This window comes from Blennius ocellaris (genome assembly GCF_963422515.1).
Source record: "Blennius ocellaris genome assembly, chromosome: 8".
NCBI classification, from domain to species: domain Eukaryota; kingdom Metazoa; phylum Chordata; class Actinopteri; order Blenniiformes; family Blenniidae; genus Blennius; species Blennius ocellaris.
In genome coordinates this window covers 23,097,282-23,166,913 of record NC_137657.1, presented here as the reverse complement: position 1 = coordinate 23,166,913, position 69,632 = coordinate 23,097,282, and the positions used below count along the sequence as shown (strand labels likewise).

General features: G+C 42.8%; 2 protein-coding genes across 2 annotated transcripts in view; one reads left to right on the top strand and one right to left on the bottom strand.

The window, feature by feature from the left end:
* zfpm2a (zinc finger protein, FOG family member 2a) overlaps positions 1–38,993 on the top strand; it is a gene marked incomplete at its 3' end in the record, with an annotated part of 124,430 nt that extends 85,437 nt beyond the window's left edge. Inside the window, exons 6-8 of the mRNA XM_080501089.1 lie at positions 34,950–35,156; positions 35,823–36,050; positions 36,412–38,993. Coding sequence (XP_080357215.1) covers positions 34,950–35,156; positions 35,823–36,050; positions 36,412–38,993 — 3,017 coding nt within the window. The remainder of the gene's footprint in view (positions 1–34,949; positions 35,157–35,822; positions 36,051–36,411) is intronic.
* A 2,119-nt stretch (positions 38,994–41,112) lies between these two features.
* On the bottom strand, positions 41,113–67,788 carry LOC308133660 (uncharacterized protein). Its single transcript, XM_080501125.1, has 11 exons — positions 67,634–67,788; positions 67,283–67,448; positions 67,057–67,128; positions 66,863–66,939; positions 66,183–66,283; positions 63,497–63,613; positions 59,789–59,863; positions 45,672–45,810; positions 41,617–41,699; positions 41,428–41,524; positions 41,113–41,320 (listed from the first exon to the last, which is right to left on the bottom strand). Exons 1-11 carry the CDS (start codon positions 67,691–67,693, stop codon positions 41,153–41,155), a joined length of 1,155 nt encoding a protein of 384 aa, XP_080357251.1. The 5' UTR covers positions 67,694–67,788; the 3' UTR covers positions 41,113–41,152.
* Between the last annotated feature and the right edge of the window lie 1,844 nt (positions 67,789–69,632).

The following is a 69,632-nucleotide window of genomic DNA, read 5'->3' as shown; positions in this document are numbered from 1 at the left end:
CTGGTTGTTCTATCATGTGATCTGGTCAGGGGATCTTTGCTATTCTACCCCTCTAAAAGCCCAATGCCACGGGTAAGGACACAGAGATGCAAGAAGTAGGTTCAGCAGTGATGTGAGAAGGTGTGATAGTGACACTGTGAGCTTTTATATATGATTCTGAAAGAAGATTAATGTGTGTTTGGAGATAGTTTTTTTTAATAAAATGTCACCTTTTTTTTTTTTTTTACCAGGAAGTGCCCTTGAGATCCTCATCTCTTTGCAAGGGAAACCCTGCTGAGGTAGCAGCCATTGCATAATCATAATCATAATCATAAAAAAAAAAAAGAATTGTCCTAAATTCTTAAAAGGAACTGCCATCATGGTTACCTATTGATAGTCAAGTTTGGTTTTTATAGAGCTATTTTTGAGGTCAGAGAGCAGGTTTGACCAGCAGTGACCAATGCACAGCTTTTTCAAGTAGGAAAGTAGGAAAACTACAGAAAACAGTGTTTGTTTGACATTTGAAAATACAAGTTGCATACTGTTTGCTACCACCACCAGATTGAAAAGTGAGGAAGATACAGTTATTTTTTTCGAGGTCATCCATCCGCTAACCAAGCAGCCGTACTCGTCAGAGGCCAAATCATAAGCCTTGATGGCAGATAAAAACATCACTTTTCAGGATTCCTTTCTATAATGAGAACATTGTAAGGTTGTCTTGCTGCTCTAAAGTCACAAAACAGTGGCATTAACATGATTATCTCCAGAGTAGAGTAGCTGACATTCTACAGCATGTTTATATTTCAAACATCGATCCAATATTGACTTATGGAGCGGATCGTAGTTTATTAACATTCATTCAGTCAAACGCGCACCGCCAACTCAATTTCTCCCAGCAGTCCTTGGCCTTGTGTTACTTTACATAAAATGTGTTCCAACAGAGTGCAGCACGAATGAGTCCGAAAACCCAAAAATAAGTTTACATTTACATTTTTGCACTTCCAGTCCTCCAACTGAATGAGATTTTTGAATTATTTTTTGGGGGTGAGATGCCTGAAGTAATGTCTGTGGTTAATATGGACTTAGTATATTTTCACATTTTGTTGTATTATATTTCCTCCTTCATTAAATATTCAAATTCTCTGGGTTTTTGATACTTTAATAATAAGAACTACCTTTATTTGTCATGTATGCAAACAATTAAGCAGCTAATTCTAAGACATAAGCACCGTCACCATGAGCATTGGTAGTATTCATATAAAATGCGGCGTTGACTGGTCGTAATTTCTTTTCCCTCTGTGAAACATCATCATTACAGTTGACGTTTCTTCAAGTCGTCATGCCAAAGTTCTGTGTTTGTTTTCAACATGGTAGTGATTGTCTGCTTACGAGCTGTACCCTCACCCTCTTTAGTTTGAGTTTCTGTTTGAGCTCTGCTGACCTCTGCCTGTCTATGCTGGGTGACAGAGATGGTTCCCTGTGAGAGAGAGCTAGAGAGAGAGAGAGAGAGAGAGAGAGAGAGAGAGGGGCGAGCAAGCAGACAGGCTCGCTGTAGGTACAGTAGTGTCGAGGACTAGACATCAGTGTCGTCCAGGTCAGACAGGGCCATCCGTTCTCTAAGCCCCAGGGAAGAGGGAGAAAGAGAGAGGGAGAAGGAAGAAAGAAGGGAAAGAGAGAGCGTGGAAGAGAGATGGAGGCATGTATGTGTGTGTGTGTGTGTGTGTGTGTGTGTGTGTGTGTGTGTGTGTGTGTGTGTGTGTGTGTGTGTGTGTGTGTGTGTGTGTGTGTGTGTGTGTGTGTGTGTGTGTGTGTGTGTGTGTATGTGTGCATGTGAGGGGGAAAAGAGAGATGGGGGGGCATTGATGCACTGTTTCTCTTAACTCTGTCAAAGCCACTCCATTGTGCTCCCCCGTGCAGTGAGTGGAAACCAATCTGTCATCGCTCCACTAGCCAGCATTCTAGAAGAGGGCTAGACTGCTGGAAACACAAGTCTATTCAATGTGAAATGTAACCGGAATCTGAGCCCTTGGATAGCTGGATTGAAAAAAGAAGAAGAAAAAAAAAAACTGATGTAAGATTTTTTGAACCCCGCTCTCCCACACACTGTGAAATGGAAGCCGTGAGTACAGTATTTGGGTCTGTGCGAGATAGGTTTCAGTCTCATATCGCTCCCTTTTTCACGGAGAGGTGATTGACATGTTTTGTTGATGGAACTCTATCCAAACCATGTGCGGTTTGCATAGGCATGAAGGGCTCAGTTAAAAACCTCCGCGCGCAATATCACCCAGCAGAGTTGGCCCTCCTTTGTTTAAAGATTTGATTTTTCTTTCTGGCATTGGCAATATTTAGACAGTCGCAGTCACAGAGGGGTGAGAGAGGAAAGTCCTCAAGTGGTGCTGTGAAGATTTCAGCCCTGTTTTCCTTCACACTCCCTCCCCGCACCTGCCACCTATAGAAACTGAGCATCGACATGACCACCGCTCCCGATGCCCTGAGCCCACTAAGCCTGCATACCATTGAGTAGTGGCGACTAATGCTATGTTCCAATGCCATTTGGAGTCACTGCTCCTCACAGGAATCCCCCTTGCGCCATTTTCCCTGTAATCTCCCCACTCCTTTCTGTTGTGGGGTGGCTCGCCCGCTGCTCCCGCCACTATTTCGCAGCCCCTCTCCTTCATACAACCAGCACCTCCACCATTTTAATCCCTTTGACCCAAACCCTGTGTGTTTCCCTGTATCAACAGCTCCTGGAGATTACATCCTGCCTGCCTCCTCGCCGCTGCGCGTTTCAGTCACTGGGGCTGCAGCCGGCTGCTGCATGCCAGGGTCTTAGTCAGACGCTGCTGGGTGTGATAGCCACTGTGGCTAGTTAGCTTGGACCGGGTCACAGCCAGAGCAGTGGCAGCTTGAAGAGTAGTAAGAAAGCATGGATGGAGATGCACTAACTACAAAGCAGTAAAAGCTTGGGGGTCCCAGGAGAGAAGCTTTAGAGATTTGTGGAGAGCTCTGCACTGTAAATAGGAAGAAAAAAAACCTGCTTTGACTTCAAATCACTTGTAAGCTAGCTGCATTTGAATGCTAACACCAGCCTTATGTTGATATATTTAACATGCTTCGGCTTAATATAAACAACAGTGACAAAGGTGAAGTTGTTCTTTACTGATATAAAATCTTGCGTTGCAAATTTCATCCCTTGTTGTCCCAACATTAAGTTCTAAAACTACCTAACATGTGTCGCTCTCTTAAGTTGGACCAACATGAAAATAACATCTGCTTCAACTGGGATTTTAGTTAAATCAACACATCTTTTATAGGCAGCCAGGTTATGTCTTCAGGAAGAGTTCTCCCAATTAGCTGGGCACATTGAAACCCAGAGTGAACCCAAATTTTCAGTAGAAAAATGAGCCGAGGGTGCCTTCACCCCCAAATTTTGTTTTACAGTATAGCTTTGGAGGAAAGTTTATTTAAGATACAAAGTAGTTTGAATAAATGAGTTGGGATTTTGTTTGATTAGTTCTCTCACTCAGTACTAGTATGTGCTCAAGCAAGGCAATTAAAATTCAGGGGTGTTTTTTTTCTCTGTTTTTGTTTTTGTTTTTTGGGGGTTTTTTCACGAGAACTCTCCATATTCCAAATGGAGAAGTCTTCAGTTGCTTGGTGAAAATGGGTGTGTGAATAGACTCTAAGAACAAGATCAACTGGCATGAATATTGATAATGTGTGATTCTCCAAAATGACAGAATGCATGCTGGAAATAACAAAAATACCAAAAACTGTTTCCTGATTTTTAGAAATGCCAAAACTCACCGCCATGACTGGTAGATGAAACAGTGAGCACAAACAGTGGCCATAGTATGGACGTCAGATAATATCACTGCCATTCATGTTATGCACTAAGCTAATATGGTGATTTTTAAGCGGCGTTATGAAAATGTTGAAGGGCAAATTGAAAGGTTTCAGATTAACAAAGGTTTCTAAAATTTCGACTTCCTTTGAGCATGGCATGGTGAAGTGTCGAACCTGGCACAGCATATCATCCCCCAAATTACTTAATTTTTGAGATTTGTTCGATTGAGGTGAAGTACTAAACGGTGCTTGTCAGAAACACAGGAAAGCGAGGCTTGTGTCAGGAGAGCCAGATCTGTCGTTCCAGCACCAATAAACCCCCAGCCCTCCTCTCATGTAGTGTTCCTAGTAATGGCTGAGGCCTTTATTGATGTGAACTTATGTGATCATTGCACAAAGAGCTCCCATTTCTGTCTCTCTCCCTCCTGCTCAGTTTTCCTGTGGGCCACATTAAATCAAGCCTCCGACCTAGACTCTAGTTAAATTAAACCCTATCAGCATGTTGCCCTCTCATATCGGAGAACAGGCCTTTATATAGACGGCCTGTAAATGGTGATTAGTAGTGTTTTGATTAAAATTCAACCACATGTGTAATACAGTAGTGCAGCCAATCACCTCCTTCTCTCTCTCTCTCTCTCCCTCCCTCCCTCCTTCTTGTCTCTGCGCTTGTTCGCATAAACATACATTGAGATATACGTGAACACACACACTTACACAAATCCTTGCTCGCCCACCTCCCTCCCTCCCCGTCTCTGTCTGGCCTATTCTCATGGCTCAGCAGAGTGCAAGGCTGATTTAAGGGCCCTTACAAATGGGAAGGTTGCAAGTGAAGACAAAAACCAGAGACAAATCACACCAGAGCAGCCTCAAGGTTTCTACTAAAGCTATTCAACGAGAGGGGAGCGGCAGAACAGTGAGAAATATATACACACTCCATCCTGTCAGAACGCTTTTGGCTTATCTTGAGTGACTGTCAAGGCTGGGAATATCAGGGAATGGACAGAAATATATAAAATTAATAAGCCGCTGGATGTTGTCGGGAGTTATGATGCTTCATAAATCCTGGTTTGATCATGGCGGACAAGGCTTAAACCCACAGCTTCCTAATGCGCACAGCAGTGTTTTGGACTGGATTTTATTCTGTTTGGAAGATAGAAGCCCTTAGCTGGCAAAAGTAAGATTTATCATCTCCCAACCCCCCCTCTTTCTTTCATGAGTGACAAATATTAAAAAGAAGGCCTGAGGGAAGTTGGCAGCCATTACCACCTTTAATAGAAGGGCACAGGCGTAGCAAGGTGAAACTGGGGCCAAAGGCAGAGAAATGCTATTCAAAGAAAAGCGAGAGGAGCAGGAGAAGAGGGAGAAATTGCTACTAACTTATCAGTTGTACTTCCTTTGTCGGGTCAGGGGTCTTAGAGCTTTTGTTTGTTTGTTTGTTGTTTTTTTTTTCCCTATTGAAAGGATGGATGCTATCTCCCCTGCCATCCAAGCAGGTCTGCTCTGTCGAGTGCTGCAGGTAATATTTCATGTCAAGAATTAAGCAAGCCTACCCGCCGACTCCTTTCTACAGTTACATGGCCACCGCATCCATCATCGTCCCCACGTGCTCTTCCTCTGTGCTTCTGTGGAGAGATGTAGCTAAACACATCGACTCAAGTACGGCATTAAATTACAGATTTTAGCTGATCATCCTTATATATGCCATGCATCATTGCCATTTCAAGCTCATTTACGCTTTTACTCCACTAAATGTGAAACATTTAATTGAATGTGCTTTAAAACAACATCCAATCGTAGAATATATGGAGTGTCATCCTATCTTATATGATGTATAGATTTTCTAGTAAATATAAAAGTAGGTGCTTTGATGGCTGAATAAAAAGCTGAAAGAAGCTGGAAAATATTTGGTTTAGTTTGAAAAACAAAACATTATTCAACATTAGACTTCACCGTACATGGTGTAGCAAGCAGTAGTTGCTATTTAAACACATGCAGCATGATAATTAATAGTTTGTACTAAACTCTAGTCATTTTGCTTATGGTGCTCGTGATCCAACAGAAAGAGCTGGAAACTTTTTATTGTCTGTAAAATCTCGGGGGCATAAAGTTCACCAGCGAGAGTCTTTTTTTTTTTTTTTTTCTATGTTTAAGAACTTCTCGGTTGCACCACAGTGCTGATTGTTATGAAATAGTCACGTGTATAACTGTTTTTGCAGCATAGTTATATTTGCAGCACAAAACCATAAAAACAAAATATTAAAACCTTAGTGTCCACTGGTTTTGTGTCTCTTCTGTATCTGATTGTAATTTTTTTTGGGTGCTATTTTTGTTTTAAATGGTGGAGTCCTTCTTGTTTCTTCGTGTAATTGCTGCAAACCTAGTAGCTTGTCACACCTGTGTCTCGTTCTTCTCCCATTCTTGATGTGTGTGTGTGGTTCTAAGCTCCACCCATGTGTTGATTAGCCACACCCCTTTTGTACCAGCTGTGTCTCGTTTCCACCCTCCTGGTATGTCTATATAAGTGGGATGCTGCGTGTGTCTTCTGTTTTCAGTTTTTTCTGTGCTACCTGTCTGTGTTCTGTCTGTTTGATTTTTTCCTTGTTCGTGTAGACACTGGTTGAAGTTACATACAGTTTGACCTTGTGTCAGCAATTGAGCTGCCATGGTACAAACACAAATGTGCCTGCTTCCATTCAACCAAGTTACAATTGAATGAAGAGGCTGTATAGGGCTGACTTCTTTCTGCTGAAGTTCTTTTCACATAAAACTCCTGGGCTGTGAGTGCAAGACACTGTACAACCTGGAACGCGCTCACATTCACAACTGCACACAAATTCTGGGAGGAAACCAGAGTTTCTGGGGAAAAGTCTGCGTCTTAAACCTGGGATATTCTCATTATGAAGCAAGAGTATTAACCTATGGCGTGACCCAGTGTTAATATTTCTCAGATAAAGATAGTCAATCAATAAATGCAATCAAAAGAAGTCAGTTCATTCGACTGGGGTCCGAAAGACAGTGCAGTTTGTCTAAACACCTGCCTTTAACATGAAGGAAACATAATAAAGCGCCTTTAATTTCCATATGTTTTAGAGAACGTTAACTATTTTGTTCCCATTCAAAAAAGACGTGAACAAAAAGCACACAGGATCTCTTTCAAACCTGAGCATGTAGCCACATCCTGCCTGTAAAAGGAACAGACGTTTAATTGAAACTCTGCTTTTATTTGTAGTTTCACGCTACTTTGTTTAACATGTAGTTTGTCGCCAGCGAGAAACGGGATGAATCAGCCACTGAGGTTTTACAACCGGGATAATGCCAACAAAGTCTGGCCGTTATTGTCCGTTTTTTTGCAGACGAAGAGATTCAAGGAGGAATTTTAAGGCCGTCGCGCTTTTGATACATCAGTGGGCTAATTTGCTTAATCTTCTGGGGCCTTTCTGGCCATGCTGTGAGATGTAAATGTGAAGGAAGAAGCGATCCTGATGGGAAAGTTCTGGAGAGTCTTGGTGGGACTTTTTCCTATTTTATTGCTCTTTACAAAAGAGGGGAGTTTTTTTTTTTTTTTTTTTAAGGATTAGAAAAGTATTCAGTTTTACAGACACTGATAAGTTGAAATAATAGAAAATGAATGATAATATAATGAAAAATTGATCTGCTTTGTGAGATTTAATATTATTATTATTATCATTGATTCTCTTAGCATGTTTTTCCCACAAACATTTCCAGAAGTGACTGTATATATATCTTTCCAGTCTTAACTAAGTAAAGGATCTGACTGCTGCTGCTTCATCTAACGGTTGGCTGTCTGTTTTTTTTTTTTTTTTTTTTGTCTGATCACCTTCCTCTCGCGGGGCTTCGGGTGCGTAGATACGACAGTGGAGGGAAGAGACTAATTAGACCACCGTGTCTAATCTCCGGGGCTTTACCTGTCAATAAAAATGTTGTCAGCAGAGATGAAGCCTCTTTAAATGAAAGGCTCGGCTGTTTTGATATGTAAAACACATGTCACAGTGTTTCAGTCAGTAACATCCCGCTAGACAAGTTGTCAACAAAAGTAAAATGACAACAAAAACATCTTTGCTGGACCAAATCGGAATAATGACATTCCAAATTAAGACTTGTTGCCCCCCCCCCCCCACCTCCTCGTCTCTTCACCCCCCCCCCCCTCAACTACCACCCCCACCCACCCAACTCCCCCACCCCTCTTGTTCTATTTGGGAGAGGTCATGCTTTTTGAACACATGCTGTAGTAAGTAAATTTATTCCACTTATTTCTTGTAACCGCACAAAAAAGTAATGAGGTGTTGTAGATAAATATATGAAGACAATAAGCCATGCAGTCCTTCTCCTGTAGCTGCTGTTTGAGTCAATTAGCACATTTCAGAGACTCGGGGAGGAATATCGCTGCCTTATGTAGCTTCTCAATATGCAGCATCTGACTTTTATCCAATTACATTATGTGAGGTTTGTGGGCACGCCGGGCACGGCGCACATAATGGAGGATGCCATCTATGGTGTGATATTCTCCAACACTTTTTCCATTGCATATGCCTATGGCTCTCACTATGAATTATTCAAAGACTTCATCCGCGCAGAAGAGAGTGAGGAACTCGGCTCCATAGTAAACAGATTTTCTGCTCGCCATCCTCACAAATCTGAAGTGTAGGACATTGTAAGTGCCAAATAATTACACGGTGGCCCCCTTTTTTCCCCCTTCCTGTCTGAGTTAACCTGGCTTCAGAAACGCATTTCGACTGAATAATATTTTTGTCGCCGGTGAAACTTGGGAGTTAATTGAAGTTTTGTTGCTTCAGAACCTGCAAGCACAGGCGCATGAAACTGATGCACGGAAATACACAAGTCACTGGGTTCCTGATTCATCCTTCCATATAATTTCATGTAAAAGAATCCTTTATTTAAATATTTCTTATCCCATTTTTCATCTCATCAAACACATTTTGGCCGAGGAATCGTCTGCAGAATGGGTTAGAGAATATTTGTGCACCCTGCGCTCCCGCTGTTGATTTATTAAACTATAATAGATAACAGCTCCAGAGTTTGACTCTGGCTATGTATAATCACTTTAGTTCCTCGCTGGCTATTGTGCTCTGAAATAGAAAATATGAATATTACATGGGTTTTAAATCCCTACAAAACTTCTTTTTTTCCAGAACAAGAAAATTGACATATCCATTGCATTACTGCAGCTTCCATCTTTGGCTAATGGAGATTTCATATTATAGGGCTCACATTATAATACCATGAAATATGCTAAGCATGTAAGAAAAATGAACTTTTTAAATAGTCCATCACTTTTAAAAAAAAAAAAAAAAAGGAAAGGGGGGAGGGGTGGATTCTTGTTCATTGCTTTGGGGATTTGCCCTGACCTTGAACTGCTCGTATCATCCGGAGCAGATCTGTGGCAGTGACACATGTCATGTGTTGGAGAGGATTGAGGAGGAAGCAGAGGAGACAAGAGGGAGTGATCTTGGTCCGTAGCCCAGTCAGTGTCGGAGTCCGCCCTCATGTCAAAAGGATGGGCATGTTTGGCCCAAAACACAGACTGCACCTCATCCACTAATCTCAGCACGAAAACACCTTTGGGTGGCTGGCTGACGGGGTTTTGGGAAGGGGGTGGGGGCATGTTACAATGTCGAGGAACAGTAAGAAGGTTCAAAGCTGCCCTTAAATTCTTCGGCCGAGGGGAGGGATGTCTATACGGGGGAGAGAACAAGAGAACGGCGAAAGGGAGGGGAAGAGGAGCGTATATCTCCAGATTCTCCTCTTATGAAGCCGACCTGGCTGAAGCCAAGCCAAGCCTCCCCTTTCTCCATCTCACGCTGCTTTGTAGCAAAAAAAACAAAAAAAAAAACCCTCCATGTTTGCCCTGTTCTCTTACACTCGGCAGGATAAAAAAATAAAAAAATAAAACACACACAAATTGTGAAAGAATAAAAGGGAAATCTTAAGTGTCTCCCCTCCCTTCCCGTTCGAATCTCAGGTTTTCTGTCGTTGAGCTGAAAGCACATTATCACATGTGAATGAAGTTAACACACGTATCGACCTGCCGTGTTTCTTTGCGTCGGCGCAACGCTCGGATGAACACCCCCTTTTCACCCTGACAGATTGTGCAAAAGCGCAAAGAATAATTTGTAATCGACACAACAGAGGCTCTGAAATTGACATCAAAAATCTACAATCAAAAGACTAACATCTGTACTTCACCAAGGTGGCCGACGTCACGTGGTTGAACACTGTCATGTTGTACTCTCCTGTGAAAGTATTTACGATTTAATCATCAGAAGGCCACGTTTTACCTTTTGTTTGGAGGTAATTGATAGGCTGAGACCTTGTTTGTATGCAGCGCATCAAGCAGGCGCTGTGACTTTCAGCATGTCGGTAAATAAATAAATCATAAAGTTTGTTTTTTTTCTCCCGAGTCAAAAGAAACCTTTTTTCTTTGTCTTTGTGTTTGGCGCCTTTTCCACTGACATGAGGCTAAAACCCCGAAGACTACAACGTTGAGGAAAGCTCCTAAATAGCGGCTCTGAAGCTAGGTTTGAGCTTTGTCATCACGCTTGAAGAATTTCCTTTTAATGTACTGTAATGTGAAATTCAGTGGGGACAAGTTTAATTGAGTTTTACACAAACCAGTTGGGAGTAGCGCTGGAAGGTAGGTGATGTTGAGGTTTTTAATCTCTGGCTCCGGAGAGGCTTGTTGACGGAGTGGTTCTTTCTCTTTGTGGAGAAAAAAAGAGGAAGCCTAAGAAATGATACATCCATGGATAAAACCAATTGGCAACCCTCAAAGGGACAGGGGGTGATAAGGCAAATCCAGCACTTGTAGAGAAATAAAAGAATCCAACTGTTCATTAAAACGGGAAACAAAACAGGCGATTGAGAAGGAAGGCAGACTGCTCAGTGGAGGAGTGAGTGAAACAGACAAACAGAGCCAGAGATATCAGAGGAAAGGATTGGAAAATAATCAAGGATTTGTGAGGAGAATTAATAAGAAAGATAGGCACAAATAAGCATTTTTTTTTCCCTGACTCTCTGCAAAATTAGGAGGGATGGACTACAATTATCAAACAGAGGAAATGGCATAAGCTACATAGACACCTAATTATAAAGAATAACCTAGATATGAAGGTTGCCTGTCTTCTTATTTTACACACTTTGAGTGTGAGGCGGTGGGGTCCTTTGTGCTCGGTAAACCAGATATTCATTGGATAGAAGATATTCAGACAATGTTTAGTAAAGTAGTATTCTATCATTCTTTGCCAAGTCTGCATTCTGTAACTAGTATATAATCCATCAAGAAAATGAAAGGGCTTTAACTCCACATTAAAGCCTTTAACACAGATGCTTTTTTCAGAATTTAAGATACAGCCAGCAACCAATCAAATGAGAAGAATAAGTGTTATTGTGGCTCGATTCAGAAAGTGTTACACTGCTTTGTACAGAAACTAGGGCTAAATGTCATAGGGGAACCTTTTGTCATGTTTCATTGCACATATTAAATCTAAAATGTATATGGTTTGGCCTCTTTTGTGTTAAATTCACAATCAAACCGTGATTGACCCTGGACATTTATCGGTGGACATCTTTTAAAATGTATTTGGTTCCTTGAAACCTCCGATCTCGTTACAAACAGCGTGCCATGGATGTGTGTGCAGGAAGAGTGGGACATTGGTGTGGTCGTGTTTTTGGACTGTTTATTTCGGACTAATTCACCTCCTGGAGGTTAGTCGACTCTATCACCTGACCCAGCTCTCTGTAATGAGCTTCGGAGTCAGGGACTTGAGGTGATACAAACAAAGGGCTAATGAAAGGCCTGAGGAGGGGAGGCTATAGGAAAGGCGAGGGGGGGAGGGGCGGGGAGGGCACCGGGGGCGAAGGATGCCGGCAGTGAAATAATCAGCACTTGTATGATCGGCCGCTGAGACATTCCATTGGTGTTTTGTGCGAAAGGGAGTCATTCATCAACACATCAATAAAAATATGGAGCAGATTATTATTGTGTTTGCTTACCATGGGCCCCCATCGTAAATAATGGGCCTTCCGCTGCTGCCTGTATTAATTATAATTAGAATGCTGATAATGTGTGTGCTTCTTTTATTACAGGAGCTGAATCAATTTTACAGTCTTATTCAGTCCCACAAGGTCACAGCAAGTTTCCTAGGACGAGAGATGGCTCCTTGTAAAGCCAACCTCGTGATCAGAGGCGGGAAACGCTGGGCAGTGAGGGACGCAAGTTGGTCAGATAGACATCACGGCATGCTCACATAATGACCCCTTGAACTTTCAGGATTAAGTGTCACAAAATCGTGGCGTTGAGGGAAGGTCGTTGTCTTTCACCATGTCCATTCAACTGTAACAAAACCGAATGGTTAATTCTCTTTCGTACGAGAGATCTTTATCTTTAGGACTTATTTACAATTCAGCCACTAATTTAGTCTCCAGTCAGTTTGGCTTTGGTCAGGTCACCGTATGTTTTACTGAATTGATGTAGTGAAAGCAATGCTACACATCATTTGAGCTGCACTTTATCTCAAAAACTGTGTGGAATTGACTAGAATTGCTGAATAACCCTGGTGAAATGTTGCTTGTTCCCTTTTACCCAACGATTACCTGTTGGCAAACAAAAATGTTGCGTATGCTGTTGGAGATTAACTTCATATTCGGTCCTTGTCTATTGTTTTAAGCTGCTCCGTTTGTCAAAAGACTGATTTATTAGAGCCTTTCATGCTTTTTAACTTTATCGACTGATCACTCTCTGTGGCCTTGTCACTGCAATCATCTTCCCACATATTGCTTTGTTATGGACATTGAAATGAGTTACTATTGCTGCTTTACAGCTATTTTGGGACATTCTCGCATTTAGCGGTTGTAGTGAATATTTAATCACTCCCTTGTTCGAGCAATGTTGGTTTTCAACACACATGACTTTATTAACCCAAGGCATTTCTGGCACTTGCTGTCAAAGTGGTCCCCGTGTAAAACCTTGTGGCAGATTACAAAGAAGCACTGGGAGAATGGATTCTCACCAGCACGCTTCTTGTTGGGTTTGGTTTAGCATTTGTTGACAGTTCACAGGAGAGTGTGTGTTTTTGGCCAAATGTGGAATCTCAACTTAGTCTAAATTCATAAGGCACCCCGCTGGCTTGTTCCTGTGTTTCCTTCTTCCTCAGGAGTTAGACCGTCAGATGGCCCAACAACAATAGATCTCACCAGCCCATCAGCCGTCTCCTACCTTTGTAGCTGGCTGCGTGGCTTTAAAGACTTGATTTAGCATGGCTTGGCAAGGTTCAAACCAACAAATCATGCCACAGATTTATTTTTCTTTTCTTCAAATCTACATATCTATTCGCCCCATTTTCACATTTAAAATGCATTGCGTTCAAGTTGCCACACAAATTAAATGGTTCCTCTCCCACCACCAGTACAAGACCGCGGCGGTTTCTTTCTCGTGTGTCTTCTTAGTGAGTCACCTGTTAGAACAAATAAGCCCATAATCTTTACAATAAACACGATCATCGTAATTAATGTTATGCATACACAGGGATTTGACCAATTAGAGATGCATATTTATATCCATAGGATGCTGTGTTTCTAAATAGCTACACGTATGTATATATCCAGCTATTAAAAGCAGGTCACACATTTGTATTTAATACTAAATTAGCATTTTATGAATCCTCTCCTATCAGTGAACAAACATTTTACATATTTTGTTTGCCGTTGCATCCTTTTTGCACCGAATAATTGGGTGTGCATATCCTTTCTAGGGTAAGTTGTTGTATTTTTTCTCATCCTTTCTTTCTTTCTTTTTTTTTTTTTTGCCTGTGAATGTTAAAATGACCCTGTATTCCCGTGTGAATGCGTGCATCTGTCATGAAATTATACATTCCATCAGCCCTCATTGAACTGGGCATTGACTCTGTGCGGCAGACTCAGGCTCCGGCAGTGAATCTTGATTATGGATTCTGTGATATTGTAAATGACTTGAGATTCGTCTGAATGTTTCGGATTAATCGGTTTGTGCAGATGTGGTTCCCTTTTTTTGGTGGGCGCCATCTTGAACAGTTGCTCATTTCCATTCCGCCATCACATTCTGCATACAAAGCAGATTTGCAGATAGGTAATCCTTGTAAGGTTTTTTTATTTTTTTTAAAAGACAGGTTATTAGAGGATTGAGGGCTGAGTGTGTGTGTGTGTATGTGTATGTGTGCGCATGTGTCTGTAGTGTGTGTTTGAGTCTGTGCAAAAGGAATTTATGTACATTTTTTTAAGTTGGTGACAATGAGCTGTGTCTCAAGGCAAGAGACATGGTAACTGTCTCCTTTCACTTCTCACCTAACAACATCCCACCCCCTCAAAAATGAGCACACACACACCTGGTCCCCCTTGTGTCTCTCTCTCTCTCTCTCTCTCTCTCTCTCTCTCTCTCGCTCTCTCTCTCTCTCTCTCTCTCTCTCTCTCTCTCTCTCTCTCTCTCTCTCTCTCCCTCTCTCCCTTTCTCCCTTTCTCTCCACAACCAGCATCGCCGCTGCTGCCACCCAGAATTCTTTGAAATGCCTGAGGCTAAAAAGCTGGTTACTCTCCCCTGGCTTGCAGCTCACAGCTCCAGATTATTTCTGAATGCCAGAGCTGGTCTGCCCCCATCATCCTGCAAGTCCCCCACCCCCCACCCCCCCAGCCACCCACCCAATCACCCAGTACTGTCTTCAATGTGGCGCTACCTGTCACCTGTCAGACGCACCCCACCTTTAAGTGGCCAGTTATTTTCCATTGGTTTTAGATGTCTTTCATATCATGGCTCATTAAAGCGCAGCGCAGTAGGCAGCATATTTACATAGGCTACCGGGGAGGTTTTAATTTGCATCGGTACAGAGCATGACCGGAACTGAAGAGTGCAGAGCCAAAATGACTTTTTCACATGACACCCTACCCCCCACCCACCCACCAGTACCCCCACCTCCCTCATCTATTTCCCCATATGAAAACATGTAGCTGGGCGTAATTGCTTGAACGGGGCACAAAGACGGAGACAGAGCCGTCACCAAGGGGGGCGTAGGTTTCTCCCAAGCGACAGACTGGGGGAGGGAAATCAAATTCAGACACGAGGAACCCGTGGTTGTGATCGTTCTACTGAATATATACCATTGCTCTCTTTGGAAAGTCTCCTCAGCCGCTGTGCAACTTCCTAATATTTACTCACTTTGTCTGGCTACTATGTTTGTGACTCAGTCCAGAATCGCACTATCCTGCCATCTGCAGTGACTCTTCCATCCTACCAATGACTGTGTTTATGTTTATTTAGTTAATTGCAGTTTGAAATGGATACATTATTCAATGTGGCTGAGCTCACGGTCCATTTAAAGGGTTATTTTCCCTTTTTTTGGAGTCAAATGATCGTACTTTCTCTGTGTTCAAAATTTACTGTGATGGTATGTTTTTCATGATATCTTCCTTTCCAAATTAAGCTGCACTGTAACTCCTCTGTTTGTACTGTAACTACGAAAAGGGTGTCTTGTTTTTTGGCAGATACGGAATAGGCCTTTTTGCTAAATTATTTACATGACAAGATAGTTAGGCTGCCAACTTCTGCAAGTGATCTCGGGCAGCGTATAGTGGAGGAATAACGTAATTTCCCCCAGACAAGATCCTCAGCAGAGATTTTTTTGTTTCTTCCCCAAAACATCAGGCCGTCCCCAGTTTCCAGTCGAGACTCCCCTATCAGCGAGAGATACCACTATCATCCTCCACTTCAAGATTCTGTTCAAAAAGACAAGGAGTGATAGAGGCTAATATTGTCGTCGGATGCTCCGTGTCGCTCCCAAAATGCATGGAGCGCTGGGAGATTCAGCAGTTGCAAAGTCGGCTCCTCAAACATTTGCTCTCCTCCCACAGCTCTCTGAGGACTCGGCGGTACAAACTGGCTCCCGCAGATGCACTCCAAATAGCAGGCTGTTCATCATGCATTGTCATAGAACAGGCTCGTTCCCCAGTTACCCCCTCCCTTTAACAATCCCCCATCGCCCGTGTAACCCCCCCCCCCCCCTCTCCTTCCCCATTCGTCTCGTCCGCCGATGCTCCTGCTGGCCCCACATCCCATCGCAACACTCCAATATCAATCAACAGCAATGAGGCTGGCCCCAGCTTCCCCATCATCCCCAACAATGCCGCCTCACCCACTTTTTTTTTCGCCCAGGCACCACACCCATGTGGGGCTGGACCGGTGGACGGGTAGAAGAATGGACAGACAGACAGGCACACAGACCGACACGTGGCTATGTGATTTCTGTGTAATTTTGGAAAGCATATTGTCTAATTTTGCCATCTGTCCGGGAGGGAGCGATGGCAGCGTGGAGCTCATTTGCCGTCTGCTTGCTTTATTGCGGCTATACAGAACAAGTTTTTGGAGTGGCATGCAGGCCCGGGTGGGCAGCCCACTGGAGCTGAGAGGCGTGTCGATGCAGCGACCAGGTTCTCACCGCTCCATCATGGTCTACTGTGATTGTCTGACATCCAGACACACATGCAGATACCTCGGAGCGAAGGCTCGGGCTCCATTGTTGCGGGCAGAAATGTAACAGTCGACGTGTTCAAGTCGGAACGTTCGCTATCGTCATGTTTCCCAAGGACAAAGTTGTTAAAATGTTTGACTCTCTATGACAGTTTTGAGCCGTCTCTCATACCACCAGGCCATTGTGAATGTGGTCCAGTTTGCAGGGAATGGTCATATAGACACACTCTCTCTCTCTCTCTCTCTCCCTCTCTCACACACACACACACACACACATACATCGCTGTCACACATTGTGGATCACGTCTGGTTCAGCTGCTCCTTGGCTCTGACATTAATACAGAGCAGATTGGTGGAGATCTGCAGCCCTTGTTGTTTGATCTTTCCTCCTCTTGCCACATTTCCTGGCACTGCCCCCCTGCCACACCGCGTGGCGCAGGCAGGACTGGCATGGCCTCAACGTGCCTGCCAGGTTTGTTCTCTGTCTTCTTCCCCGTCCAACTTATTCCCTTATGCCCGCTCCATGGATTCAGTTCTGCAAATTACAAGAGCTCCCCTACCCCCAGCGACAGCCTGGATTCAAGAGACCTTCAATCTACCAGTTTGTCTTCTTCAGAAAGGAGTGATGCTACCTCGGCCTGCGATGTGTCACTCCGTTTGCTTTTTTCCATGATAATTGTCCTCTGCAGTAAATTGGGTTATCTTCCTCATTCCTGTTTCCAAGTTTTGCTGAAAGAGTCGCTTCTGAAAATCTCGTTTTGGCACAAATTACCCAATATTAGAAGTATTAAGCTGTAAGGCCATGACTAAACATAAGATACAGGCCAAGCTTCACCTCGGAACAAAAGACATTCCTTTGCCAACAGTAGTTTCAACTTGAACAAACACTGTATTCTCTTATCAAGACCCCATCCCCTTCCATTTCCTATTTACCCAGTACTGTCATTTAACCGGTAATGCTTTGAGTCTCAATAGAGAAATTGTTTAAAATGTCACAATCGAACATATGAATTAAAAGCAAATACATCTTGGAGGTAAAGGCAGCATCAGTGTCTTCTGTGTAATCTCAAGTATTTGTTCAAAGGAATGATGACTGTGAGCGTCACACAATAGTGTCCTTTCTCCGGCATTCCTCCCGAGGTGATGATCAGGATGGGCGGGGAAAAAAAAGCTAATTTGGTAATAACGCTGCCACACAATGTCGACACCCAATTTGCACGGTCTATCTGCCATTTTACAACAATCTGCCTTCCCTTTTATGAATCGGCATCAGATCTCAGCCTTATCTTCCCCCCTTTTCTGCGTAAACCACTTCATTTGTGACTAATGGCACACACGCGATCGTTATCGTCCTAATTTATTCCAAGTTTAAGATGAAGGACCGGATAAGGTGCAAGAGACAATAAGTTAAAAAAGCCAGTGTGATGCCGGAGTTAATGAGGCACATCGTCTTTTTCCCCACCCCACCTTTTTTTTTTGTGTGTGTGTGTGTGTGCGCGGCTGAGGTCAAAAGCAGAACGCACACTGATTGAGAGTGAAGGGAAGAAAACTGAGAAGGCAATTCAGACAGGGGAGAGCAGACGGGAGGGGGGGCGGGGGGGGGGGGGGGTTTGAACTGGGGTTTTCTTCACTGAAAATCTGCTTTTGAGGGAGATATAAAACATCAGAGCCTTGAAATAGAAACTCAGTGAGCACCTGGAGATGAGGACTGGCTGGGGCCCGTGAGGGAAACGCTGCACCTTCAAGTGGACAGGTGTGAATTAGAAATGCGCTACCACTCAGAGTGCTCTGGCCCCATGAAAGGTGAAGCTCTTCAGGCATTCATCTTGTATTATTTCAATATTTCTATTTGTAGGAGAGGTGTGAATGTCGAGTCAATGTCAATTAATATAGACTTAGTCCTCGAAATACTGCTAAGACAGAATGACGTGTTTAAGACCTCACAGACAATGGTTAAAGGGATGCTCACGCCATTGAATAAATCAACCGCGGTTTTGCTGTTTAAACTTAAAGCTGCTAAAGATGTGAACCCTTGAATATGTTTCTTTTGAAATGAATAGTCCTGTTAAAGTGGACCAAAAGGAAAGAAGTGTGTCTCGCATTCATTTAAAAGAGATTTGCTGACCCACTTCAGCTCTGATGGGACTGAGGCCACAATCTGGTAACATAACGGTAACCTGGAGAGCTCTCAAACCCAGCCTGCAGTGGATTATTGGTTGTTGTTTCTTCTGTTTGTTTGTTTGTTTGAATCAAGATTGTTGCTAATTGGTCTGCAGCAGGCCAAGAATGTAGTTGTCTTACTGTTTATCAGCAAAGTTATGACAATATTTACGAGTTGCTGTGACCCATTGGAGGCGCTGCTCTCCACTATGTTGGCTGTAAGCTGTCTTCAGTCACAAATATTCAGTTACCAAAATGTTTATTATCACCTGCATCTTAACAGGGATAAACTACCAACATACAGATCTAAGGTAAGCTGATGTTTTTCCATGACGACATGTCAAGAGCTGACGTTAGTTGATGCTCATTTCGTTTTATTTCATGTTGCCTGAGTGGATTCCAGGGTTGATGAAAGCCGTGTAGCTCTATACACCAGGTTATTTGGATAAGAACTGTGGCACAAAACAAAAAGAACAGATTATATCACTCAGTCATTCACAAAAGAACTAGTAAAAAGGTAATATCTTTGTTGACGGCCATGAATCTACATGACTTGATATGACTTTCCACATTAAGGTTTATATTTGTCTGATTATCGGCGTTCCAGATCACTTCTAGCCCGCATGAATGCCATCATATTTAAAAAGATGTATTTTAAATGAATTCAGCTCAAAGATACATAGCTAATGAGGATCACCATTCAGTGCTTTGGCTACTTCTATCTCTCCATCCACAGAAGAATAAAATGCTACTCTCATGAGTGAACACTGTGTCTCCTAATGTGAAACACACAAGATCAGTCTGCCTCTCAGGCCTCCTGGGCAACATATGGAGCCCTCCAAGTTACTGTTCAACTTCCCAACGGCTGTTGTGGAAAGTGCGGCACTAACTGCGGCCCTCAGAGAGCTAATTAGAAACCCTTGTGCATAAACCTTGCTTTGGAAGTTGCTGTGGGCTGCACCAGCCCCAACCGAGGCAGGATCTGTGCTGCCTGCGAGATAATAAACAAAATTTGCATATAATGTCAACGTTTGGCATCCTTCAGCGATGGCCCCGCCACTTTTGAAGCGCGTCGATCAAAAAAAAAAAGTTTGAACAAAGCATCTGATCACTTGCAGCCGCTTGTGTGCGAGAGAGATGTTTGGATTCATTTGAGGCTTTTTCTATTAGAATTCTGGATGCTTAAATCCTCGCTAATTATCGCTCCCACCCTCCAGTGGTTTAAACTTCTGATTCGTAGCAGATAAAAAATCCCCTCGTAAGAGATCCCTACAATGCATATTTAGCTGCGGAGTAATTAAGCTGTATTAGACTTCATTCATACCTGCCAGAGTGTAATACTGCACTGTTACACAGTGACGCTTTCAATTAATGAAAACGTCTAAACCAGCATACATCTGGGATCACTATGCAGGGTCGAGCTCGACTGTATTTGTCATGCGCTGTAAGCCAACACAATTACGCAGACCTAACATAGTAATTGCTACGTAGCAGCTCTTACAATGGTAGAAATGGAATTACCTCGACGGAAAAGTGCCTAGTAGGTCTGGTGGGAAATGGAGGAAGAGAAGCAAAGAAGGGAGGAGGAGGAGGGGGAGGGGGGGGGGGGGGGTGTTGAGAAAGAAGCTCAACCTTTTACCGAACTGTAAATCATGCTTCACTTTTAAGAGGTGGGAAAATAAATAATGTCTGAAAGTGCAATGATTTCAGTGATTTAGGGGAGCTTTTGAGAAGCGTATTACTAGAGGTGACAGCTTGTGGGAGATAGGCAGGTTGTGTTAAGAGGAAAGGATAAGAGGCTATGACATTATGTCTGCAGGGTTAAGGTGTCAGAGTCAAAGCGTGAACCACTATTACTGGATCAATACTTCTCAGTTTTGCACTTATCTCTGGCCCGATGGTTAGCAGCGGCTTTCTGGATATACACAGGCCTTAAATGCCACTACTGAGAGACCTGCTTCATTTTTGTACAACCAGAGAGGAGCTTTGTTGCTGAAAATGTTAAACATTTTAGGTCCGTTTTTTTTTTCTCCATGGAATGGTTTCCTGGTTATTCTTCCTCTTGACACTGAATGGAGCTTTGGAATATTTCATTAAATCATCCCTTTTAATCTGAGATAGGTGTCAAATGAAATGCTGGTTTTGTTTTATTGCAATACAGCGTGGCTGGTTTTGTCAAGTCCTGCCGCTGAAATGTGTACTCAAGGAAAAGTGAAGTCCATCCTTTATGCTTTAGGTATAAAAACAAAAAGGCAAAAAAAAAAAAAAAACAAGAAAGAAAGAAAGAAATTGCACTCATGTCATGTCAGTTCTCGCACTGGAAAAAGAAACATTGTCACAGTCAGGAACAAGAAAAAGCGTGTACTTTCAAGTCTTTCATTAAACTTCTGAAGCCTCCGAGTTAATCCGTGCTGTACATAGAACAAAAACTCAGCATTCAACAATTTAAAAAAGCCAAGAAAGAGAGAGGAAGAGAAACACAGAGAGAGAGAGAGAGAGAGAGAGGTGGGAGGGAGGAGAAGGGGGGAGATATGGAGGGGTGGGGGAGGTGGGGGGGACTGGCCTGATCGCTACATATTCATATTCCTATGCAGGCGTTATCACTTAAAAGGCTTTCTAATTACAACAACAAGACAAAAACTCCTTGGATTCCTTCCAGACCCGCTAAATGATAAAATAAGCTTGCACTCTCTCTCCTTCTTAATCTCTGCAAAGCACCTTGGAGCCTCATCTCCCAAATACAGGCGAATGAATGTGAAAATGCCATTTAGAGATGCAGGTGTGACATTTGATAAGAAACTTCTGGATTAAATATGTTCTGCTAATGAGGGAACCCAGCTACCCCATCAGGGCAAACTATTGGTGGGATTGTGTGCGCGCTGATAACATTCCGCGCGCAAACATCCAAATTCATTATTAATAAACAGCCGCAGTCTCTCTATCACGCAGAAAGTCTGGATCCTTCAGTGGAGAGACGGGGATGTTGCGTCTCATTAGGAGAGGCGAAGGAAAAAAAGAAGGGGGAGGTACGAGCGGTGTATGTCGCGGGGTAGGGGTATCAACTGTTTTCATATTTAGCTGTTTGGGGCTTTTTTTATTTTTGGGGAAGGGGGGGGGGGCACAATTTCAAAGACTATGTTAATGGTGCATTGAATGTTGGAACAAAAGGGTTGAAAGTTTCAGGGGATCTGGCAGCCACAGTGTAATACTCTGGCTATAGCTAATACGGAAAAGAGGGGGATAGCAGGCTAAGCCATTGGTGCAGTAGACTGGGAAGTCCCTGGCCCCAGCTTGACATTTATAACGATTTGGAGAAGATTAAAGCCGTATTACTGCTGTAGTCCATAATGTGGCTTTGTAATGAGGTGTGAGTGCATTACCGTCCTGTGGAAGTTAACCGCTGTTTCAGACCTTTGAAGGAAAGACGGTGAGAGAGGAAGGGAGCGAGGGAGAGAGGAGGTTTCAAAGAATTCTTGACTGCATTGTGGCCATCACCAGTGAAAGACTCTGAGGCTGAGAAAGGACTCCAGAGGCCTGCCAGCAGTGGAGGCTGAGGCTGCCACCGTTGAAGACTTGTCAGTCTAAACCAGCTTAGTTCAGCCAGCCAGCAAAGTGTCTCAGACTGACAGGCAGTACTTTGTTATTCGGACCAGTAACTGGAGGTCCATGTCTGCCGACTGGAAATATTTTATATTCAAATAGAAATTAGAAATGGACTGTGTTATTTCAAGTATGGCAGTGCAGAGTTTTTTTTTTTTTTTTTAAGGTGCACAAAAACTCATAGAGAAAAAACAGCTTTAGTAATTCTGCCAACACTCTGGTTTGACAATTATTATTTTTGGCCCGGTGGCTTTTTTTTTTTCTTTTTTTTTTTTCTTCCTGTCTCTACAGTACATAGTAAAAAAAAAAAAAAAAATTACGGTGGTGCCAATTCTAAAGCCAGCCGCTGAAAGAAAAAAAAAAGAGAATATCCTAAATGGTGTTAAAAAATGCACGTGTTATCTGCAAAAATAAAAACACAGGTAATTCCGCGTTAGCGTGTGCAAATGAAGGTTGCAGGTGTCGTCCGTCCATTTAAACGCTCTTTATGATGTTAATTAGTTGTTAGCGTAATTTCCCAGCCTCCGCCATCTACCGTGAGAAGTTCAGAGACCTGCTGTTAACTGAGAGTCGGTGCCATGGCACCGTTTCAAGAGCTCCCGAAACGGGGGGGGACGGCCGGTGATAACGAACAGGTGATGGGGCCTGATGCCTATGGCAGCGGGATATTGCAAAGACAATTGAATTCGTTGGGAGAAATGAATCTTCTGGACAGCATATCACATGTTAAAACAACACACATTGCATGCAATTTGCTTATGCAGGAGGGTGATAAAGTGTGCTTATTTAAAAGATAAACAAAGGGGGGATCTCGTGCAGTAAATTGTGCATGTGTGTTTATTCCCTATGAGTAACGCCAGAGGTTTATAGTCCCAGACACGGGCAGCCGTACTTTATGGCGCCTCTGTGTGATAGCAGTATTTATGATATTGGAATTTATGTTGTACTGTATTCACACTGTCTGGATTGCTGCTGCTGCTTTTGGTGGTCCGTGTTTCAATGTACTTAAGTGGATTTTGGTGTTTGTCTTGAGTTTGAGCGAATGCCTTTGAATGATGTCACTCACCGAAGAGGTCAGATTCATTATCCCCCTGCGTGCTTTTCCGTAGGAATCCGCCCTCCCAAGGTTAAATTCAAACATTCCAAGTTTTTCTTTTCTTTTTTTTCTTTTTTTTTATTGAGGAACGAAAGACGTTTGAATAGAGAGGAGTTTCATCTCCTCAGCCCCCTTGCTCTCGCTAATCTTAACCCCTCCTCGCAATAACATTTCCACTCCGCTTCCCTCGACTCCAGACATATTTGCTCTCCCTTCGCCGCTCGTGTCCTGTTAAGATTTTAAACAGCAAACATAAAAATGCGGAAGATAACCTGTGAGAAAAAAGAAAAAGGCAGGGGAAAAAAAAAAAAAAAAAAACACAGGGAGAGAGCTTTGGAGAGACTTGACTCCGAACATTATTTTAAAGACCAGATCTGAGCGCTCTGGCACAGCAGTCGGGAGCGATTATCTGCTGTGATCCCTCTCCGATGCACCAAAGTCATTCATCTGCCGATCCTCTAGCCCCCCACCACCACTAACCCGGGTAGTATTTTTTTTTTTTTTTTTGTGAGCTCCTATGCAAAGGCGGACCCCTAATCATGTCGACACCGTGTGTCAGCGCCGTGGATGAGCAAGGCCTTAGAGATGAGAACGGCTCTGTAAACATGGGCAGGCAGCAGGGAGCTTCCCTCTCCCCCACCACGCTGCTTGGAATAAGCAAAAGGGAAGATTTAGGGATTTTGCGGGGCCAAACTTTGTAGTATCAGCTCAGGGTCTTTTTCGACGTTTTCCAGGGTGCTGCCTATGGGATATTGTTCTTAGCTTATGAAGTGCCGCCCGCCTGTTATAAGCTGTGTCTTTTGTCAATAGTATTACAATATTTGGAACTGAATCTTCTCTCTCGCCCTCTCTCTCTCTCTCTCTCTCTCTCTCTCGTTAGATTTAACTCTTCCACGCCTGCCACGGCCCACATATTGTCCCAATATTCTGTCCCTGACCTTTGCTGTTGACCTCCAACACTCAGATAAACCAGCAGAATCTTTATGACGAACTCCTGCAAAGCTGCGGACGCCATTTTTCATTTGACCTCTGCATTCATAGAAGTTTCCCCTTTCGCCACCCATCACTGTTGATTATGAACTATCATGACAAGAGTAGTAAATCAAGTGTAAGTCAACTGTGTGCATTCCGTAAACAGGTTAATACAATTGGCTGTATCAAAAGGGAAGTATATTAACAACAGTCAACGGTGCTCTCTTCCCCCATGTCAGGATTCTATTATGGAGCAATGCTCCCGCCCCTTGTTTTGATACAGCGGTAATTTAAAGACCGATCTTAATTGACTTATTTTTTCCGCATGTCTGTCGGAGCCTGTGCATGCACTGCAATAAGAGTCTTGTTTCTTTATTGGGCCACACACAATGTACTGAGTTCAATTTTACCATTCATAATGAATGCAGCCTCGCCATTCAAATGCAGCCATAAGCACACAGCAGATAAGAATTTAATTAAATGTAGATTAAAACCAAACAGGAAAACACACTGGCTGATAATTTTTTATCACGTCCCCTGGTCATATTTTTTTTTTTCTCCCTCCCCTCCGCTCATACTTTCGACTTGTTCTTCCTTGGGCTACATCTTTTCTGCTTGCCAAAAGTGGCGAAACACCTCACACATCTCACCGTGGTGCGGCGAGATTGTGTAAAAATGCAAAAAAGAGAGAGGGGGGAAAAAACGAGGGGCGGTCACACGATTAATCAGAATCCTCGTGTCTGGGGAGGATGGAGGCTGGCAGAGGATTGGGGGGGGGTAGCAAGGGGGTGGGGGTTGGGGGGGGTGTAGTACAGGGGTTGCAAGGAAGGAATTAGTTGCTTCATCCCAAATTTGCATCATATTCCAAAAGGACAATCCCCAGCACTGTAGGCAAGGGGAAACATATCTCGCTCTCTGCAGGAACAATTAAATATATTTCGACAATGCCGAATAAATGTCACCTTCAGTATCAAATTGTCCATACTTGCTAAACATGTTGTTACAGTGAGTGCCTCGAAAGCATGCCCGAGCAGCGGGAGAGGAGCCACGATTGTATTTATTTATTATATTTCTTTTTTTTTTTTTTTTTTTTTTTAAGATGTGGACCACAGCCTCAGCTAACACAGTGTAACACACATTCAGAAGCTGTTCACCTCAGGCTCTAATAGTGTGCTGAACTCCACTGGGGATACCAGTGAGCAAGAGACAACTGCGGTCTTGTCAGGGATTTCCCACTACTGAAACCTTACACCCGGGTACTCAGTCACATATTAAACATACATTGTTTTAAAAGATCTGCTGAGACACCCCCCCCCCCCCCGGTTGTACAATTTAATTATGAGAAAAAGTGACAGCCCTGGTGTTAAATGATTAAGGGAATGTTGGTGGGTGTTTTTCATCTCTCTCCCAAGAAGAAATACATTAATTTCTCACCATCTGGTGTACTTATCATGCAGCATATTAACTTGCATCCAGTTCTTCCAACGCTTTAAAGCAGCTGTTGGCGTCGACAGTTACCTGAATGACTTGAAAGATAAAGTCGGCACTTCTAATCAGAGGGGTTGGTCTCACCAGACTGGAAAATTCCGAATGAGCGGTTGTGGATCTGAATTTAAGGGGTGGTTTTCTTTTTTCTTGTGCGACGGGTTGCTTCAGCAAAAGAGGTTGAGAAACGCGTCGTGGCGGTGGAGTTCTGCGCCGTGTCATAACCGGTGTGGCGCTCCGTGCCCGGCCCGGACTGGCCGTGCCTGTGCCCGCCTGCCCACCGTGCCCGGTGCCGCATCTCAGTTCCACTCTATTACCCTCACGCAGGCGATTGGCCTTTTCTGTGGGGAAAAGAGCAATTTCCTGTCGCAGTCTGTTTGATCAAGTGCTAAACCCTTGTGATCAATAGAGAGACAGATGTCGGCTCCAGATGGCCGCGTGGTGATACCTGGGGCAGCGCGGGGGCTTGCCAGGACGACAGAATGGCAATGAGCAAGGGCAGCGGCTGTGCTCCCGATGCACCAGCCACAGAGACACAATGTGACAAACGCAATTAGGCCTTTTAGCTGCAGATTATTTATTTCTCCTGCAAACCGACAGAAAATTTAATTAGCACATACTTTAAGCAATATGTAGAATTACAGGGGGTGCAGAGACAGAGGGCATGCTGGGATGTTGGCCCGTGTGTGTGTGTGTGTGTGTGTGTCGGAGAGAGAGAGAATGTGTGTGTATTCCGTCTGTGCGTGCCAAATTAGCACGCTTGTAAGGGGAAAAAAAGGTAGAGGAATACACGTTTTGACGCGTACTCGAGTATTTCTCGAGTAGAACGTATAACTTGATAAATTCCATTCCTGGTGACCAGATCAATAAATGTTGAATTCCAAAATGGATGACAGGTGCATCTCTCTGGCTCTGTGTCCGTCTGGAGAGGGAAAAAAATAACTGCCAGCACCAGAAGGCCAACATGGACCTTTCCAAAGAGGAGAGACAGAGGAGGAGAGCGGCTCCCATTTTTTAAACGGCAAGCATTTGCATTAGGGCTGGCATCCACCATACACCCCCAAATTCACACACACACACACACACACACACACACACACACACACACACACACACACACACACACACACACACACACACACACACACACACACACACACACACACACACACACACACAGACTGTGGCCAGCCAGCCCATGTGGCGTAGGGCCGGAGCCATGTTGGAGGAACCACTGAGGCGCGCGGCGATGGCGCGGACACTCTCCCAGGAAAAACTGAGCTTCGCCGTCGTTTGGCCCCGCGCCGTTCACCTGCTCCCGCCGAGGCATGATGGGTATGGGGGGGGGGGACACGGGCCACGGGGCCGCAGCTGGAGCAGGAGGGGAGTAGAGAGAGAGAGAGAGAGGGAGGGCGAGCGGGATAGCAGTGCGCTGTGGCTTCCCGTCACGAGGGGTCCTCTGGTCCCATTAGCGGGGCTCGGTCAGGACGGGCCCCCACCGCCACCACCCCCACCCGTACTCAGCCTGCCCGCCGCCACAGCGGGGGCCGCAGTAAACACATGTCGACCGGCCACAACCGGGACACAGGCAAAGCACTACCCGCAGAGAAGGAGAGCTAATAGAGTGCTCAATGGGACAAACCTGTCCAAATAAAGAATAAAGCAGAGTGGAGCCGAGCCGAGAGGAGCCAGTCACAGCTTTCCTTTAATAGTCTCCTCCACTTTCCTGTGGACAGGGAGGAGCCGGCTGTGTGTGGCAGCTAATGAGGGAGAGCAGCTTTGTACTGGAGGAATGTGGCTGGTTTTGTTTCAGACTGACAGCTCAGGACTCCTCACTGATATCTGCAGTATGGAAAGTGTGAAATATTCTCTCTTTTTTTTTTTTTCTCTTGCCATGCATGAGAGAACATTTAATTTTTTATGGGTAAAATTAAAGGGGGGGGAAAAAAATACAAGATTTACATGTTTTTGGTGATGTTTGAGGTGCAGGCAATTCATCCTATAATTGAATACATTTCATTAGGAAATAAATAAATTTGAAATGGAAATACTCAGCCGCTGTCGTAGCACTCTAATGGAGCAAAAATAGCTGCTAATTCTCATTTCTATTTTCTTCCCCCTCAAAATGATTACAGCACCATTACCAGGCAAACATCCCCCTGCCAGCCGGTATCGTTCTCACCGTGCTAGAAAAGCTCCTCGAATCTCCAGAGACGAGCCAGAGAAATGTCTTTTAATTTCAAAGTGAAACATTAAAACAAAATTTTTGTTACCCTGTTAAACATTTGCTGAATCACACTATTGCATCACCCCCCCCCCCCCCCCTTTCAACTGCCCCCCCCCCCCCCTCCCAACATCTTCAAACAATTCATAAATGTGTGTTGAATGACATTGTTCAGTGTGCTGCGCTGCTTTCATGTCTTTGTTGCCTGTGAATGTATACAGTAAGAGAGCACGGCGTGTATGAGACTCCCCTGGGAGGACTTTTTAATTTGTGGATTCTGACCCGCATGCCATTCGCTCAAGGCCATCCATGAGCTCTCGGTACTGGCTATATCTGAGAAGGAAAAAAGGAAGAAAAAAAGAAAAACGTGATACTAAAATTAGTGCGGACAATGTGATGCAAAAAAAAAAAAAAAAAAAGAGCTGAGAAATGTAGCAGTGGGGGCTGTGGGGTGTCAGGAACGACAAGAAGACACGGACAGTCAGGGCTCTGTAAACACATATTTACTCAACAATATTTATTTCCCTGAAAAATGAGTTGGAGCTTCTTCATTTGTCAATTGTTTGAATAAGAAAAGTGATTTAACGTTCATGTCCTTTAAGGAAATGCAGCAACAAGAGACAAAAGATCATCAAACATTAAAAGAAAAAAAAAAAAAAAAGAAGATATTTCAGTCACACTGACACGATGTAATTTCCAGCCGACGATCAAGTTAAAACGAGGTCAGAAGAAGAAGAAGCCTTTTGATCCAAACACATTTCTCATGAAAGTAGAATCTGTAGCACCTACCTGCGAGGATGTATAGGCAGACTGGCGTCTGTACTGCCCTGCCATGTCTGAGGCGTCTCTGCATCATCACAAGCAACAGCAACAGCCACCGGGGGCCCGCCGGGGCTTCAGCATGAGAAGAGTGCCTCCTAGTGGCGGAGGGAAAACATGAGAGAAGGAGGAAGTGGGAGAGAAATATAGAAAGAGTCAATCTGTGTCAGCGCCTTAGTGAAAATAATAGTAGAGTCAGCTAATTCTAGTTTAGTGTACCGTCAATAATAGTAAGCTTGTTTGACCCTGTGAATGATGTTTCCTGCTTGGGTCTAGCTCAGCGTTTTCCTTTCTTGCTGCTTTGCTTTGCTCTGCTCTGCTCTGCTCACTCTGGCCTCAGGATTGTGACGGCCCGCTTGACAGCCATGAGTCATCCTAATGTGTTCGACTCTGATGATCCAGAAACAGTCCAAATATTTACCAGCATTCATGAGGAGGGGTTTGTTTAGCGTTTGTCACAGCGGCCATCGGGGCCCTGCTTGTCAGGTGCAGATACAGATATTATTCGCCCGGCACTCCTGATTAATGTTTCCACAGGATCTGGAGAAGTTGACTGGGAAGTTGTTTATTGTGTTGGAACAAAGGGGGGGGGGGGGTGAGCAGTGAGCAGCCACTTGATATTCGTAGGTGTGAGTGGCTCGTTCCCGTTTGACCAGGAGCAGTTGGGAGCTGATTCAAGACAAGAAGAGGAGAGGTCTTTAATTACCACCCTCACCGTGGCTTCAGGCACCACTGGCCTCACTTCACAATTAAGACCAGCAGTTAGATCAGTGCCAATAGTCGCACAAGAGAAGTTTTAAGTGTCAACATCAGGTTTGACAAAGGAGAATTAGAGCGGGTTTATTTGAAACTCTACCTTGTTAAACTCTGTAAAAGGGTCACGACGCACTCCCGTGTAAGCAGACCGAACGAATCTTGCTCCGAAGCGTGCTCCTCTCTCAAATCGCTCCCTCCTGCTTTATAATACATGACCCCCGCGATGCATTCGGATAATGCCAAGCGGTCCCAGGAGGCCCATTTGAACCCCTCCCTTCATACGTGGCTGTGGTGCAGTGGGACTGTACTCCAGTGCCTGTAATGGCCTCTGCAGCGGTAATGTGTTTGGACAGATGGGAGAGGCAAGTGCTGATGTGCTTAACTACGCATTTTACAGCTAAACTATTAAAGAGTTGTGCTGTTTACACACCAACATTTGAATACCTGTCTTCAGGCCAGTTTAATTATCCGGGCCCTTCTGTTATTTTTGCCCGCTTTGTTGTCTCTCAGCTTTTGCATGAGGCATGAGAGATTTGTTTGCAGCTTCATTAAGATATGGTGTCGGTGGTGTTGGTGGTGCTCGCGGTTTGGAAGGGAGCGGGGGGAAAAAAATAAATAAATGAAATAAAATCCTGCTCGAGTATCTCGCACTCTATTCTCCCAGCCTGCCCCCATACATACGCAGATACTGTACACATCCGTTTTCCTATAAAGTCATTTAAAGTGAGAAAATTAAAAAATGCCCTGTGATGCCTGCACTTTGAAATCTCTCGGGGCTTTAGGCGAAGGGGAGGGCACGCACGCACACACACACACACACACACACACACACACACACACACACACACACACACACACACCTCCAGTCCCCCGCGATTTATCCTGAGACGTTTGATTAGTTTATGAGTACTTATAGAGAAGGAAAGGGTCTGCATTATAATTTTGTTTCATGAATTCCTTCATATGTTCATCTTCAACTGCGCGTTCAAATAAACCATTAATCAAAGAGAAGAGAGGGAAGAGGGCATTTAGCCAGCAGAGCCATAGTCTTGGAGCCTCAGTGAGCTGGTGGATATGGTATTGAGAGACTGTAGGAAGCAGTGGTTTTTAATTATCTGGACTACGTACAGGATGCCGTTTTTGATTGTTTTAATGAGGCAGCTGGCCTATTGTCTCCCCTTAATTCCTCCATTGTTTTTAGAATATGTCATAGTTCTTTATTCTTTTATCAGGTGCTCTGCAGGAGGATTTAGACAATAGCCTTCATTCCAACTGCATTGGCCACTGCACAAAGGCAGCTCACACTGCAGACAGTTAGCAGGCAAACAAGTGCAAATCACAAGCTGCACTTTTCCCAGCCTTTTCCCCAGTTTCAACACTTTAGCGTTTTCGCTTTTCCACTCTTAACTCCTGACCTCACCCCTTTTTTATCCCCCCCCCCCTCCCCGCCTTCCCTCATTTGTGCCAAACATGCCATTGTCATAGGTGGTTCACCTGTGTTTCTGCGATTTGAATCACCTGCCATAAAATACGGCTGTCATCTGGAAAGAGGCGTGACGAATCTTTTTGAGATTGTTTCCTTCATGCAATATTCGTTTCTGTCCGTTGCCCAGCTGACACCCCCATGCAGCTGTATAGCGTCTTCTCTTTTTTATTTTTTTTTAATCCTTGCATCTTCATGTTACACATTTCATGCACAGGCGTTCATATGCACGCAAGTGTAGCACAGTGGGAAGGTTTGTGCATGCTCGGACTTGTATTTTAAGATGCTGTGGTTGCACACTTAATCATAGATATCGTGTGTGTGGACACATGGACGGGACACATGCACCGTGACACCAACAGATAAGCAGCTACTTGAATATCTCTTTTGCCTCACTCTCTAGGTGGAGTTTTGTGTTGTGGTTCTCGGTGTGCACGTTTGCAGGTGAAATCTGCATCATTTACACATATTTTAAACCTATCAATTTGCTCCTGAAGTGGAAACAGGCGACTTCACTGTGTGCACACCAGTAGTATACATTTGAATGTCAGATTTGAACAAATAACCAAATTTATGTGATGTTTGAAGCTGCCATCTTTACCAATAGGCGTCGTGTCTACAGGAGTTAATGTAACTAATGTTGTACTGTTCAAATATGCAAATTCAAATACTTTGCAATACTTTTGCACATGATCGCATATTGCTAAAGCTACACAGAAGATAATGGTGCATTTCAGGGAATTTTCCTGAGCAAAGTTGCCGTGAAAACTGCCGCAGATCAGAGACAAACAGTGACAACTTCCAACTCTAATTGTGATGACAATATAAGTGCAGTCGAAACCGTAATCCTGCAGGCTGAGCACATGTATCTTACCGCCCTGTCGTGGTTGAGTGAGTGACTGTAACAAGCAGAGTGCTGCCTCAGTGTTTTGTATAGCTCAGTAAAACTGGGACATGCAGTCCTAAAACTCACTTCCAGCATTCTCGCACACAACAGATGGATCTGTAGCATTCTTGGCTGAAGGGATGCAATCTGAGTGCATATTCCCGCTGTCAGAAAGCAGTAAAACATTTTCATCAGACTCCGCATAATCTGCTTCATTTCAGCTGAGGAGAGCATACAGTATCTTTGATTTGGATTGATCTGGGGAGAGAGAGAGGAAAAAAACACAAAACACTGATTTGTATCGGAGCATCAAGGCCTAGTTCATAATTCTCTTTGTAAGCCGAGCGTGTGTGAACTAAGAGATCCTTACAGAAGAGAGAAACTTTTGTGGCTATGGCTGCGATATATTCCCTGCCATTGTCAGTGGCAGTTTGTATCTACCTTGATGGTAACTTGGGCAGACAGTGGAGAGGAGTTTTGTTATTTTAATTAGGAGATAAAAATTCAAAGGGCCTCTCCAGGCAGTGTGTGGTATGACAGAATCAAAACGATGAAGTGGAGCGGGCTGAAGTGTGTGTCTCGTCACAGCAGATTGGCCGACAGATAGGCACTGCTCTTTAAAGTGGCGCAGGCACGCACACGCTCCTGCACACACACACACACACACACACACACAAATCATGGCGGGGAAGTCTGCACACAAATGGGACTTTGAAAGATAGCATATTTTAATACCATTTCACTCCTTTTGACACGTTTGTGCTGGTCTAATTTTCAGTGCTTCAACAGCAGATAGGAAGGGCACCAAAGGTTTTAATCAGGACAGTGATGTGAAATCTATAATATTCAATTTTGAATTGAAATAATGGTGCCGTTCAATCTTGGACCCAAATAATAATTTACACATAATTAATGTCACCGTGGCTCTCACTCACTGTTTCCTACCAGACAGAAATGTGAATTGTTTTCACACGGAGGCTCACTTGTGCACCTTCGTCGTGTCTACAGGGCGCTTTTAAACCTGGCGATTCATGGGGTTTGTGTAAACATGAGTAATCAGTGTTCCACATGTGCGGGGGCTTTCTAGCAGTGTCCCCCTGCCTTCACACCTCTCCTCAGGACTCTCTTTTATTCCACATCAGCCAGGGCTCAAATCACATGTCCCCCTCTCAGCCTGACACTCCGTCGGTATGTTTGCACATCTTTGAAAGCTAACAGCGTGCTTTAATTAATTGTCCAGCTTTCCTCAGAAACAATGTCCTAATTCTGCCATTTAGCGGGAGCGTATCATAGTTTGTTGTTATCTCCCCAGCCAGATTTCTGTAAATAGTCATATTAAAAACTTTAATCTCTTCAATGGAAAATGAAGTGCAGCTGAAAAGCCTGTCATGTGCTGAGATAAATATTATCTAAGCTAAAACCTTCACTCTCTCCCTCTACCCCCCCTTCTTCCTTGCTTCCTCCTGCTCCCTCCCCCTTTCTCTGACTTAATGAATATGTTCAGAAGATTTCAGAGGAATGCTTAATCCCAAAACACAACAATCTAATAATATGGAGGACCTGTCTCAGTGTTCTAGCTGACAACAGCACTCTGGGCTACAGTTTATTGCAGCCATGGTTTTGCTTCCGGATATGAGCGCCAGTAGCCTTAAAAAAACGTTTGAGTGATAGTCGATGAAAAAAAAAGGGCATTACCTTTAAAGTGTGTATTCATCCAAAGTACAAAAATGCATTTCACCAAGCTTTTAGTATTCTGCCAACATAAATATAATGTGTAAATGCTTATAGCAATAAAGAATGACATTTAAAAGGCAGTGTCTCTCCCAAACCAGTGTACCTCCAGACAATCTTCACATCTCACTTAGTTTTTCATTAATACTAAAGAAAAAAAGATCTTTAGAAACAGTTGACAGCATTTTTTGTCAATTATCCAGAATATTGTTGACCCTTGTTTTAGTTGCACCTGTTTTTGCTGAATTGTGTTGTGGTAATGTTGATTTTCCACTCGGAATTGCTGTCAGTCGAAATGTGGTCCATCCATCCATCCATCCATCCATCCATCTATCCATCCAATCCATCCAATCCATCCAATCCATCCAATCCATCCACCCATCCAAAGGGTACAACATTTTTAAAAAGGGATTTTGACATCTAAAAACACCTTTGTAAAGTGACATTTGCAAATTAAACATGTTCTCAATTAATCACATTTAAATTCCCGTCTCTGCGCTGGCTGACCACTTTAATGAAATCCAATAATTTGTATTTGTTGTCTTGACGACTTTGTCCTAATCAAATGAGCCAAATTCAAATAAAGTCCGATAATTAGCTGAAATTTGGTGATTTAGTGAATGAACAAACAAAACGCAGATTGTAATGAATAATAAAACTGTGTCATTTCTTCTGTCATGTCCAATATGACTTCTCATCTCTATTTTTTTCACGTTTGTGAAACAAACGTCAACGTTATCTCTTCGTACATCCGTGTGCTGTCAAAATGTCTATTATTAGATGTTAACCTCAAAAAGACAATTAGGAAAGAGAGAAGTATTGAAAACTGGGGCTTTAGTCTCACTTGAGTTCTGATGGCAGCGTCATGAACTGTCCATGCCAATCTTTAATAATAACAGCAATAGTGTCCTAATTACTAGTAGCCTGAATGACTTAGAGTCCAAACATGAGTGGGGAAATGCTTTAACTGTTAGCTGTCCGGCTAATTAGCTCACAACACTAGTTATACATAGTTATTGTTACATAATTCACCTCAGCGTGAAGTGAAGCTCTTTGGCCTGCAAACATAATCAGTTCACCTATAACATTGAACCTTGCAGACATAAATCATATCACTTAATTTTGAACGTCATACATTCCAGTCAAAATTAAGTGAGCAACTCATTTGTGGGAGCTGCTTTAATCTGTTCTTTATACGACAGTACATGATGTAGTTTTATGGTTCTTCACTCCAGCGTTCAATTTCAAGAACCAGAGAGTCTTTCGCAAGTTGTTTTTACAATGAGCAAACAAATGTTTTTTCTCGTGACATTTCAGATTAGAGAGCCTTCTCCACTCTCGCGGCACATCTTTAAATGTCTCTTCTTTCTCTGCTTTGTCCAGGTGGCCAACTGTGGTGCACCACCACCAAGAACATGATGGAGGGCGAGGAGCTGGTGGCGTTCGCGGTGGACTTTGACTCGCGTCTGCAGGCGGTGAACCACATGTCTCTGAGTGAGGGCATGTACCCAGCCAGGCTGCTGGACAGCATCCAGCTCCTGCCGCAGCAGGCCGCCATGGCTTCCATCCTGCCCACCGCCATCGTCAACAGTGAGTGTCTGTCGGCGCACGCACCGCGACACCGGTGCACGAACACCGAGCTGGAACCAGACGTGCTTTTGTTTAGACATGCACAATCTCACATACACATGCTCTTGTTCTCTGTCTCTGTCTCTCTCTCTCTCTCTCTCACACACACACACACACACTCACACCAGTCCACAGCCTGCACTCAGTCACCTGCTTAACAAGGAGCGTCGTCTCCGCCGGGCGTAGATTAACCCAGATGAGTCTCTGCACTGGAGATAAGAGCCATCGACCTTCAAGTTTTGGGTTCACATAAACACACTGAGGCTCGAACTAACGTGTTAATTGCAAAATACACGCCTCATGCAAATAGTGTGTTTATTTACTTAGCGAGGGCTATCTGGGTTCAGCTCAACAGGGAGGCTTCTGTAAGCAGATGGTCCAGTGTTCTTGTTTGCCCTTGAGAAAGGGCACCAACCCAGTGGTAGCAACACAGCGATATGCTGCAGCTGAGGATTTGGTGGAAAAGCCTTTTAATGCAAGCTTTGAGAGTTAGAACGATAGAAGAAGAGTGTGTATATGTGTGTGTGCATGCATATGCTTTATCTTTAGACTTATGTGTAAATAGAAAGGAAGAACTGTTTGTATCCCGATATCACATCCCCTTTGTCCCTGTCTGTGTCCCTCCAGAGGACATCTTCCCCTGCAAGGCCTGTGGAATCTGGTTTCGGAGCGAGAGAAACCTACAGGCCCATCTCATGTACTACTGCAGCGGGCGGCAGAGGGAGCCGGAGACAGTCGTGGAGGAGAATGACAACGGACCCCACCAGACCCCCAGTATTTGCCCGTTCCCACAGTGCAACAAGAGTTTCTCTGGAGCCAGGGCCTTGGAAATGCACTTGAGCACCTCGCACAGTGGTGAGTGACAACGTCGAACTTGAGTTTCACCACAGTTGTCACGCATTGTTTATATTTTGTTCACTCTCCTCGTGAGCTTGATTTAATTTCTAAAAGGAAAACGTGTTTTACAAAAATGTGACGCAAGGAGAGAGTTGTACGCACGTTTGGAAAAGGGACTGTCATATCTTTAAAGAAATGTACATATCCTGCTGTCAGCTAGTATAGTTGACAGTTTATCCTTGAGCAGGAAAAAAAAAAATCTAGTGGATGGGAATAAGCTTGGCATAATGCATGAGCGTTTGATGGTTTCTACAGTTAACTCTAAAGGAGAAGTGGGAGGCGAGATTCTGAGCATTTCTCCCTTTTATCTCCTTCACAGGTGTCAAAATGGAAGAGAGCCTCCCTCCTGGCACCAGCTTGAAATGCACAATCTGTAACTACACGGCAGATTCTCTTATTACATTCCAGCATCACATCATGTCTCACCTGTCACAGGCGGCCTTCAGATGCAATCACTGCCATATCAGCTTCCAGAGCCACAGGGAACTCTTACAGCATCAGGACTTACATGGGCACGGCAGCAAACTTCACAGGGAAGGCGACGGCACCGAGCATTCCCCCAGGGGGCCTGAGGAAAGCCTCCAGCAGCAGCAGCAGCAGCAGCAGCAGCAGGCCCGCGCTGAGCTGGCCAACAGGAAGGATGCTCTGCTGGGAAGTCCCAAAGGGGCTCTCAACAAGGAGACCAGTACAGACGGAGAGGCTGACAAAGCTGAGAAGAAGCCCATGCTCTCTGTTCAGAAGGGAGAGGCCCACCCAGGCAGCAAAGCCAGTTTTTCGTACACTAGGATCAAGTCTGAGCCCTCCAGCCCCCGACTGGCCTCCTCCCCTGTGCAGCATAACATGCCTACATTTCCCATGGGCCCCTTCTTGTCTCAGTTTGCTTTCTCCCAAGACATTTCAGTGGTCCCACAGGCCTCGGAGATTCTGGCTAAAATGTCGGAGCTCGTTCACCGGAGGCTGCGCCACGGAGGGAACAGCTACCCCCCTGTCATTTACAGTCCGCTCATGCCCAAAGGGGCCACCTGTTTTGAATGCAATATCACCTTCAGCAACCTGGACAACTACTTGGTCCACAAAAAGCACTATTGTAACAGCCGCTGGCAACACATGGCAAAGTCTCCCGACTTCTCCGCGCTCTCAGACAAAGTCCCAGAGGCAGTGAGCCCCAACAGTGGTCACAGTTCTGTCAGCATGTTGGCCGGCTGCCACCCAACAGAGGCCGACAGCCACCTCATGCAGTCCGCTTGCCTCAACTCAAATGTGTTGGACATGATCAATGCCGGGGCCAAGGGGTCTGATAAGGATCTAGCGGGACAGGTGAAGAAGGTCTCTACCCCGACTGGGGCTGAGGAGCGGCTCAACGGCAAGCAGCTGGATGGGAAAAGTCCCAGTACGGGCTTGGTAGAGAGCGACAATGATCCGAACAAGACGACTTGTGAAGCCTGCAATATCACCTTCAGCCGCCACGAGACCTACATGGTCCACAAGCAGTACTACTGTGCCACTCGTCACGATCCGCCGATGAAACGCATGAGTGCTAATAAGGTGCCCTCCATGCAGAGAACCATGAGGACCCGCAAGCGCAGGAAGATGTATGAGATGTGTCTCCCTGATCAGGACCACCAGAGGCCCCCTATGGGTCAGCCGGGTTTCCTTGGAGTTCCTCCTATGAACCCCTGTACGTCACAAGAAGCTGTAGAGAGCCTCGCAGACCGCTTTCACCCCCGCTGCGATATCTTTCCAGGTATGGTACCCAAACACCTGGAGGCATCTCTGACTGTCACAAAGCCTATTCTGGCTCCCAAATGCAATACTGCGGAGCAGCAGGAGCTGGACGCCCCCATTGATCTCAGCAAAAAGTGTTCACCAGACAAGACGTGTAGCTCTCCGAAAAGACTTTTGGACTATCATGAATGTGCAGTGTGCAAGATAAGTTTTAACAAAGTGGAGAACTACCTGGCGCACAAACAGAACTTTTGCCCTGCAACAGCCGCTGCTGCTGCTGCTGCTGCTGCTGCTGCCGCCGCCGCTCAACAGCAACAACCACAACAGCAGCAGAAGCACAATGAGAGCGGCAATCCAGAGACGACCATGTTCCCCGATGTAAAGAGCGAAGGCAATAACAACCCAGATGACGTGTACGATAAGAGTCCGGGCAAAAGTGAGAAGAATGGCAACGGGAAGGTGATGGTGCAGAATGGAGGCATGTTCCCCCCTCACCTGGGGCCCGTGTCGGGACTCAAACCTTTTGCGGAGCCCCAGCTCATCCCATCGAAAGACGAGAACAAGAATATGTTTCTGCCCCACTGCCTTTATCCCGGAGCAATAAAGAAGATGAAAGGTGCCGAGCAATTATCGCCATATTTTGGGATAAAGCCAACAGATTACGTGACTGGAGGGCCGGTGATGCAGGGAGAGGCCGGCGAACAGGAACAGAGCGTTAATGGAGGAGGAGTTGGTAGTAACGGAGGAGCAGAGACGGGAACGACCAGAGCGCAGACCCCACAGCCTGCTGCCAATGGCTGCCCCCATCCTGGCAAAGAACCTCTTCCCCTCCTGCCCAAAAACCGGGGCATGGTTATCGTCAACGGCGGGCACAAACCCGAGGAGCGTTCAGGCACGGCCCCGCCTCAGCAGGAGAACCAGCCCCAGTCAGACAGCCAACCGCCGAACCCTTCACCGACGTGGGCCGCTGAAAACCAGGCCGACTCCAACGAGAACATGTCGCCTTCCTCCAAGTCCCCGAGCGAGGAGGCGGCCCCCACAGCCAATAAAGGCGTGAACGGCTCTGGAAGTGGCAAATACTGCCGCCTCTGTGACATCCAGTTCAACAACCTGTCAAACTTTATTACCCATAAGAAGTTTTACTGTTCGTCACATGCCGCAGAGCATGTAAAATAAGCAGAGAAGAATAAGACACGCTCTCCTTCTCTTTCCCAGTCCTCCCCACCCCCTCCTCCCCAAAAAGACTTTTTCTCCTTTTTTCTCCTTTGTTTTGGTACACTGTTGTGTCTGGAATAGTGCATCATGCAGTGCTAAACGCTGCTTGTGGACAATCAAGAGAAGCTTCTTCTTTCATCGTTTTAAGACTTAAAGATGCAAAACCATTGGTTAAAAAAAAAAAAGAAAAGAAAAAGGAAACAAGAATAATATTGGTGCCACTTTCACATTAATTTATTTTACAATCAGTATTAATAGGAGTAGTGATCTTAATTTAAATTCAAAATGAAATTTATATCAGAGTTGTTTGTAATGTTATTGTATAGTCATTCTTGTGTAGCACACATATTGTTTACACTGTAATGTAGGCTCAATGAAACAATAGACAATACAAAAATGAGATGCATTTTAGACACAAAAATAGCTACTGAGGCACTTGTGTATTCTTATTTGCTGTACCAGTTTCTGTATATGCACAAAATGTCACCTGCAGATTGCTACTAATGACTTGTGAGCCTTAAAAAGAAAAAAAAAAAAAGAAAAATCACCATTTGGGGGTGATCACGGGCACAACCCTGCAGCTCACATTTTGGCATATACACATGGCTTTGCATACATATGTGGCTGTTTGTCCCTGTCTCTTTTCTTCAACTCAGATGTGGATGTTTTCATGAGGATGGCAGCATTCTTGTATAGTACTCGTATTTCTGTTTGATGATACACTTTGGTCTCCCTTTTTGAAATTTGCTCTCAATGCAATACTTTGTAAATGAGGGAACATTACTGAAAGCAGTATTATGAAATGGGGACTGTGCATATAATTATTTGTAACCCCATCGGGAAAAAAAAAGAAGCTGTACAAGAATTAAGTTTATTGCTGACAAACAAGGTGGGTGGGAGGTCAGTGGGGATACTGATGTAAAATGATCATTCCAATGTCCTGATTATGGGAGAAAATGTTTCTTAAAACGTTGTTGCTATGCATGTATATGGATGGAATTAAATTCCAGATCTGTTGGAAATTTTTATTTTGATGTGGTGTCATAATTAAACTTAAATCCTCAGGATAAACCAGTGCCCTTTGGTCTTTCTTTCACATCACCACTGAAGGTGCACTGTTGTTAAAAGCAGATGCAACTTTGAAAATTGTAATTTGTTTGCAACACATACCGAATCATTATTAACAGTCTTGTCTAATGTTGGTCCGTGAAGGGCTGGAGCCGATCCCACATGACAATGGGGAATATTCAGACAGCTACACGTTCACGTCTATTTAGAATAACCAGGCATTTTTACACGTGCAGCACATGAGGTGATTCAAACTACTTGACATTTCTCACTTTGACCCAAAAGTGCAAACCACTAGGCTACTGTAAAACCTGGTGATATTCTGTAGATCCCACCAGAAGCTGCTGTCACTCTTCTTCTAACACACTGCTGATGCTCACAGGTTATAAGATTGTGTTTCCTTTTACTGGATCACGATTTTCAATAGGACCTTCGCATTTCTGGTGGCCAATCCACTACTTCTCTGAGAATGGTGACAGTACTGAAGGCCAAAGAGAGTCCAACCCGATAATAAGAAAGTCTACCTAATAAAGTGGCCTGTGTGTGTGTTGTGTATATAAAAAAGTGGTAACTCGGTTACATTTGAGTGAAAAATGAAGCAGTTTTCCTTGAGGCTTTAACATGGAAGAACATGCAGAGAGCAGTAAAATGAAAAGAGTTGAGCTGTGTGTGTGTGTGTGGTCTTTGCATTGATAAGGAATAATGTATTAATTTTTCAGCATTGCCCAATCAGGTGAGGAGCCTGAAATAACAACTTGAAAGATAAGATGAATCTAAGACAGAAAATATTTCATCACACTGAATCCCCTCCAGTTATCTTCATTTAAATAGCTTCCAATGAAGCAGAACTGTGCAAAAATATTTTCAGGAATTGACTTCTTGATGAACCTTCACAGGTGCGGAGACAATCTGTACCAATGGCTGCAGAAAAAAGGTAAAAAAAAAAAAAAAAGGAAGGAAGATAACTTCAATTTTTTTTTTATTGAATGTTTAAAACGCATTAAACTCTCCCTCTGTCCGTGTCTGGGGTGCAGCTCCGTTTTGGCCACGGGTCACTCGCTCTGCTGTTTGGCTTGTCGCTGGTTGACGAGCTTCCTCAGGTGCTGGCTGATGGCAGATGGCTTCTTGTAGATCATTCGCCGGTCTGCTCCTTTTATGTGAATGTGATTGGCTGATGGGTAGGATTCCTTCAGAAACCTCTTTTGAAGCTTGGCTACCATCTGGTGCAGGAGTGGGGTAAGGGAGGAGAGAGAGTGATATTCACCAAGTTACTAGAGCATTGTCCGATGCCGCGTGACGTCGTGCGAATACGGGAAAACACGCTCACTTGGTTCAGGCCTTCTGGCATTTCCTCGTCGAACGAATCCCCGGTGATCATGCTGACTGACGTCCGGCTGGAGAGGGGCTTGAACATAGTGATGTCCCTGTTAAAGAACAACATAAACGTTGTGGAGTGCATCTACTCTGTTGACTCCAGACCCAACACGAAAGTGACGGTTCAGTATATTTCTCTTACCTCACTTGAGCCGCACTTTCATTCAGAAAGTAGTGCTCGTCCACAGCGCTGCTCTGATGCGCCGGGTTACTGAGCAGGTATTTCTGCAAGAGGCACACAAAGAGCAACGCCAATGCAAGATGAGCACACCAAGCAATGCCTCCGTGACCTTCGCAAACAAGGAAAGAGCCCGCGTGTGTCGAGAAGAGATGATTCACTTCGACTGGTGGCACAAAGCACTGGCGTAAAAGTGGTAAACACCAAGGTGGACAAACATTTGTCGCAGAAAGACAATAGATTGTCAGGTTTGGCTTGTTTGAGCTCCATGGATTTTGATTTCATCCAACCATCACACCGTATTGTTATACATCATCGCTTTTTGAAAGAAATTAGAACGTCTGAGATGTGTTTATATCGCAACCCAACTGATCTTTGAATTTCTTTTAGCACATGTTTATTTTTCAGTCGTTCCTCTTCACTTCATATAGCGTCATTTACTTCAACACTGAACTCCACACAAATCTCTCGCCTCTAACCTCTTTTTAAACCAACACCGTTTTTCGGTGATCGTCAGGAAAAATTAAAAAAAAGAAGTGTATTTCATATCCACACTTTGCCTTTGTAAAGCTGGTTCCAACTATCTTGGAGAACTTCAGCTGTCTTCAGTGTCTCCTGGCTCTTCATGTAATCCCAGAATGCCTCCTTGATGTTGAGATCAGGGCTCTGTGGGGGCCATACAATCTGTCATAGCTCTCACTGCTCCTCTCATTGCTGCAGCTCCTTCTTTATGAATCTGGCTATATATTGTTGCACTGCAGCCTTAAAATAGGAGTAATCAGACCCGACTGCATGACAAGAATATATAGAAATCACTAAATCTTGGACAGTATTGCTTACAAAGCTAAATAATGTTTAAAAATAACAAAAAAAAAACACATGATCCCATTACGGCCCGATTTGAACAGCTCAGAGATGTAAAAGTCCTTTTACATCTTAATAAAAATATTTGGTTTTTTTTAATCAAATGTGGAGTAACTATATCGATATGATACGCAAGACGTTTTACATTCCAAAATGTAGAATGAAAACAAATGATTGTGAAACTTCACTGCAACTGTGTGCTATAGACAAAAATAATAAATTCTATTTAAATGGTAACACATTTTACAGGATTCATCATATTTACTCAACCTCACACACGCAGACGGAACCCGCTGTGTACAACGTAAACACATTGTGAGCGACTTGGTGTTCGACACGATGGGGATTGAACTTCCAAACTTGGGATTTTAGGATGACTCCCTCTACCAACTGAACCTTCTGTGGAGGGGCTCATCCTAATACAATGTGTAAACCCCGAATTAACAAACTGCACAGTCGCAGCTCGTTGTTCTTCCTGCTTGACATTGCACGGCTCCAATGCAAGATCACCACACAGTACTGGCAGTTTCAGGGGTTTTTTTTTGTTTTGTTTTCTAAACAAGATTGACCAAAAGAATCCTCCAGATCCAAGGCTGAGCAGACACACAAAGAGATTTAATCATTAATGATGGTTTGAAAAGTTGGGATGCGACTTGATTTCAGCTTTTTGCACGTGGTTTCTTGTGTGTCATTGTGATTTCAGATTGAACGGTATGACGTGTGGCAGCCTAAGAAAAATGCTCCCATTCCAGCCAATATTTACATTTGCATGCCGATTTAAAAAAAGATGGCATCTACAGCTGGGGTGTCCAGACTCGCCCCTGGAGGGCCGGCGTCCTGCATGGTTTTGGTTTCTTCCAGTTGCGACACACCTGACATCTGTCTACAGCAAAGTCATTTGGATGCAGCGAGGGAAGCGTCCGGCTCGCTCAGGGGAGCCGACACCCTGACATCACATCTGAAATCTCTCTCTTTGCGCTCTCTGGCTCTCTGCCGCGGAACCGGGTGGGAAGAAAGTTCACCGCGCTGTAAAGTGGATGCGAACTCTCAAATTGCGACGAATTCGCCTTTAACTGTCTCCGTCACCCACGTGTGATGAGACCAGATAGCTTTTGGTGCCGTTAACATTGCAGCAAACAATTCTGCTCCAGTTCAATTAAGCAGTGGTTACAGAACATGCCCTTGAGAAATGGACTGCATGCTCTATTGAGTTCTCTCTCTGTGTGTGTGTGTGTGTGTGTGTGTGTGTGTGTGTGTGTGTGTGTGTGTGTGTGTGTGTGTGTGTGTGTGTGTGTGTGTGTGTGTGTGTGTGTGTGTGTGTGTGTGTGTGTTATAACCTTCACTAGCCCGTCTGCAAAACCTTTTTCTCTCCTTGGAGAATTCAAGCACAATGATGTCCTTATCTCCTTGGCAACAACTGTAATACTTGAAAAGCTGAAATAGGTCCCTCATCACTGCTGCCATCAAATCGTGGGTGGCTGGCAGCAGAGAACAAGGCGCCTTAACGAACTGCTCGCATTCATCCACGAGCCTAGACGTCATGGCATCGTACAGACAGCTGCAGGGGGAAAGAGGGGGGGGGGGGGGGGGGGGGGATAAGGTAATGCTGATTGAACGTTGGCGAAATGTCACTGAGCATTCACATGGGGCCATGAGAGAGTAACTCGTTTGTTTAAACGCACACACAAAAAAACAAACAAAAAAAAAAATCTGAAACCAAAATTAGCCCCAGTGCAATATTCATACAGTCTCAGTTCTTAATGGAGCAAACATGAGTGTGAAGCGATTCGTTTCTCTGGTAGAATAAGGTGTCAGCGCATAGGGAGCATTTCTTCATGTTCTCCAAGACATTGGTTGTTGTTCATCATCAGAATCCATTACCACTCCTCTGCCTGGGATGTTTCCAAGAGGAAGTTAAAAAAAAAATAAAAAAAAAATGACTACAGGACTTCATGACAGGCACCAGTGTCACAGCTGCACTTGTGATTCACAGCAGATCACAGTTTGGATGAGAGCAAAATGGGGAAAAGGAAAAAAAAAAGAAGCTCATCTGCAACACACAGCGAAAAGCTTGTAGTTTTATATTAACAGCCTTTCCCTCACAATCCAGATGACCTGTCAAAAGGCCGAGTTTTTATAATACAGCAGGCGTCACCAGATACAGGGCGTCTGTGGCGTTGTGTCAAGCTCAGAAGGGAAGGGGGGAAAAAAAACAAAAAAAAAACTGGGGCTCAATTTTCATTTGTTTAAAAATGACGCGCGGTGTCACATCGTGGTGCCAAATTCACCGTCTCTGACGGTACAGAGACAAACGCTGCCGCAATCATCAGCAGCTCGTATCTCTGCCGAGGAGCAGGCGCCATTATTCTCGCACTAGCACCATCCTGTGGCTGCACGGGAACGATGAGAGGAATGTCATTACAGCACGCCTGATGCATGTCACCGTCTCCCCCTCAATAAGTCTAAATTAGCTGGAGAAAACTGAGCGGAGGAACAAAGTGGTGAATCCGAGTTGTTTGTCTTGTTTAGACTTCTGATCCGGCTGCATTGTCTTCCTTACTGTCATATTGCACAGCCTCACATATGAGGCCATTCACTTTTAATGAATTCAATTGTAGTCTTCTTATTTCCTCGTTTAATCATGCTTTCATCTTTCAACGTTGTTCTCATTTCTAGTGATTCTTCAGTATTTGTGGTGGTCCATGTGTGTGCAACACAGGTGCAATACCTTTGATTATAGAAGCACAGACAAATGGTTATTAAGAAACTCTATTATTAATATTATAGCACTAATTCAGCTTGATGACGAGGTATATTCATCCCTGAAATCATTGGAGTAGCAATTAAACAATATATTCATTGAGAGTACGGCAACTCAAATTGCTGCAGAAACACATGAAAAGGGGACAATTGGATAAAGCAAGGCTTGATAAATGTAAATGCAAGAAAATAATGAAAAAAAAATTAGGCTTCTTTTAAAAAGGTATTAAGTACTAAAATAATTGAAAGACCTTGTAGAATAGAATATAAAAATCTGAAATGTAAAAGAAAAATGACCATTACAAAGTACAGAAAAAAATTTGACCAATAACCCCCCCCCATGCTTGGTAGAAGGTATACAACATACAGCAGGTACACAATAGACAAGTATGTACCTGACGTTGGATGAGCTCCTCTGAGACGTTTTGGCCTCTTATCGCGGGCTGAATCACCCCCAGGATGATGAGCATGCGGCTCAGACCCGTGGCGGCTGAAAACTGTCTGGCCTGCAGCGATGGAAGCAGCTTCCCATACCTGAAATCACACAAACGTGTGTCTTCATACATGCATAACAGCCAAGTTGCTAAAAGTGGCGCGACAACAGTGACAATGGGTATCTCATTTCAGTGTCCACTCCGGGAGACTGTAGCTTCTTTTCAGCCCGCTCATTGAACCACAATGTTAAAAACCAATTTCTGGTCTTGAAAATAGTGTGCAATCACACTTTCATTATAAAACGTCACTGCTGAAGAAGAGTCTGTAGAACCAAAACAATGAGCTTCAAAAGCACCGAAAAAAGGCTGAGAGAGCAACTTTTCATCAAGATTTTCACACAATCTCTTCCCAATTGATGTTGGTAACACGTCACCATTAACACCGCCGCCGCCCACAATCCACATATGAGGTCAGTTTGAACTTGTGCTGGAGTTTGGAGCTCCTCTCCAGCAACGTGCACGCAGGACGACTCCAGGCCTGCATGATATTTGCCTTCCTCAAGTCTCTCTCCAGCCCAAAATCTCAAACTTTCTCTTCGAAAAACATTTGCCTGGGGAATGAGAAATACTCTTTTTTTTTTTTTTCTTTTTTTTTTTGGCAGGCGAGAGAAGAAGAGCTGTGGGATTTTGTAACTCAGGAGGCCCAATCGGTCTCGGCTCACTGGTGCTCTGAATTGGCTGGTCTCAGCCTGTGGAGCCCAATCAATAGTGCCGCGCGCCTGCTGCCGCCACCGCCGCCGCCATCGCCGCGCGGCGCAGCCTGCCCCTACATGCAGCGCGCACACTTTAGATCTGTCCCACATGTACCCCGAGACACTGGTTCCTGTTTTAGCCTGATCTCGGTCACACTTGTAGCGCCGTGCGAATATCTGCTTCAATATCTGACAAACGACCGTGAAGCGCCGTCGAGTTCATTCTTACCACTGACAATCTCACCAACGAGTTTCATGTTTAGGCCATGAGATAACCGATACTTTCATTTTGTTTGTTTTTGTTGTTTTTTTTATCTTGTGATGTTTACTTTGAGATTGACAAGAGACCCCTGAGGTCAAAATAATCCATGTACGAATCCTGTGCAGACTATAAGAGGCTATTATCTTTACAATAATGGAATTATCAGTAATATTGTCACACAGTTGCTGTTTGATTACATTTAGGCAGGTTAGATTGAGGAACATTTCTAATATTTGCTTCTAAAATTCTGTTCATAGAATCAGTCATGGTTTTTATTTTTTTCATACATGATTTCTGACAGTTTTGCTTTCTGCACAATATGAAAATCTGAATGGGACAAAGTCCACTTTCAAAAAAAAAAATCAGGTTTAATTAAATGTACCTGCACATGTTGATTTTGTGTTCAGGTTGAATTTATTCAGTTTGTTCTGTGTCGATAAGATGTTTTCTGTTAAAATATCTATATAAATAAACATTTTATTTGGATTGCCACTACATTTTTGCACAAAAAAAAAAGAAAAAAGAATAAAAGAACCACTATAATTGTTCTCAATTACACTTATAACACACTGCAAAACAATAAAGTGCAGGTGGGAGAAATAAATAATAGTTTAATCCTCCACTTATTAAAAGAAAACAATCATGTTTTCATTGAAGCACAGATTTCTCCTGCTGCGGCGCACTCATAAATCTCTCGCTCCCCACATTTACAGATTCTAGAAGGACTTCACAACAGCATCAACAAAGCTGGCAGATCGGATTGAGGTTTTTATTCCACCCAAGAAGGAGGAAAGACAGATTCCAGCTTCAACTCCCTGTTTCACCATTATCTGAAGTTTATAAAATCCCAACAAGATATAATGATCCAGTTTTATCCTGGTAACAATAATCATTGTGTGAAAACCTCAAATGACTCTGATAACTGTGAATACTGTTAGACCTTTACCTGAACGAGATTATATGAATGTAGACATGATGTGTAAATATATCACATTTCTTTACTTTCTTTGAACATAAAAGGAACTCTTCATGAGAAATGTTGCTTGGCTGTTTGTTAGTTTTCGGGCTTAAATACTTGTATACTCCACAACTGATCCCTGAAAGAAAAAAAAGAATTCTCTGTATTTATTCTTCATTTGTTGTAATTACCACAGCTCCGCAAGGTTATCACAACTTTTACCTTCTGTCATCAGTGTAGTGTCACTAACTAACAATATTTGTGGCATTGATGGAAACTCAAAACACAGATGGGAAAAGACTTGGACTTTTAGAGGTACCGTACGCATTTATTTCATTTAAAACTTTAAAGTATAAGCTAATGATGCATTACAAAAAAAACTGTTGTGGTGTCATTTTATTCTAAAATAATAAGTATTATCCAGCGCTAAACGACCAGGAGACATTCTCATTAGTCCTGACCGCGGTTACTAATGTTAGAACATTTCTGAAAATCCAGTGGTAACCATTTAAAGAGCACTCATTAAAACACTTGAAAGTGGAACATTTCAGCACTACAGTGTTTTTTTTTTTTAAAGGGTATTGTGAGGGTCACAAAAGTAGTCCCAGCTTCCTTATGTGGCATCTATTAATGAGAAAAATCTGTTAGAAAAGTGAAAAACGGACCAAAACATATCTCATCATTCGTAGCTTAAAAATCTGTCTTATTGAAATGTATCTCTCCGTTGATTTCTGAAGGAGATTTAAAAAGAAATTGTTTACATTTACAAATTTTGTTTACAATCTATTCACTTTATCTTACTCAGGCAGGATACAGCCTGGACAAGGTGTCCAGTGCTTCCCAGGGCAGACACAGACAAATCCACAGTCACATTCAGACTTATTTACGGTAACTTCAAATACTTGTTTTTGGACTGCGGGGGGGAAACTGAACTATGTGGGGGAACCCGCAATGAGAACCTGAACAGAAAATCCTCACAGACTTCTCTGCCACGTGGTTAGAGGATGCCCCTGTAGTATTATGTGACGTGTCATTCACAACAAAGGTTGATGAACGTGCCCCCAATGCTTTATGGGTGCAGTGAGTAAATATGGTGTCACATTCTTTACAATTTATAAGGTGGCTTCATGCACTCCCGACACAGGAATGAGAAAGTTACCGAACACGCCGACTCCTTCATAAAGGGTTAAAACGTCAGAATCAGCTGAAACGGACTTTCCTCTTCTTGATACATGACTGCAGATAAATTCTAAAATGGTCACTTTGAATCGTTTCTCTCAAACATGGAGCAGTCGGTGGTGTCAGAAGAAGTCTGATGTGCCGGCAGTGCCGCTTCACCTCCATTACACTCTTCATATCGCAGCACCATCATACACATGCACTTTTCATGTGTAAAGCAACCCATTTAGAAACTGATTTCCAGTACGACATGCCGCTACGCAAACAACTGCAACTTGTCACGTCAAGCTTTTCTCCAGCGAAGCGTGTCGGTGGCGATTGGTCAGATAAAGCTGAAAGGAAACGGCACAGAATGCTTTTTTCACCTGCCACAAACGGCAACGTGAAGATAGCGTATCTGTCATATTCACAGTCCCTTTGGGTCAAAAATGGATACAAGCAAAGAGGGAAGAGAAACACGTCGGCGGTTCTAATTTCCAGTCTTCAGTGGAGAGAGAGAAAACTTTTCAAATCAGACCTCCGGAGACTGACATTTTGACATTTTCATCTTCCTTGCCACGGTTTTCCCCCTGCAGTCATTCTGGCACCACAATTTAGAAGCGACTCTTCGACCCGACTCTTAAGGGACTTCTCAGCCTCTGCACATTTTCCACCTGTCACCCTCTTCCTTACCCCTTGGTTCTAAAACTAAAAAGGGGGGGGGGGGGGATACTCCTATCAGCCCCCCAGTTTGAATCTGGTCAAATCATCCCTGGGTCTGGCATTGAACATTATTTCAAGGATTCTCCAGCCACCTGTCCTATTCCCTCCTCTTTTTTCCATTTTTAATTCTGCCCCCGAGTGAGGATTATGCGAAGCAAGGCATGCGTGTCAAAGGGAAATTTAGTGGGTAAAGACAGCCAAGATTGGTGGGATGAATTAAACAGATAACGGGAGGAGACGAAGTGGGGGAACCATGTAGAGCAAAACGCCTCACCGATGTTGGTCATTTCAGAGGGGCTCTTTTTTTTTTTTTTTTTTTTTTTCTCCCCACAGGAGCGAGGAGGCAATATCTAAATTAATAAAGTGATGAAATGAGTTTGTGCCGTGGACTTTCTGCTGTTTGACTTTCCCATCTGGATTAGTGCAGGCTGAATGGACGCTCTGTTACTTTTGTTACAACTGCGCAATTCACTGTCGGAATTTGGCCCTGGAGTGATAAGGCTCCCCTCCGCCTCCCCTCCCTCCTCATTACCATCTCATTTCATATGCAGGGCCTCTGTTACCTGAGAGCCTGCTCACACACACACAACACCAACTATTACACGAGCTCCTGCCAACTATTACAATGAGCAGAGAACATTTAAACACGGACTATTACACGAGGCTCAGCTAACTATTACGCCGAAGGAACATTTCTTTTAAAAAAAAAAAAGAAAAAGAAAAAAAAGAGGTTTTCTCCAAGAGCTGTATTAAGAAATGGAGTCCATCAGAACGTGGACAGATAGATGATGTGGCTTTTAACTGTGGCTGTAAGACTCTTGGAGAACCTCAGTCTTTAATGGCTTGGCTAAATATTGAAGATAAAAGGTTATACACTTTATCAATATGTAACAGAAATCATCTAAATGCATGTAATGACTTGGTGGTCTCTATTCACTGCACAGACGTTTATGTCGTTTAAGTGCTTGTTAATAATGTGATGGTAAGAAAATATAATTCAACAGGTTAAAATTCAAGACTTCTCTTGTTGAGCTGCAGCTGATCACAAAGAAAGACTTTTCTGTGCAAGAAAATCAGATTATTCGTCAATCTTAGATACATGCTGCTTTCTAAACTCGATGCAAACTCCATTCAGAAAGGCCCTGAAGAACTATGTCTATCTTCTCAGTGTGACACACTGCAACTTCATATTAAGATGATGCTGATTCCATATCAATGTTACCTGTGTTAGATCTACGGTGACACATGGTTACACTCTGAGTATTATGATTCCACTTCATCACATGCGAATATCATCTTGTAATAGGACAAGAAAAATTATGTTTTATCAGAAGCGTTTGCTGCTGAAAAAGGCTTTTTGTAAAGTTCACCTTCACAAAATCTCTGCTTCAGTTAAACTGAGTTGAATGACTCACTTATTGTAAATGATCTTAATGTTGTTTCTTCATTAAAAAAAAACAAAACACTTGAAAACGAGCAAATCAAACAATATTTTTTTACTAGTGGAAGTTATCTATTGGGTTTCCTAGACTTTCAGTCTGAGCTGCTTCTTATCCTTGCCCATGGATGGATGGAAGGATGGAAGGATGGATGGATGGGTGGATGGATGGATGGAAGGATGGAAGGATGGATGGATGGATGGATGGATGGATGGAGCCACATAATCCAATTATTGTATGGTCCTAAATGATCAGGATTGTCCTCACATTCAAGCTGTTTCACAGTGGAGACAGGGCAGAAACATGAATTAATATCTGGTGGAGACAGATCTGCAATGAACTGAAAGTTAATATATTGTCAAATGTGTTCCATTTTATATTAAAAGATGACACATGAAAATTTGCATATTTTCTCACCCAGATGTACTGTTTGAGCGTCAGTGTGTGAAATATGTTCATATCAGCTGAAACACTTAAAATGTTTATTTCAGTGTGACGGTAATGCTGCAGTATTTTTCAAGCCATCATACATACTGCATTTTAAAGATAAAATGCAAAAAACATGTTGTTTGTTTCCCAAATGGATTTTTTTTGTTTTTCAAGAGCAAGCTGACTGGAATGCACATTTAAGGATTTTATCAAAGCAATCACATGTACTCAATATTCAAATTGTATGCATTGAACTAATCGTGCTAATAAAGGCATGCTTTTGCATGTCCTGGATGAATACTTTAAATCCTGCCCTCCTAATAAAGGAAGAGCGAGAACTTGTGGCTGCAGTACTGTGTTCCTCCACACGGTGTCAGTCTTGCACCGCAGCCTGACACCCTCCCTGCCTCCTGGCCTCCCTCCCTGCATCAATACTATAGATTACACTGGGGTAAATACACAGGGGCCGCCGCAGCCCTGCTTCATTAGTGGAGCGCAACAGCAATAGTTACGCTTACAGTGGTTCTAATTACAATTAATTGGCATTCCTGACTCGTCCGGGAGTCTCCGGGTGGGGGGGGGGGGGGATCGGAGGGCAGCTGAGTCAGGCGAGGACTGAGGGAGGAGGCCCAACACACTGGGAGCCATTAATGAACCACAATCTGAATGTGTAATGAATCTCAGTCAAAACACACTACGCATGTGGAATTGACTGCAAAGCAGAGCTCATTTCTCCGTTTTGAATATAGCTTTCATTCTAAAATGATCAACTCAAACAACCTCTTCTTGGCAGCGAGCCATCGTATACTTTTTTCCCCAACATTTAAGTTAAAGAGTTTGAGTTAAAGCCAGTCAATAGCCTCTTATTGCTTTGTGCTACTTTCGCCTGCCAAAACTTTTCCTTTATCTTTTCCTTCTTCTCTCCTCCATCTCACACCCTCTACTCTTCATCCATCCATTCATCAGCCCACGGACGGGCGGCTGCTGCCAATCTCGGGCGAGGATCCCTGGAGGGGTTTAAAGCAGGGCTTTGCTCCAGTAGGTTATTGAACGCAGGCTCCGAGGGCGAGAGTGGATATGTCATCACTGACTGCAACTGTTTACCAATGAGGGGCCCGAGCGGAGCTTAGAGATTACATAACGCCACTTCAGGTATTAAATGAGCTGGCTAAATTAAAACATCCTAATGTCTCAATAAGGGAAGATTTAGTGAAGAGGAAAAAAAAATTCTATTAAGCCTGTAAATCTCTCCGCGAGAAAGAGGAGCGGTGTGAAAGGGAAGAAACACTCCTCTTGTCCCTCATTTTAAAACCTTGTCTGGCTTATAAATCAAACCAACTGCAGCAGTTGTGAAACCCCGAACGGTCTTCAGTCACAGTGTCAGTCATACGCCGCCTGTCATCCCGAGCAGGCTCCAGGTGAGCCGCAGAACATGTCTATCCGCTGCACGCCGCGGCGAGCCGCGTGTGGGGGAAATATGCATACAGCCAATATGTGCCTGCATAAACGTTTATGTGATCCTAACTTTGTGTGCACAGGCCCTGCAGAGCATATTAATGACAGGTGGGATGATGAATGAGGCTGGAAGTGTCATCCTCACTTTGGAACTCATAACTCAATCAGGCTGCTGTACGGGCCTGCAGACGAAGCCGTTAGAGCCTCCTCTCCAAACACAGCGGATACTTAAGGGCAGTGCATAGCCCCCCACACACACACACACACACACACACACACACACACACACACACACACACACACACACACACACACACACACACACACACACACACACACACACACACACAGGAGAAGATGAACTTCCAGTACACAGGCTCTGTAGAGCACTACAGTCCAAGCAATCAAGCTCGATTATCTCAGCCACATTGCTGAAGAAAGAACTACAGGCTTCACGTGTCGGCTTTAAACTCCCACCTTGCAAACAATCACCAGTGTGATGATGACGACCATTCACAAGACGTGCGGTACAGAGGGAAGGCATGCAGAGGCTTTCAAGTGGCGCTCCTCTGAGGACCGAGTTGCGCTAAACACAGTGATGGTACATTAAAACGGCAAGCATACCAATCAATCAGCATTCATTAAATTGTAAGGACCATCCCATTAGACGAGCGCATTCCCCACTGTTTCTGCTCTCTGAGCAAATAAATTCCCCATGGGGTAAATTAGTTTTATACTCCACACACACACACACACACTCACATACTCACCGACACTCACACACTCAGCTGCAGGAAGACAAGAGACACGTTTGTAAATGTAAATGTGCAGTTAAATGTTTTAAGCACAAGATAAAATAAGAATGAGCCTAATGATTCTGTTGATATATATATATATATATATATATATATATATATATATATATATATATATATATATATATATTGAGATGTCTGTTGGTATTTATAATACATTTTTGCTATGATAAATTGATGAGCAGCACTGCTCACCAATTTACAATTTACATGAAGATCATCATAGCTGGTTAACATACAACATCACAAGATAAACCCACACAGACACAACATGTCTTTTCTGCTACAAGTGGAGACGTCAACATCTTTTGAGTGGCTATGAACTGCAAATTAAATACAGTCAACTGTGATCAAGTTATATCAGAAGATGATTCATGATACTCCGCTTTCTCCATATGAGTTTTCTCAGCCCGACTTCCTGTTTAAGCGTCAGCGAGGGAAATATGAGTAATGTCTGACTAAATCTTACCGCGCATCAGCAGAAAGACTTGGAATTCCTGCTTAAATCCATTCAATCGAACAACTCAAGTACTTGCACTTACACAAATGCATTGTGGATATTTGTAGATTCTGTCTTGTTTTGGTTTTTCCTGTGCAGTAAAATTATCACATGCACTCAATATCAAACATTTATTCATATGTATATAAACATATGCTGATACCGACAATGCTGCTTTTGTTTCACAAGGTCAATGAAGTCATTTATTTTCATTTCAGCTGCCTTGCTGGAGGCCATGTTTTTAAATAACTTTCAAATAATGGAGAATAATAAATGTATGAAGAGATAGAGTAGAAAGTATAACAATGGTTATGAGAAATGACACCTCCTGTATGGTTTTGACCACTTGACTTTTAAACAGTTGGGATATCCCAGGAGGAGAGAAGCCAAACATAAAAATAGACCGGTGGGTTTTTGTAACTTGTCTTTAAAACAAGTGGAGATTGATCATATATGACTTCACACCAATTTATCGCCTGCTGTGTCTTTCTCAACACTTATAAACATTAAGCAGGTAAAGTGTCTGAATGATCACAGAGAAAAAGGTTTATTCAATCTCATTCTAGCAAGTCTGAAGATTTTGTTTTCTTAGTTCGCCTTTAGTTGCATTGTCCTTGATTCTGTTTGACATTTCAGTTCAGCCCTCAATAACCTTCAGTGGTTGGAGTTTGGCAGATTCCTTCTGACAGAACAGCTGGGACTGAGACTGGCTTTTTTTTTTTTTTTTTTCAGTTTTGCTCACAGATAGCGTTTGACCGGGAGCCAGGACTTGTACAGGCCACTGAAGCATCATGGTCCTGAAGCCACAATACTTTCATTGTTCATTTGGAAGAGCTCTTTGAAAGAAAAAAAAAACTTCCTGTACGAAGTCCTGAGATGTTGCATCTTTTTTTTTCCTTTTTCTTGTCTTGCACAGGTTGATATTGCAGCTCACCTGGATACCATGATGCTGCCTTCACCATGCAAAATCAATGTTCTCACTAAACAACCACAACATTACAGACATTTAATCCGTTAAATTCCACAGCTTCTTTTAATTTGTGCCACATTTAAGGAATATGCATTTGTAGGATGTGACACATTTATTTACAAAACCTTTCAGTCAGTTAATCTCTTTGATTTACTATGAAGGTATGGCTTGAAAAAAACATGACATTTCACTGCAGTGTGAAACCACAGTCAACTTGCACTTGATGGGGTGTTGTCGAGAATTAAAATCTAAGTTCTGTGTTGGAGAGATTACCCTCATTCATTAGGTAGATGACCTCACTTGCCAAAATGAGAATTTCTCCACATAATGTCTTTGAAATGTGTAAACATGAAGAACAATGACTTGTGTCTGAGTATAACTGTCTGCCTGAAAGTTACTGGTGATAGTAAATCCATACGTATGCTGGGACTTCAAATCTCCGACGTGAGGCCCGCTGCTCGATTTCTCATCACGCAGCATTATCTATGCTCGCGAGGAACTAAGACACACGCCGCTTTCTCCAGCAGAGGAAAATCCCAAACAAGAATAAAAATCCTCCTTTACAAGACGTGCATGCTCGCGCGAGCCTACAAATAGACACGGACAAACACAGCCCGTTCCCAGGAGATGCTGGCGATTCATTTTGCAGGATGCAACGGAAACTAATTTTGGGAGCGAGCCTCTGTTAATGAGCCGCGCTTTGATGTGTAAATCCTCCATTCCCAGTGCAAAGCTGATACAGTCTCCCCACAATCCTGCTCAGGTGCAGCCCTGCTCCCTCCTGCATTACTTATCTTGTGTACCAAATACTGTAAGACCTCCAACAGCTTAGAAACCCGTATCAAAGAAGGAGAAATACACACCTGCATGCAACCTGGCAGAACTGAAAGAGAGGAAGAAAAGCGTGTTGAAGAACGGCCACTGGCGCCGAGACGCTGCGCTGAGTGACGCTGCCCTGCATCTCTTATATCTTCATACTGTATATCCCATTCCTGCTTCTATTTTCACTCCCCCGTGGAAATCAGGCGTAGATGATAAAATAGTTTTTTACCGACTAAATGTAAGTCTTTGGTTCATTTCATTTCAACATTGCCTCTTCACAGTGTAATTGGATTGTGGCTGCACTGTCATGTACTCAGTGAAATGAATGCCTATTAATCAGAGGATAATTGGACACATACCCCTGATAAATGGTGCTGCTCCACTTAGAGTCACGTACAAATTAGGCCATTTTCAGGGATCCATTTCTTATCTGGCTTGACTCATGCTTATATAAGCTGTGAGCTAATATTGCTGGACCAAACTCCAAATGCTTATCCTGGGCATAACTCCATAATTACGTTGATTTTTTTTACCTTGTCTTTTTTTCTCTCATATCAGGTATGAACTTTTAATTATTGACTGTAGATGAAATGATATGGATATCATACACCTTTGTAGCGCAGCATGGCTTTTCATATGGAGGAACTGGGAATTGATACTTTGAAAGAAAAAAACTAACTCCACTTATAAAGCTATTAATGTAACAGGGTTGCACGCCTGTGGTTGGATATCTATCAGAGAAAACAATATGCAATTAGTGTCTTCAGATATGCAATTTAGAATAATTGGAGATTAGAAAAAGGATTTGTCGAGGCTGGAAATTACATTACGATGTGAGAGACCACAACGGTATGTTCAATTTTCAGAAAATGAACCTTAACACGTTTCAGGCCCAGAGAAAACACATCCATGGGGAGAATAAACACAGAGACAGGCAAGCACACATACATACAAACACACACGTTCCCACCTTGGGGCAATGCAGGGTCACAAATGAATCTCACAATCTCACAAAGTTTTTAGATTGTATAAGGAAACTGGAGTACCCGGAGGAAACTCATGCACACAGAGAGAGAACATGGAAACTCCACACAGAAAGGCCTATTGATATAAAAAAAGATATAAATAAATGACATACAGCTATAATTATACTAAATTGAAATTAGCATGAAGAAAAAAATGTGTCTAAAGTTTATCAGTATATTTTTAGAAACATTGTTCACTTAATTTATCATGTATTATTTACCACAAATATATCTTTCCACCCTTTACTGCATCAAAAGAGAGCTACAATAATTATTTGCCATCCCTTTAGGATGTAACTCCTCCCTTAGGTTTCTACTCCGCCCACACTATAATTTAAGAGGCAACAAACTCAGAGAGAGAGTCAGGACAGTGTTGGCGGTTCCATTCATTATAATCTTTTGTTTAATGAAATCCTTAATTGCAAACTTTACATTATCCCGCAGAGTTCAGACTGATCTCCAGAGCCCAGATTTCACAGCCTCACATAAAAAGTTGAACATGAGCGTTCAACAAAAACCCCAGCAACCTGTGAAATACTGAGATTTTGAGTGTTGGTTTCTTTCATGAAGCGGCTCAGACTTCAGACTCCCCCCCAACCAGGAGACTTTTTGTTCAGCTCCCTGGTGCACCACAAGAGGGGGGCCGTCCCACACTTCTTACCCCCACTGCTTTATACAGTCAACTGCCCCAGAAATACACACTGTATGCAGCCTATTGTCAATGAGTGAGGCCTGAAGGATGACGGTTGGTTTCAGACAAAAAAAAAAGAGAGAGAGAAACTTGTGAAAAAGGTCAGTGTGAGATTTTAAAAAGACTTTTTTTCTAAACTGTGAACCATGAATAGTTAGCCTCAGGCATGTTCAAAAATACGATAGGAGGCCCATCGAGCCAAAAACTGACAGTTTCCATACACGTGGTGTCAAAGTCAATATTATAAGAAGCAGCGACGTGAAGTCGGACAGTAGCAAGATCACTGGATGTCATCTTCAAACTTATTTATAGCTTAAAAATGCTTTGAAGCTCTTTAAAGTTGAAGGCTGCAACATTTGGAGAAATAACTGAAGTCACAGTAGTGTTCAGTGTTCAGTCACATGGATAACAGAATATAACTTTGGGCTTTATTGACCAATTTTGGAATATCAGTGAAACTACTTAGTAAGTCCAATGTGACGATTAAGTTTGTTTTTTCCATACATTGTCAAAGAAGATTCAAATTGGAGACAAAAATCCTCCAATTTTCTCCACCAGACTAAAATATATCAAATATGGCAAGCTTTCAATACAAACTAAAAAGTAATTTCTTCACTTTCCCTCCATGATGAATTAGATCATTTATGCAGATGATTATGATTTTAAAAAGTCAATCCTGGTGTGTAAACTGGATCAACCCATGTTCGTATGGTGGAGTAATTAGTTATCTGACCACACAGCAAGCTTATCACAAGTCAAGTCCTGGCCTGGTTCCTTTCAGCGAGAAGTTTGCTTGTTCTCTATGCGTTATGAGTTTTCTCCCATAGTCCAGAAACGTGCATTTAAGGTCAATTATTGACTGTAGATATGATTCTGGGTATGTGTTCGTTTTATATGATAATGTGTAACGGACACATTCTCTGTGATCCAGGTTATGTTATATCAAATAGTGTCAAAAAGGCAAATGAATACACTTTATTTGTTTTTTTTGTAAATCAGAATGAGAAAATGCATGTATACTGGTTACTGTGTCAGAAAGCCTTGTCAACTACAGAAATGTTAATTTCATCTGTCTTCCTTTCATTCTTTTATCAAGCTCTAATGTGAGTATTTGTTTACAAGTGAAAATATCTGCAGATGACAGCGACGACAGAGGTATCCACTGGGCTTTGAGGAGGGGGAAAAGCTGTTTTGCACACTAAGTGACAAAAGCAGCAAAATGCTCCCAGAGATGCGTTCATTATGCAGACATCACTGTCAGCGACATTGTAAAGCTTAGCACGTTTGGCTAAATTATGCAACCGATTAATTATTATCTCTTGGGCAGCGAAATACCTTTTAATGACGACACGTGACATCTTGTAAACAATCACAGAGATGGTCGGTGTTGCGTAAGCGACACTTCTACCAGCGACTCCCTCTTATCCTTTACAGCAACCCGTCCCACATGTGTGATAATTAATGCTTAATGAGATATACGCTGCGACAATGACTACCACTTGACATATATCTCGCCTGGAGGATTAAAGCAGTGTTATTACACTCTGTCAGTCAGTCTCGACCAGAGCCACAACCCCTCGCTCTCCCCTCCTCTGTTTCGTGCTAAAAGACTGCGATCGGCTAATGAGTTTCTGTGGCCTCCAATTAATCATGCTAATGAGCCCCGCCCAGTGAAGATAATCAACTCTTCCCACCATAAGAGCCAATAAACGAAGAGCTTGGAGCCTTGACTTGTGAGGCTCCTCTGCCTTCCTTCTTCTCAACCTAATCCTCTTTTTTATTTCCTGATGCATTTTCCCTGGTTTTCTTCTTCTCTTCCATGCCTCCTGCTTTTTTTTTATCTGCCCCTTCCGAGCTCCTTATCGTCGTCCTCGGTCCCCCGCCACGCTCCTCGCTTCTCAATCTTTCTCACCCCCCCCACAATCCGATTCTCCGCATCCTGCCGTCGTTTCAGCTCCTCCATCGTGTCTCCCCTCCCCTCTCCTCTTTCCTTTTCATCCACAGCTCCTTACACCCTCTCTTGCATTTCATCTCCCGGTGGCGTCCTCGCCACGCCTCTGAAGCCTCGGATGAAACTCACCAGTACTCTCGCCACTGGTCCTCTTCAAACACGTCCTCTGGGATGGGATCAATCAGCACCAGGTCTGACACATGCCTGAGGACACACACACACACACATACACACACACACAGTAAGACTCATCGATGGCTCCTGTCCTCTTTACCCTCCCGGCCTGGACCATAATGAGTGCTGGATGGATGGTGTCATCTCACCGGCCCTCCTGTAGATTTGTCCACTCTACGTCCCCTCATAGACAGATGACCACACTCGTACCCCACAACCAGAGGCAATAATTCCATTTGGAAAGGTGTCATCCTCTCACCTCCACTTAATTTTCTCCCCCCCCCCCCAGCAGCGGCACCACGCCTGATTAAATACTAAATCTCTCGTCCTCGCACGTGCCACTTGTCCCCTTCATCACGATGTTGTCTGCCAGATAGGTGACTTATGGGAGGTGTTGGAAATGGACACTCAAATATATTGTGTCAAGTGTGAATTTGAGAGCCAGGAAACCATATGCTATGGAGCAATTCAAACATGACTCATTTTTATATTTCACCTGAGACCTGCTGGACACATGCACAATAAGTCATATCATCCATTTCTCTCATCCTCAGCAAGACCTGTTTCTTTAAAACCACTGTAGTTTATTTAGTTACCATGTCAAGAGCATAGCACCCGCTAATCTGAAGTGGGAAGTAATCCCTATTCTGAACACCACCAGTGAATGTTTTTTTTAAATGTTGCTAAAATATCTCTAGATTTTTTAAAGGAACTTCTGCTTCTTCTTTTAAGACAGGAGTATTAAGCTTAAAATTTTTGTGCTCACATTCGTCAATCTATCATCACATCCGGCAAGCTGTTATTGATGCAGCATCCCTCTGACTCAAAGAGCAATGAAATATGGAGTTAAAGTAAAAAAAAAAAAAAAAGAAGAAATACAATAATCCTCCAAATCCTTGTTAAAGTGATATTCAAGTTATCCTAAATGGGATTTTTTTTTTTTTTTTTTTTTAGCTGGATGTGACATTTTGGATTTTCGGGCTTCGATTTTCAAGCACCTCTTATCTGGGATGTGCTAAAGTCACAAAGTCAGTTTGAAAGGGTTTAGAGAATCACGAGGGTCAAGATGCTGAAATACTTGTTTGCTACTACATTACATTGTTATAAACAAATAAAATATTTAAAACAAAATATTAATGCAGCAGAAATGATACCTTAAACTACATTTAGGAATATGTGACTAGCAGAAGGTAACACGGTTGGTTTGTAGAAGCTTCACAGCTTTTCAAAAGGTTTGAAACGTGTTATACGAGTAGCATTGAGCGTAAAGCATCCTGCAAGCAGCAAGAAGTGGGAGTTGATTTACTCGTTTTGTCAGCCATAAAGATTTTATACTTACCTTGTCACCTTCGGACTGAAGGTTAAAGTTAAAGAAGCTCAGCGTAGCATTGTAGCCCGTATTTTATCCATCATGCACTTTACATTTAGCTACAGCAACTGGATGATACCTATATTAGATTTTTATTTTTAGAAAAGAGACACAAGTCAAAGCATGTGCTATACATGAGAGAGTATTATTACAGATTACACCTGTTTCCTTTGTTAATGAGGAATGTGGCATCACAACTTTTTGACAAGTATTATCCAAGTCTTGGAAGATAATGCCGACAGCATTAGACACCATCATGGAGTCAGTAGCAACGGGTTTATCGGGAAGTGCCACAAACATCAATGACACCATTTTGGTTTGATTTTTCTCAAAGGATTATTTGCTAAAAAAAAAGTCCCACAAATTCCTATTTAATTCACAACAGAACAAAGACGCCCATCAGATGTTGAATGTGTGACATTTTACCGTTTTATGTTCATCGCTGCCACAGGCTGCAAAGCTCTAACACACTATTGCATCTTACTGCCGATGCCAGAGTTCAAAAACACAACACATGTGTTTTTTAATGTTTGTTACATGGAATTGTAACTTGATGCCGCTGGCATGTTTGCCAGGGATCACTCAAACAAGAGATCCTTCAATCTCAATATAACTTACCTGGTTAAATAAATATATGCATCCCATTCTTAGTGACATTTGCAATTAAAGCTATGTGAAGTGTAAATGAATACATATTCCACACAATGCAACAAAAAAAAGCAGTAAAATGAAGATATGTGGTTCTCTTACAACCGGCGTGTCAGAGGAATGAAAGTGATGTTTCTTTTAGATTCACATGCTTCGCAGGCCAAGTGGAAATATAAAGGTGTTAGAATTTTATATGGGGACTGACATGAAATCCGTTTACACAGCTGACAGCAGCGGCTTTACAAGAAAACAAGCACAATTTGAGGTTGCAAATAATGGGTGCAGGTAGCATTAAACCGTGCGGATGCGTTCGGCTGCTGCAGCACAGCTGCTGTCTGTTTTAACTACGATTTCAATATCTATGGAAATAACAACCTCAGCAGTGGAGCGCTTCTGGTTGCGGGGTTACATCCATGTTCAGCCAGAGGAGAAAAAGTTCTAACTTGGATCATAATGGTTTTGTTTTTATAGCAAAGCACATTTTAACAAAAATGGAAAAAAGGAAAAGTTTGTACTCTTTAGGACTCATCAACCAGCACTGGTCTTGTTTAAAAGCAAGAATTTTGTGAAAATATTGACAAAGAAAATGTCTTAAATGTAATATATGTTGATATAGCAGACATAAAATGCCAAAAATCCCTCTTTCTATTATGAGTGATGGTGCTCTTTTACGTGTCTATATTTTCAACCAATTTAATACCAAAGACCTCATTTCACAGTTCATATGAAAAATGTCATTTAATGTGAATTCAATTACTAATAAAAAAAAATTTCACACTAATCATCTTAGATTTGCTTCATATTTTAGCATTTTACAGTATGTAAAATTTCAAGTCATAGTTTTATAAATGACCACGTAACACAGAAGGCACCCAATATTTCTAGATTGTTCTGTATGAGTGTAATATGCATCACATTTTCAGAGGTCAGAATTAAACTTTTAAGAGTGAACTTTTTGTACAATAACATAAAAATGCAGCTTTGCATCAGAAATTTCACAAACTCTTTATAACACCTTACTAAAGCCTCGTTTCACATACATTTGCATGTCCATTGTTTCGGGTATTATTGACATTATTGACATAAATATGATCAAATCCAAGCCTCATAAATCCACTCATGAGCTCCGGTGATGAGCCGAGTAGTAGAAACGGTGGATTGGGTTGTCTCTCAATCATAGGTTGCAGGTTCAATTCCCCATTTGTCCTTCTACCGACATGGCTGCCTCTGTGTATGTGAATGGGTGAATGTGATCAACAGGGTGAAGTGCTTTGGGGCTGCACAAGCAGTGAAAAACTGCTATATAAGTCAAATGTATTAATAATCAAATCTATTCTCAGATAAAACAAGAAAGTTCGAAATTCCTCTCCTGCACTATATCTCAGTTTTAAACCGCACCAAAGCACTGAATTCAATCTGCTTCGACCAGATCAAACCTCCTTCACATTAAAACACGCTTAAACTGCTGCAGCACTTGTCATTAAATCTTTCGAAAATGGAAGTCCACGTCTTTAAAACTTTACCTGCTTACTTCAAGCACCAGCTTTCTGCTTTAGCCGAAGCAAAGCTCCTCCAGAGCCACAGAAGGCATTATACACATGCTCACATTAAATCCTGGCATTTTACTTTTATTGCGCAGCACTTACACGTCGTGAATGTGGCTGAAGAACCTGCCATTGAGCGCGCCCAGCTCGGAGCCCACCAGGATGAAGGGCCGGGCTATCTCTGCAGCCTGCAGGAGTCGCTGAAGATCATCCACCATCCTGAAAGACAGCCACAACCAGTCACCAAGTGCACAAAAGCAGGACACGCCGCAAACTGGGCCAGGGGGCTTTATTTATTCATCTAGGTGACACTTAGGTTCACAGCATGAGAGATGAATACAAGGAGCCGTCATTACACTCATTAATCTGTGATGTCCTCATTAACGGCTTTCTTAACAACCCACTGGAGAGGACGCAAAAAAGACCAAGACAAAGGCAAAGACAAATTCCATCATCCAATAACTATGAGGAATTTGGCCATGTGAATGAAAAGGGAAGGTCAGCGGTATTTTTACTTTTCAGTTTCATCACCTTCCAGACGTGCCACTAAAATAAGTAGCTCATGCGAAGCTACTGGCAGCGCAGAGGAAGGGGGGACGACTGGCTCCTTTCCACCACAGGAAAACTGATGACCAGCAAACTTATATCATCGGGGAGAGCATCATCATTACATGAGGCGCAGCGGCGACTCTCTTAGAGCCATCTGCTGTCCCGGGTTTGTTGTGCGGATAAATCCAACTGGAGGTGTCACACTGAAATGATGAGATTTCACAGGACTGCCGGGGTTAAGGTTAGCCAGTCATCAAACTCCCTCTGATATATTGAATTCGGGGAAATTGATCGCTTGCATCTCAAGCAGCCGGCCCAATGCTTTCCAGGCCAGATGCCAAGGTAAACCTGGCTGCTGGCGGTCGCTGCGCCACGCCTGCTCATCCCAGATTTAAGGCTCAACCGACATGTTATAATGTTTTCGATGGGAAGCCTGCAGCCTGAGCCCTCAGTGCTGTGTCGCTGCACACACCCGGCTCTGGCTGGAATAATCCCAGCATTGTAAGGGAAGAGCAGTCCAATATAGACAATACATAGACTCTATGTCACTACTTATACTGATTCAAATAGGCTTTTTACTGTGCAAGTGCCATTTTCACCACTACATATTAACTGATTATACTGGCAAAAAAAATTTTTTCTCAAATACAGATTTTCATTGACCTTTTTGGAAGACTTACACGGGCTGGGGAGTAGCTGCAATAGCAAAAACAAAAACACGGAGTCAGGACTCACCTGTCTTTAGTTTCAGCAAGCCAAGCAAGAATTTAGACTTTCACAGTCCTTTGCTTTATTGGATTGTTCTCCTTCGATGAAAGACAAAGTTTGCTTGCACTCAGCTATTCAAATTAATCTCGATGTTGTGTTTTTGCAAGGTACAGTGGTGTAGTGGTTAGCATTCCCACCCTACAGCCAAAACACAGAGGTTTGATTCTGGGCCAGGGGACTTTCATTTTCTCAGAATACTTTGGAGATGGTTATTTAATTCTGAATTGCCTGTGGGTGGAGGTCCAATCCTTCTGTGATTCACTTTGACAAATGTGTGACATTTCAATGTATGTTTGGATTATTCATTCTTCCAATTAAAGGTGCCAGTCATGTGAAGTTTGTTTCTAGCACACCGAGTCCTGCTCGAATTGCTGATTAGTTTTAGACATAAATAATGACTCTCAGAGAGCATCAATAAAAAGATCATGGGGTAAAATTATAGTAAAACTATTTAACAGGCATTTTAATTTGTTTATACATGTAAAAAAAACATGTTCCAAATATATAATATGTTTATTGTTAGCTCAAATGTTCCTTTATACTATTAAAAAAAATCCAAAGATCATCTAGTTTAATCATTCAAAATAATTTAGTGTGTATCATGTTATCATATCTCGATGGATAAACTGTAAATGTAATTACAGTTAAAAAAAATTATTTTAACTAAAAACTGCACACATGCATGGGAAGAACATGCAAACTGTACGCAGAAAGGCTCCAGTCCAATTTGAGCTCCAAATTCCTTGATCAACCCACAAAAAGGGATGATGAATGTTTACTATTCATTGGTGTGGAGATCTGATATGAAGAAACATTTATTTTGTTTATCTCAGGATACAAGATACAAATCCTGCTCTACGGCTCAACAACTTCAGGGATTATTACAATAACAAATGCATTCATGTGCCAAAGAAAATGAAGCTGAAGAGGAATGAAAGCAACCAAATAATAATGATCTGTTGTTCATGGACAAAAAGAAAGTGACTTTCAGTGTCTCATCCAACACCTTGTATGTGAATCATTTTATATCATGTATCAGTATGACGCCGTGTCCTGAAACTGACACTGTCACAGCAGGAGGCCACAACTGAAAAATACGAGACATAATTAAACCACAACTGTGTCAGACAACAATCTCCATCCATCCTCACTCAGACTATACCTGTTCTCGGACTGCAGGGCGCCAGAGTCTGTCCAGCTTTAAAATGTCAGTGATCTAGTTTGGTGATAATGAAAACTCTTCACAGGAGATGTACTCGCTTCCCACAATACATGTTTAATTTGAATCAGAACAGAAAAAAAATCATCTGACCAGCTGTGACAAAAAAAAAAAAAGCTGACAACCATCTGAGGATTTTTTCAACAATGTTCAGTCTGACTACAGAAGCATGAATGGTCAAAGAAAGTGTTACCACACATTACACACGGTACTAAGTCTCACAGTGACAGCAGGCGAAACAAATCTTCTCACCTTCCGGTTGTTGACAGCCCCCAAACTTTCTCTGTTCCTGTGGTTTCATTCTGCATCAGCCGCTTGCTGAAGCCCAGTCCCATTCTGTCGTAGGCGCAAACCTGCGCGGTGTGACACACAGGGACAGCACAGGCTGAGATGTTTTGTAAGTACTGTAGTGTACATACATATGAGATGATCTCCTCTCTACTGTGTAAGCAATAAAAATCCCTGACAGCTGAGAAGCCCTGAAAAGATGCAGATACGTGTGCAAACATTCAGCTGCATGTTTGTTTTTGTTGCTGCTTATGCAATCTAGTTGTTCGGATGTATCAGGGTGATTCCTCAACAAGTCTCTGACCTCATTTGGGTCACATTTTTGACAAACAACATGGGGCAGGCTGTCAGGCTAGACTTTCTGCTGTGCCGAGTCCTTGTTGAGCAGAGAGGATGTGGCAGAGCTACTGTCCCGACATGACCCGGACAACAAACAACAAGGCTGCAGTCGCTGCTTCCAGAGAAAGTTCACTACACTGGACTTGTTAGTCAAAAGTAGAGATGTCAGTGCTTAATCACCCATAATGTGTCTTACATCTTAGTTTCACAGGAATAGATCTGCTTTACTGAGTAAATGAAACATTTAAGGAAAAAAAATCCCTAATGTACTCCTTTTTAATATACAGTAACAAAGTAATTCTCACCTTTGTCAGTTTGGAAACACTCTCTTGGACATGACACCACACGTCTGAGGACATCCCAGTAGGTGCATCCAGTATGACTACAAAAAAACAGTGCAGCTTAAATAGGCTTCAGTAAAGACAAGCAAGAAGAAGAAAAAAAGCACGAAGCAGCAGGGTGCAGAACCATAACACGGAAAAAGGAGATGAGTTATTACCAACAGGTTGTCCTCGTCCTTTACACAACAGATGCATCTTTTGACCCAAACCCACATCGACAATCTGGCCATCTAGGTTAAAAACAGAGGAGGGAGAGAAAGAAAAGTATCATATATGTTCAACATCAGTAAATTAATAAACCAGCAAACCAAAAGATATATTTCATCCGTATACTGTGAGCTGTTTTGTCGGAGATAATAAATTTAAACCAGAAGGGACAATGACCTTGGGGCACAAGCATCTGCCCTTCTCTCTGTAGCGATGCATAGTTGAGGAAAGGAGGGACGAGGAGAATCAACAGTAAACACTTTCCAATGTTGAGGAGCACAGATCTGTATGATACTCTTCCTCCAGCTTCAGCCTGGGGCCTCTGATCTGAACTCTGAGGACTCTGATGAATGGACACAAGAAAATATGCTGTTTAAAGAAAAATCTAACACAAACTTCACAAAGAGCTCCGTTAGGAAACGAACAAATTGTAATACTTATGTTATATCAGTTAACGTGTCAGATTCTGTCGTCAGACTGCTCCATGTGGAGCTTCGAGCAGCTTTAATACCATAAACGGAGCTTTACCTTTCTACGAGCGTCGGCGGATTCATCACTCGATGCTTGGGCTTCCGTTCTTCTGCGCATTTCGGTTCGGAGAAATTAATATTTTCTCACAATAACATCACTGACATATGTTGTAAAGAATGAATGAAGTTGTTGTTGTTGTTGTACCGTCTCTACTTCCGGTAAGGGCAGCGGAAGCCGACGAGGGACAAACTTGTTACGCGTCGAATTAAAAAGGTAAACGTCAACGGTGAATGTGCCAATAGAATAGAATAGAATAGAATAGAACAGAATCGATTGAACATATTAAATAAAAAAGTTAAAATATCAAATAAAAGAATACATATTGTAAATATTAAATATTGTGTACAAAGCTTAACTAATATGAATAATATAAGCATGCAAATGGGATTGGAAGAAAAACACATCAAAGTACTATTTACAAAGAAGACTGAATAGAAATAGTAAATTAATAGTAAATTACTAGTAGTAGTAAAACCTGACTTTGCTATCAGAGAGTACAAGTCTTACAGTTCATCCAACTATTCGGTTTTTAAAAATACATATATTTTAGGAGCTTTATTGTAAATTATTATTATTATTATTATTATTATTATTATTATTATTATTATTATTATTGTTATCTTTTTGTATTTCCTTTATTTTTGCCAACTGTACCTTTAGGTTTTCATCCACTTTCATCTGTTATAGCTATCTTTAATACGCAATCTGACCTCCAGGAGTCGCTATATTTCACAAAGCCATCTTGTAGTCGTCACATAAAAGCAGCACTGCTCTCATTGTATTGGTTCTTATTAAAGGTTTAATTTGACTTTATTTAAATGTATCGAATGTTCAGATTAAATATCACCTTCCAACAAACTAGAGAACATTAAAACATAATCAACATTTTTTTTGCAAACTTTGTTATGGTGGGTTTTTCTTTATAGAGATATGGGATGAGGAAACACTGGACAGCATGAAACACAAACAAACAGAACACTTCAGATTGAGCAAAATAGAAATACTAATTATAATTTTTTTTTTAATTATATTAATAACTTTATTAATGATTGAAAAATGGAAAAATGGGGGGAAGCTGTAAAGAAGTTAAATATAAATACTTGAAAGTGAAATTAATATGTATATGAATGTACCCTCTCACAGCCAGACAACATTTGATCTTCATTGTATGTCTGCTATCATTGTAGCCACACTTTGACCCACAAGTGTCTATGCGTACTCAGAAATCAATAGGGGAGTCATCCTTTTAACTAACTCTGCGAATGGACGCCAGATTTTCTGGATATTGATGGTGGTGCCTCGTAAAAATAGTATTTCATTTTTATTCAAACATAATCAAAACTTTGACTGTGTCTGCATGCAATCTAAAAATTATACAGATGAATCTGATGGGAACATGTGACTGTGACTGCTGTTGCCTTGCTCCTCTTAGAGCAGCCTGTGAAATTCTTACTATTTGTAATATTCCTCCAACGATGTGCAGAGCAGCTGTTTCCACCACATGTAATTTATGCAAATTGTAGTTTTTATGCAGTTATACACGCGTGGCACGCAATCCGGTGCTGCGCTGGTTTGCGTCATTCAGGAACTGTGACATCCATACTGATGATCATTTACCAGACTTTAGCACACAGTCCTTGCTGTGTGTCAGGCCGGCAGTTTGGCTGTGATCCCCGTGTATTTCTCCCACAAAAAAAATACTTTGATGGTTTTACTCCAGCTCCACACTGATGGCCATTCAGAATCAGACTTACTTGTGTGTTTCTCTTTTATCTAAATAATCACCAAAGTGACGATTAAAGCCAGATGGCCCGGACCATTTATCTGTCAGAGTCCAGACAAAGCAAAACCGAAACAGTAAAACCTGTTTAGATAGCAATTGACTGGAGCCATGCAGACAATTCATTGCAGTAATTAAAAAGCCTGGCTGGCCTGATATGATGAATGTCAGGTATTGACTCACTGTCAGGCTGGCTGCGTGTGTGCACGCTGTTTT

What these genes read in the sequence shown, in the direction of transcription:
- LOC308133660 (XM_080501125.1), bottom strand. Translation starts at nt 67,693, where the DNA reads ATGCGCAGAAGAACGGAAGCCCAAGCATCGAGTGATGAATCCGCCGAC. An exon ending in GACCAGTGGCGAGAGTACTG is followed by an intron (nt 45,811 to 59,788) that starts GTGAGTTTCATC and finishes GTGTGATTTCAG; the next exon opens with GTATGGGAAGCTGCTTCCAT. An exon ending in AGGAGCTCATCCAACGTCAG is followed by an intron (nt 41,700 to 45,671) that starts GTACATACTTGT and finishes TGCCTCTTGCAG; the next exon opens with AAATACCTGCTCAGTAACCC.